A 72,089-nucleotide genomic window follows, 5' to 3' on the forward strand; every position below is an offset into this window, starting at 1 on the left:
GGAGCCAAAACCGACCCCCACCCTTGGGGCGCACCGGGGGATTGCCCGGTGCCCGCAACGGCCAGTTCGGACCTGAGCATGTCACCTACCGGTGATTGAGGGTTCTCGTCCTAAAAGGATTTCTCCATCCCCCGCTTTTTCAGTTCTGATAAGCTCGCAGTCGGTTTTGGATTGTGCTGGTCTGTCGAACATTCCCGTGTTGGAGGAGACCTGTCATTGCCGGGACTGTGGCCGTGAGTTGGATCTTTGCTGACCAGTAGGAGACCGGGACTGCGAGGCCCACCAGGCAGGGCGTTCTCCACTTCTCGCGCACCTGCAGCCTCTTCCCGTGTCTCCTCCCCTCTGTTCACCTGATCACTTCGCCCTTAAAACACGACTCGCGGCCCCCGCGCCGCGGGTGCCGCTCGCAGTCAGTTTTGGATTGTGCTGCTCTGTTGAACATTCACGTGTTGGAGGAGACCTGTCATTGCCGGGACTGTGGCCGTGAGTTGGATCTTTGCTGACCAGTAGGAGACCGGGAATGCGAGGCCCACCAGGCAGTGCGTTCTCCACTTCTCGCACACCTGCAGCCTCTTCCCGTGTCTCCTCCCCTCTGTTCACCTGATCACTTCGCCCTTAAAACACGACTCGCGGCCCCCGCTCCGTGGGAGCCGCTCGCAGTCGGTTTTGGATTGTGCTGCCCAGTTGAACATTCCCGTGTTGGAGGAGACCTGTCATTGCCGGGACTGTGGCCGTGAGTTGGATCTTTGCTGACCAGTAGGAGACCGGGACTGCGAGGCCCACCAGGCAGTGCGTTCTCCACTTCTCGGGCACCTGCAGCCTCTTCCCGTGTCTCCTCCCCTCTGTTCACCTGATCACTTCGCCCTTAAAACTCGACTCGCGGCCCCCGCTCCGCGGGTGCCGCTCGCAGTCAGTTTTGGATTGTGCTGCTCTGTTGAACATTCCCGTGTTGGAGGAGACCTGTCATTGCCGGGACTGTGGCCGTGAGTTGAATCTTTGCTGACCAGTAGGAGACCGGGATGCGAGGCCCACCAGGCAGTGTGTTCTCACTTCTCGCACACCTGCAGCCTCTTCCCGTGTCTCCTCCCCTCTGTTCACCTGGTCACTTCGCCCTTAAAACACGACTCGCGGCCCCCTCGCCGCGGGTGCCGCTCGCAGTCGGTTTTGGATTGTGCTGCTCTGTTGAACATTCCCGTATTGGAGGAGACCTGTCATTGCCGGGACTGTGGCCGTGAGTTGGATCTTTGCTGACCAGTAGGAGACCGGGATGCGAGGCCCACCAGGCAGTGCCTTCTCCACTTCTCGCACACCTGCAGCCTCTTCCCGTGTCTCCTCCCCTTCAGCCTGTTTCCTGTATTTTAGGTGGAACCATTGCGCGTTAGCGGGATGCGTGTGTGGGACGTAGCCCGGGACGAAGCCCGGACAAAGGGCGGGCCCTCTGCGGCCCTCCGAGGCCTGTAGAGCCTGGACTGAGCCCAGACCCCTGTTCCTTCTTCGTCGCTTATTTCATCCCGCTGTTCTGCAAGTTTATTGCCATTGACCCTTATACCGATACTATTTCTTTAAACCATTGCCCCCTTGCACATTAACTATGGATTATTTCTGTGAAATCTATTAAGGTTATGCACTGTTAATCGTAACTTTATTTGGTATTAACTCGATCCCATACTTTACCGCCATCTGTCATATTTATTAAAAACCATGTCTTTCCGTGAAACACGCAGCCAGGCTGCGGCAAGTGCAAAAACGAAAAAATTAACAGGCACTTTGGATAATTTTATTCTTCGCACTAATTCTTTAATTGATCAGGGAATAATCCTTATGGAAAGGAGGGTCTCGTTGGACCTTGCTCAAGCTAAAAGGTCCTCATTAGGCAATATAGCCTCAGCATGTTACCCGATCAAAGCCCTAAGTAGCTCTGATCCCCATTCTACGCAGACAGATGCTAGGTCCCACACCCCAACTAGCACCCAATTATCTCTCCTTGACCCTCCATCCGCGACAGCCCCACCCTCGACTTCCCTTCTGGTTAACAATTTATTAACGATACCAGTTCTAGTTCATCATGAGAACAATCAACCCCAAAAAGGCATTTTAGAAGGTGCAATCCCCAAAACAAATCAAACAACCAGCAATGTCAATATTGTCAACCTAGACCCTCATAACGATAGTATGGCAGGTGCAAGTGGCACCATTGAAGAGGGGAGGGACCAATTGGGTGGCAATGTAGGGAGTGATAAGGCTCAACGTGCATCCCACCACTTACCATTGGGTATTCCAGACGATACAATCTCCAACAGTAGTTTGGTCAGGATCCCTGATGGTAGTAGTTGTGATGAATCCTCAGTGGATTTAGAGGATAGGAATACTTCATTTTTGAACTTTTTATCTGATCTTATTAAATCCCTACTTCTGCCACTGGAAACTAGACTGCAGGGCATTGAACACCAGCTCCAGGCCCTCCTTCATATACAACAACCTAAGGAAATTAATCATGTCCATAGGGCCTCCACTGTACCACCTCTTGCTAGTAGCCTTCCGTCTAATTCTAAGAAGCACTCCGTAGGGGACAATCCCACCCCAAGACCCGCCCTCCCAAAATACCTATCCCTAGGGGTAATAAAGTTTGTACTAATCAGCCAACTACTATTCCATCCATTAATTCTCAGAGTGCAACTGACTCTATTACTCCAGCCCTCAAATCCTCCTTACCCCATCCTGAGAAGCCAAATCTACGCCAAGAAAACATCAGTTTACCACCAGACGCCAGTCCATATGTGATAGTTTTGACAGGCGTCCCTGAACTTGCCCCTGCTACCTCTGAACCATTTTGGGCACTTAAAAACAAAGTTTGTCATTGGTTGGACAGAAACTTTCCTCCGCCTCCGGGAATAATTAATAAAATGCTCATGGTGGAGAGAGCCCCCTGGGTAGGTGAGAAAAAGAAAAGTCCAAAGGGAGATTGTGTTGTTGTTACATTTGAGGACCCGCGATTGGTGGAGCACATTTGTTCTGGTCCCCCGTTTGACAACAATACTACGATTATGGTTAAACCCCTGTCATACTTTTATATGTCTACGGAACATCATGACAATAGGTGGAGTTGGTTGAGGTCCTCCACCAGTGGGAGAGGGAGGAATAGGCAGGAGCATCTAAACTATCAGATTTCCACTAATTGGGGTAGGAATGCTGAGGAAGGTTGAAACCTAGTACGAAGAAGAACAGGGAGACCCATTTTGGGTGGTCAACAATTCAATGGGGATTGGTTAGGCCCACAGCTTAAATATCCTTTATTCTCCTGTTATAATCGTTACAGTGGTCTGGAAGGGGTGGACTGACTCCCAACTCAGTCTCCTGGACAAATTGGTAATAGAGTGGTGCCTGCTCCCACTGGGGTATGCAATAACATTAGTAGGGATGGCCTAACCAGCATGGGAACCATTAGTTCTGATAGAGGAGAAAAGGAACCTAGTACCCCAAACACATTGAATGAGCCATCGACAGCCCCCATCTCCATCAATATCCTGTCTTGGAACATAGCAGGTTTAAAAAAAAAACCTTGATAATCCCGATTGGAATGATTTTATAAACACTTTCCATATATATGCATGTTCCAAGAAACTTGGTGTCTCCTGCCACAATATAAAAATAGGTACTCAACCTACTTTATTCCCGCAGTCACGACTGGGAAAGGTCGTCCTTCTGGTGGCCTGCACATTTGGGTAAAGATAAATTTGAACTGCGTGGTGATGGGGCAATGACCTTTAATAGACTAGGCTGCCCATCCCGGATTGACTATATCCTCCTGGATATTCAGTCATGGGTTAATCTAGTTGACATGAAGGTTAGACAATCAACAGATAGTGACCATAACCCATTATGTATGGAAATCCATTGGGTAAATGGGATCAGCAAAAGTGGAAAGCCAGAGTTGATCACTAAAGAGGTTTTCCCCTCAAACTGTAATCGTAAGTTAAAGTGGAATGTAGTTAGGTGCGAAGAGGGGAAACTCAACAGTATTAAAGAGCTAGTTTTGGCTAAAACTCGCGGCTTGGTATCTGTTGTTCTAGCAGCTTCTCATTCCTCTGGATTCAATTTATCAGCTGTGTACAAGAACCTAACTAACAAAATAGGAGAGTTCTTCTCCAAGAGGCCACAGGGGACGTCCTCGACATATCAAAAATTTAATAAGGGTAACCCCTGGTACACTGCAAACTGCAGGAACAAGAGGAAAGCTAATACGATGGCCATAAAAAGTAGGGACCCCATAGCAGTGAGAATAGCTAGGAAAGACTACCATAGAAGCATAACATCAGCTAAGAAGGATTGGGAGGAGGAGCACTGGCAGGAGCTTAAGGCTGCAGCCTGTGGGAAAAATTCCATTCTTTTTTGGAAATTGATCAATGCTCTTGATAGAAGGGGGGCAGAGCAGATTTTAAACCACATAGCTGAACACCAATGGTATTCCCATTTTTTAAATTTGTATTGTGAGGTCAGTGTCGAAGGCCACCTAAAAACCCCAGTTTTGGCAATTGAGAATGAGCCCAGCATAGACCTAGGCACTAAGGAAGAATCTTTTTCCCCCCGAGAAGTCCAGGACGCCATCCTAAAAATACTCCCAGGAAAGGCGGCCGGCCCTGATGGCCTGCCGGGGGACCTACTATTGCATGACCCCAAATTATGGGCTGATTTTATAGCCAGTTTAATGAACCTAATTCAGTCCGGCCACCCTGTACCTGAATCCTGGAAGGGCGCAGAGGTTATTACCATATTCAAGAAAGGCAATAGAGAGGACCCTGCCAACTACAGACCAATAAGTCTAATTGATACCATCCAAAAAGTAGTTGGCAGGGTCATCATAAACCGGATAGAGATATGGTTAATGGAAGAGGACATTTTGACCCACTTCCAGGCGGGGTTCAGGTGCAATGTAGGCGCCATGGACCAGGTTTTCCGGTTCTGTGCAGTCTATTGGAAGTCAGTGTCTATTACCATGGGTAGTTTATACCTGGCTTTCATAGACTTGAAAACAGCTTTCGATGTCATCCCACGTGTTAAGCTTTGGGAAGTCCTCATGGATATGGGTTTCCCTAGTTACCTGTTGCAGTTTATCATTAAACTCCATGAAGGAAATTATGCAAGGATTTGGTGGGGGAATCAGGGCCAATTGACTAGGAGGGTTCCAGTCAATAGAGGGGTACGGCAGGGATGTGTGATGGCTCCGACCTTGTTCTCCCTCTTTATAAATGGGGTGGTGGACCATTTGAGGGAGGACCCAGCAGATGCACCTGTCCTTGCCGGGGAGAAAACCCCCACACTCCTCTTTGCGGACGACACCCTCCTGATGTCCAAAACCCCCAAGGGCCTACAAAAACTGCTTGATCGTTTTAATGTCTTCTGCAAAGACCGTGGGTTAACGGTGAACACTGCGAAAATGAAGCTGATGGTTCTGTCTGCCAAAAGAAATCATAGGAAGGCTTATCTCTCTTTGAATGGGTCCCCTCTAGAGGTAGTGGACGAATTTGATTATCTAGGGGTTAGGCTCAGTAACAACATGAGCTGGGAACCCTATTTGTCCAAAATGGTTTTAAATCTCAAAAGGGTCTCTGGAGTAATACTAAAGAATCAACGACTTTCAATTAGTAGACCAATAGCCCCTGCCCTGGCAGTCTGTGAGGGGAAAGCGTTAGCTGCTGCAGTTTACAGATCCGAATTATGGGGCGCTGAGAACACCAAGGCATTGGTAGTGGCAGAGAATAAGTTCATGAGAGCCATAGTCTCGCTTCCTCTCTCGACCCCTTTGAAACCACTATTTCTTGACATGGGCAAAGGTTCGATCTCTGAAATAGTTCAACTCCGACCATTGCTATTCTGGGTGCGCCTTAGAAGGACCCCTGAATTAGCAAAATATGCTTTAGTGTTGGATGAGCTAATTAGTTTGAATGTCCTTCTGGTGGCCTGCACATTTGGGTAAAGATAAATTTGAACTGCGTGGTGATGGGGCAATGACCTTTAATAGACTAGGCTGCCCATCCCGGATTGACTATATCCTCCTGGATATTCAGTCATGGGTTAATCTAGTTGATATGAAGGTTAGACAATCAACAGATAGTGACCATAACCCATTATGTATGGAAATCCATTGGGTAAATGGGATCAGCAAAAGTGGAAAGCCAGAGTTGATCACTAAAGAGGTTTTCCCCTCAAACTGTAATCGTAAGTTAAAGTGGAATGTAGTTAGGTGCGAAGAGGGGAAACTCAACAGTATTAAAGAGCTAGTTTTGGCTGAAACTCGCGGCTTGGTATCTGTTGTTCTAGCAGCTTCTCATTCCTCTGGATTCAATTTATCAGCTGTGTACAAGAACCTAACTAACAAAATAGGAGAGTTCTTCTCCAAGAGGCCACAGGGGACGTCCTCGACATATCAAAAATTTAATAAGGGTAACCCCTGGTACACTGCAAACTGCAGGAACAAGAGGAAAGCTAATACGATGGCCATAAAAAGTAGGGACCCCATAGCAGTGAGAATAGCTAGGAAAGACTACCATAGAAGCATAACATCAGCTAAGAAGGATTGGGAGGAGGAGCACTGGCAGGAGCTTAAGGCTGCAGCCTGTGGGAAAAATTCCATTCTTTTTTGGAAATTGATCAATGCTCTTGATAGAAGGGGGGCAGAGCAGATTTTAAACCACATAACTGAACACCAATGGTATTCCCATTTTTTAAATTTGTATTGTGAGGTCAGTGTCGAAGGCCACCTAAAAACCCCAGTTTTGGCAATTGAGAATGAGCCCAGCATAGACCTAGGCACTAAGGAAGAATCTTTTTCCCCCCGAGAAGTCCAGGACGCCATCCTAAAAATACTCCCAGGAAAGGCGGCCGGCCCTGATGGCCTGCCGGGGGACCTACTATTGCATGACCCCAAATTATGGGCTGATTTTATAGCCAGTTTAATGAACCTAATTCAGTCCGGCCACCCTGTACCTGAATCCTGGAAGGGCGCAGAGGTTATTACCATATTCAAGAAAGGCAATAGAGAGGACCCTGCCAACTACAGACCAATAAGTCTAATTGATACCATCCAAAAAGTAGTTGGCAGGGTCATCATAAACCGGATAGAGATATGGTTAATGGAAGAGGACATTTTGACCCACTTCCAGGCGGGGTTCAGGTGCAATGTAGGCGCCATGGACCAGGTTTTCCGGTTCTGTGCAGTCTATTGGAAGTCAGTGTCTATTACCATGGGTAGTTTATACCTGGCTTTCATAGACTTGAAAACAGCTTTCGATGTCATCCCACGTGTTAAGCTTTGGGAAGTCCTCATGGATATGGGTTTCCCTAGTTACCTGTTGCAGTTTATCATTAAACTCCATGAAGGAAATTATGCAAGGATTTGGTGGGGGAATCAGGGCCAATTGACTAGGAGGGTTCCAGTCAATAGAGGGGTACGGCAGGGATGTGTGATGGCTCCGACCTTGTTCTCCCTCTTTATAAATGGGGTGGTGGACCATTTGAGGGAGGACCCAGCGGATGCACCTGTCCTTGCCGGGGAGAAAACCCCCACACTCCTCTTTGCGGACGACACCCTCCTGATGTCCAAAACCCCCAAGGGCCTACAAAAACTGCTTGATCGTTTTAATGTCTTCTGCAAAGACCGTGGGTTAACGGTGAACACTGCGAAAATGAAGCTGATGGTTCTGTCTGCCAAAAGAAATCATAGGAAGGCTTATCTCTCTTTGAATGGGTCCCCTCTAGAGGTAGTGGACGAATTTGATTATCTAGGGGTTAGGCTCAGTAACAACATGAGCTGGAAACCCTATTTGTCCAAAATGGTTTTAAATCTCAAAAGGGTCTCTGGAGTAATACTAAAGAATCAACGACTTTCAATTAGTAGACCAATAGCCCCTGCCCTGGCAGTCTGTGAGGGGAAAGCGTTAGCTGCTGCAGTTTACAGATCCGAATTATGGGGCTCTGAGAACACCAAGGCATTGGTAGTGGCAGAGAATAAGTTCATGAGAGCCATAGTCTCGCTTCCTCTCTCGACCCCTTTGAAACCACTATTTCTTGACATGGGCAAAGGTTCGATCTCTGAAATAGTTCAACTCCGACCATTGCTATTCTGGGTGCGCCTTAGAAGGACCCCTGAATTAGCAAAATATGCTTTAGTGTTGGATGAGCTAATTAGTTTGAATGTTTCAAATAAAATAAAGTGGCTAAACAATCTAAAGAAGCTTGTGGTATCTATAAGCTTGAGTGGCTCCTGGGCCTCCCAATCCCCCCCACCTAAACAAACTGTAAAAAATTATATTGGGAGTGGGTAGAGGCCAAGGTTTTGCATAACCCAAACTTGGGTCCCCTAACGAACACATTTTTTGAACACAAGCTCCTTGGAAAGTTAGAGCCATTTCTGGTTCTCATCCAGGCCCCTCGAGATAGAACCTTGTTCCTGAAACTAAGATATGGTATCCTTCTCCTCAAAAAATTTATGGAAGGGTGGAAGGACAGGAGGGAACAGGATCTAAAATGCCCAGGTTGCCCATGTCCGGAAGAATCTCTTGGCCATTTTTTGTTTGCATGTAAAGCATACAAGCAGGCAAGAGTCAAATGGTTGAAGCCAGTTTGTAGAGAGCTAGGAGTTAGGGACCATAGATCAGCTCTCCGCATTATTTTAACCAATACTACTTCTATGTTCATTGTCTGTGGGGTCGCTAAGTTTTTGACTAGCGCCTGGATTATTCGGCCAAAGCTGTTGTCCCATCCCTGCACAGATCCCCTCCAAGTATGAATTTTAATTATGATATGTCCCCTTCATGTTTTAAATTGTTTGTAATGATGTCATGTTTTTAGGAGGAACTGTAATACTCGATAAACCTTTTATGTATTTTCTATGTTTGTACTTTTATGATACATGTATCGAATAAAGTATTACAAAGGCAAAGATAAGCTCTCATCTGCTTTTCCTATAGAAAGTTGTACAAGGTGTGATACTGTCATTTATATTTCGGAGGAAGGGAGATCCTTCACCGTTGTGGCTGAGTAACCCGTCCGCCAAGATCTAAATCAGGTCCAAAGTTATTGATATACACAAAATTACTGTCCCACGCCTTTTTACCTACAAGCCTTTTTTATAACATGGAGACCTGGCTACCAAGGGCCATCCTCAGTGACAGGCAAATGTGTGCCACAGAAGACACTCATAACAAAAATTATTTCGCTTTGAATTATGGACTCAACTCTCTGTGGCCTTTCACACTGTTAACAATTAAACACAACACATCAGGGGACAAAACTCTAACTTGTGTTTTATTCAAAATAGCAAGCAGCAGAATATAGCATGTTACATCGCATGCTACTACATCGTCTTCCTTTACAATGCGGTCGTTACAACGATCGCGTTGTTAGAACGCGATACCTTTACAACGCGTCATTAGATCGGCTTGCTGTAGGGGGCGCACTGGACTTAGGAATAGTATAATTTACTATTCTAACTCCAGCCTGCACAACAGGTGGGAAGGTGTTGAAATAGGAAATTATACTATTCCTTAGGTTAGAGCGCCCGCTACAGCAAGTCGATCTAATGACTTGAGTTGTAAAGGCATTGCGTTCTAACAACGCGGTCATTGTAACAACCACGTTGTAAAGGAACTGTGATGTAATGACTGCATTGTAAACAATGTCTCCCCAAGCAGCACAGCAAAATAATTAATAGACAATTGTCATTTCAACTGACTAAAGATCTTGCTAGAAAGCCAGTTGGGTCAGATGAAGTCAATGCTAAAATAGATTCAATTTAGGGCTGTTTATACAGATTTCCTCTCAATTCAAATCTATTGAACCTAATTACGTGACAGAAACGTATTACTTTCAGCCTAAACTTTTCTGATGAGCAGGTGACAGCATCGTCTCCCGGAGGAAGTGAAAGATGTCCTGAGGCAAAAATATCATTCATGAATACAATTCTAATATCAATATTCTCTCCAAATTCTGCTTCCAGTTGCCAATACGGGAAATGCTTTGCAGAAATGTGCAAATGTAGTACTCTGAATTAAATGGCTTCCAGACATGCTATAGCCAGGAAACTTAGCAACCATATCTGAGGATGAAAGGTACTTCAAATCAATAAGAAACAATATCCATGTTTGATTAGAAAATATAAGGTTACGCACTGCAATATATGAATATATATATAATTAGGAAATTGGCTTATTGATTTAGTGGAGCGAAAACCATATGCATGCTATAACCACAGTCCCTGTCAGGGTAACCACAAAAAGTCACTAAATTAAACTGTGCTTAACCCTCTGGTAGCTTGGCATAAAAGCAGTCAGGCTTAACTTAGAGGCAATGTGTAAAGTATTCATGCAGCACACAAACAGCAATACAGTGACAACACAGCACAAGCAAAATTCCACACCAACTCAGACAAATAGAGTAAAATACAATGCACAATCTGAGACCGAAACAACAGAAATCCAATCAGTAGAATCTGAGATATGTAATTTTAAAGGTTTGAGGAAAATTAGCCCCAAGAAGCGGAAAGCGCTAACTGTGGTTATCTGATTGCACTATACCAGGACAAAATTACAAGTTCAAGCCTACTGCAGTGGGCGTGCAGGCCAGATACATGGAGCCCCGGTTAGTCCTGGTTACAAGTTACCTTCTCAAAGTCCAGCGCGCTGAGTTCAAAACTTCAGGATTTCACAGGATCTCAACTGATGCCAGCAAACGGTCTAGGAGCTGGGTAGACACCACCTGGGGATCAGGAACCAGCATTGGCCACCATAAATAAAGGATGGTGGGGTCGTGCCGGAGGGGCCGATGGGGGGTGTTAGAAATACATTTTAAAAAACGTACCTTTCGCTACTGCCCAACTCCAGCATTGCACTGTGTTCGCCGCCTCTCCTCTTCCTGGGTCCCAACAGCCCCAGGGTCCCAGACTCCCATCCAATCCCCGTGCTGGCTGCAGAGCAGCGTGGGGGATTGGTGTGAGCAAGCAGGCAAGACACTCTGCTCAGACCAGGGAGTTTGTGTGGTTTCTCCAGCCAGGCTGCTCAATGCAGCTAGGCTGGGGAAAACCTAAGTGTGCATGTGTACTTTGGTCAGCCTGAGATGGCCAGCCAAAACACATATGTGCACTTAGGGAGTGGAGTGCACTAGCACTCCTCCTCCCTCCTCCCATGCCTAGGCCCCACCCCTCCCAACACCACTGGCTAAGAGCCGGGAAATGCAAAATAAAACAATGTGATAACATCGTTTCATTTTACATTTGTTGGCTCTGAGCCAGGCAGTGGGGCACGCTTCTCCGCCATTGCAGAGGAGCTGCCACAGTCAGGAACTTACTCCAGCAGAGACCAGAAGGACTCAGGCAGGTCCAGTTGCAGGTCCAGGCAGGGCCAGTTGCAGCAGGGCAGCTGAGAAGTTGCAGGGAGGCCTCTGGAGATTGTTTTTGTTTTACACACAGTTTTAAATAGCGCAAACTTGACCCGGTATCGGGTATCCGAGCTCTTTACATAGCACCATTTGCGTTACATTGTTGGGTCCCTGTTGCTGAGAACAGGAGATCAGTCAACTGATTCTAGGAGTCACTCAGGTTTTCCTGGGAACAAGGAGATGGTCTAGTTATCCTTCAGCAAAGCGGCCTCAAGCAGGAGACTACTACTCTGAGAAACAAAGTAAGCCTCAAGCAGCATGGAAGTCCTCTGAGAAACAAAGCAAGCCTCTAACAGCATGGCAGTCCTCTGGTGGCAGCAGGGCAGTCCTCTGAGAAACAAGGCAGCCCTCAAGCAACAGAGCACCTCTGTGGAACAAAGCAGGTCTCAAGCAGCAGAGCATTCAACCAGAGTACAAGGCAGTTCTTCTGAATTCTTCCCATATCCAGGAGTGTACTGATGAGTGGCATAGGAGGGCCAATATTTATATCTGGTGCCACCCTTTGAAGTGGGGGAAGCCTCTAGTAGAGCCGCACATCTGGTTTTGTAAAGTTCCTTCCTTCCCTTTTCTTTCGCTGCCCAGGCTCCAAGTGGTCTAGGGTGACAATAGACTGGAGGCAGCCCTTAGAAGTTTAATTAGGTCAGGGAACAACTCCACCCCTCCCACCCTGGTGGCATGGCCCATTCTGCATCCACTGAGTCCCCCTTTGTGTCTCTCTCACAAAATAGGAGGAATATCCAAAGGCCTACTGCCAACTACATTGTAAAATCCCAAAGAAGAGGCAAAAATCCAGATGAGAGTTCAAGAAGAGTTAATCCAAGAGGCTCAGTGCTGTTCAGTCTAAAGCCAGGAACAGAATGACAGGATTCCAGTACTAAGCTGAATCAGTACCAACAGCAAGGCATGTGCCAGGATTGAAAGTACACAAGGGAAAGGGACAAAGCAAGGAATAAAGAAAATACATGTAATGTAACACATTTCTCTCCTTAGGAAAACTCAAGAAGGAACATTTACACATTTGGCCACCCTCTTGACATTCCAGACCTTTCCATCTTGGGTGACAATGCTGTTGCGATTGACCTTAACAATTTTGAAGGGTCATCCAAATTTCATTTCACTTTTAAATAAAATACCTGGGGCCTCATTTATGAGAAATGACCATCGCTGCATGAAAACAGCCATGTGTCACTTCTCAGTGCGCACTCCTTGCGACATACCTGATGCGTCATATTTACTGTATGACGCATCATGTCGCAAGGAGTTACAGATACGTCAGAATTTCTGACTTATCTGTATGGCGCAAAAGTGAAGTATTGCTGGAGTGTGTCACAAAAGTGACGCACCTCCAGCAATGCGTCCTTTCACATGGGGCAAGACCCATGTGAAAGGGCCTGCGTCAGTCTTACGCCTGCTGTGAGGCAGGCGTAAGATTTTGACGCAACGGCGTCCAAGTAGTGATGCAGTGAAATACCATAGATTTCACTGCGTCACTTCTACAAGGCTTCTTGCGGGGGGAACGTCCCCCTGCATACATTATACCAGACGCAGGTATAATATAGCGCAGGGGTTTACAAAGTAACGCATCTGCTTAGATGTGTCACTTTGTAAATAGTGCGCAACAGGAGGCATGTTTTACGCCGCCGATGCGTCTCAAAAAGTGACACATCGGATGCGCAAAACTGACGCAAGGCCTCATAAATGAGGGCCCTGGTTTCCGTATCTTGACCCAATCTCCAACAACAAATTGTGATGGTTTCACTTTCATGCGAACATCATATTAACGTTTAGATCTTTCTTGTTTTTCCTTCACTTTAAGGGCCACATTCTCTCCGTTGTTCTCAAAACTATTCGCATTACCAACATTCATTTTCTTAAACCACAATGGGCACAACTTGGAGACAGGCTCTTTCCCTTTTAATAATTGAAAAGGAGAAATCTCAGTAGAGGAATGAGGAGTTATACGGTACAGCCATGACTTCTCTCTAAATCTGTCTTTCCACTGAGCCCCAAAATTCGGTGCCCACAGAAAATCTTGTTTCAAAACACTATTATATCTCTCAACCTGGCTATTACCTTGAGTGTGATGACATGACAAAAATAAAAAAAACTCAAGGAAGTCTGCCATTTCACGAGATTTAATCTGCACACCATTGTCGGTGATAAGGACTTCTGGGTAACCTTCCCGGGTAAAAACTTCCATGAAAAACACAACAACACTCTCAGAATTGGCATGCGGTACCAGTTTAACCTCGGGCCATTTGGAGTGACAGACCACCATCACTAATGCTAATCTACAGTCCTGAGGCAAGAAATTAATGGGACCAGCAATATCAAAACCGATCTTTTGCCACGGAAGCTCAGGCCATTCTACAGGAATGGGGAGCAGGATTGTATTTCAACATCATTTCACTGTTCACACACTCAGAGCATTCTCTCACTACCTTGTCTACAAATCTGTCAAGGACCAGGCCACCAAAACACAGATCTAATCAACCTCTTCATGGAAGACATTCCCAGGGGATTTTCGTGAGCTATACACAATATGTGATCACGAAGAGACAACGGTGGAATGCATTTCCTTTGCCTGAACAGGAGATCTCCTTCGATAACGAGTTCTCTAGACATTTTTCAAAAGGGGAACAATTCTGCTGATATTTCACTTTTGGGGGACAACCATTCGTGGTGTAATCAATGACTTTACGAAGAACATGATCTCCACACATGGCACTCCTCCACATACTTTCGGAAATAGAATTACATTTCCCAGACACTATTTCACAAATATTGGCAACAGCTTCCTCATCATCACTCTTTTAATCCACATTACAAGGGAGTCTGGACAGGCAATCAGCAGTAACGTTGATTTTTCCAGGGACATATTCTACTACAATACTGTGGGGCATATTATCAAGGACAGGCGATACATTATCGCCGCTTTTATCGGCAGGAAACTGCTGATAAAGCGGCAATAATGGCCTTGATAATATGCTCTATGAATTCCAATCGAAGCCCATGTTAGATGTGAACACATCTGTGACGGGGTGGGTCCGGGGTGGCCTGCCTCACCTGTCTCACCTCTCTTTGTACAGCATGCCGGCGCCTGGAGGAACGCGGAAGACACGGATGGACCGGATCCCGAGGAGGCTGGAGAGTCCTGCTACTTTAATTGGGCGGAGCTGGACAAAGAATACGTCACCAAACACGCCCCCTACATGCAGGTAAAAGCCGCCCCGACACCACACAGGTGTGTTACACACCCGGAGGTGAAGAAGGAGAGACGGACGGTTGGCGAGGCGAGGACGAAGGCGAGAGGAGCACGAAGGCGGAGGAGAGACGAGAACTGAGGAGCGAGGGAGACATCGGAGCGGAGTGGAGCCGGGAAACGAAAGAACATCTGAGACCCGAGGCCGAAACAAGAGCGGGAGAACGGCGGAGAAGCGAGGAGGTGGGCCCGGACGAGGAGAGGGAAGGACGCACGGAGGTCCGACATCGGAAGGGAGAACCCGACAAGCCAGGAGGCCACCAGGAAGGCGCTTCGCCCAGCCACACTTCATCAAGGGAAGTGTGGCTACCGGAGGTACGTGCACGGCTTCCAGGCTGGGTGGGCTTGAAGTGGTTTAAACCACGAAAGTAGTCAATCACTCACATCCTACTGCACTACCCCTCCCTCACCTCGCACCACCGTAGTCCATAGGAGTTGTGCACGTGTGAGCCCTCACTCCCTTACCCGTGCTTGTGAATCATACAGTCAACTGAATCGCTGTTCTTCTTTCTCCCCTGCACGGCGTACGGCTTGGCATCGTGGAGGACAGCGCCAGGACCCCCAGTCCCAGAACCCACCGGGACGTGCGAAGAGCGGCAGCGGAGAAACGCCTACAGAGACTGACAGAAGAGGCGGAGTCCACGTTACCATACTACAGAAAGACAGTACCACGTAAAAAAACATTTAAAGCAATAAAACCTGCGTTACCCCGCATTCCGGTCTCTGTCAGTCTGTTTGAGGGGACTGCAGTTCCGACCCCTGCCCCGCTAGACGTACACACCGACCCCGATGCGCCACAAGTGGTGGAGAATGCGGGCACTTCGATAGCCATCTGGGATGCAAAGATGGAAGAGTTACTACAGCGTCTGGTGAAAGGACAGGAGCAGTTGGGCTGGGCCGTGGAACAGCAGCTTGTCACCGCCCAGGCCGACAGGGTTGCTCTCAGGGAAAGCGTGGTAAAGACAATCGAGGAACTGCAACCGCTGAGGACCGACCCAGCCGGGAACCCAGTGAGAGAAGTGGTAAGACACCACACCCCCACCCCCTCCGGCATCTCCTTACAAAAATAGGTGGCTGGGGACGATCCGGATGCCTTCCTGATCAATTTTGAGAGAGTCGCCCTGGCGTGTGGTTGGCCATTGGAGAAGTGGCCGTTCTTTCTCGCCCTGCTCTTGACAGGAGAGGCCCAGGCCGCTTATCAAGTGGCCAACGGAACGGGACAGACCCCGTATGCGCAGATAAAGACTATCATCCTTGATCACTTAGGGCTGGATGCCGAAGCCTATCGCGCCCGCTTCCGCAAGGAGAGAGGAACCCCGGGCGAAAATCCCAAAACCCTGTTTTTCCGGCTGAAAGCAGCAGCTGACAAGTGGTTGACCCCCGCTCAGAGTACAAAGGAGGCCATTATGGACAAGATCTACCTGGAGCAATACCTGGAGGCTCTGCCGTTTGGGACCCAGCGCTGGTTACGGCAGCACTCCAACCTGACCGCAGCCCAAGCGATGGAGATGGCCTCCACCTATTCACGGGCCCAACCCAGGTTACACCCGATGGAACCGGAAAAACCCACAAGACCACCGGTTCGAGTAGACCGGAAACCCCGACCTCCTCCCGGGCTTCCTGCACCCAGACCTCTGAACCCCGATGTGTCAACTGCGAGAGGCCCTCAATGTTTCGATTGTGGCACATGGGGCCACATAGCTCGGTTCTGCTAAAAGAAGAGAACACAAGAAGAACCCATGGAGGTCGGCTACTTACCTCGTGCTGTTTTGTTTTCCGCGGAGCTGGGAGGCGCTTATCACGTGAGTGTCCTAGTTAATGGCAGGACGGTAAAAGCCCTGTTGGACTCAGGGTGCAAGCAATCGGTGATACAGGGTAAGTTTGTGTGTGACTCCCAGGTAATGCCCGGCTCCTTGGTACATATTAAGTGCGTGCATGGAGACGTAAAGAGCTACCAGGTCGCCAGCGTCCCTATAGAGATGGAGGGGGGGCGGCAGGTGGTTGTAAAGGTGGGGATAATGGACAACCTTCCCGAGGAGCTCCTATTGGGGACTGATAACCCCCACTTCCTAGACCTGATTGCTGAGAAGCTGAAGAGCGAGAGGGTGGACCCAAAAACCGTGCTCGTGGCCCCTGACCCATGGGAGGGCGACCGGAGTTTCCAGTTCGCACAAGCCAACGATTCAACGTTGTTCAATGCCTGGGAACAGGCTCATGCAGAGCAGGACCACCCGAGCCCACGATACCCACGGTTTGTGATACAGGAGGACCTGTTATACAGACAGGCGAAGGAAAACGAACCAAAACAACTACTGGTCCCGGTTTGTTTTAGGGAGCAGATTCTGTTCTACGCTCACACCCATCTCCTGGCAGGACACATTGGGAGCGAGAAAACCACCCAGAACATCCTGAGGAATTTCTACTGGCCAGGGGTCTACCAGGACATCAAGACCCACTGCCAGGTCTGTGACGTGTGTCAGCGCAAAAACGTACAAAGACCCCCAGCAGCCCCCCTACAGCCGCTACCGATCATCGGGACCCCCTTCGAGAGGGTGGCAATGGATCTCATCGGCCCGCTCCCAAAAACAACTAGGGGAAACCAATACGCCCTGGTCATAGTGGACTACGCCACCAGATATTCCGAGGCCTTTCCCCTGAAGTCCCCCACCTCCAAAAACATAGCCGAGAAGTTCCTAGAACTATTCTCTCGAGTCGGTTTCCCGAAGGAGGTGCTTACCGACCAAGGCACCCCCTTCATGTCCCGAGTCATGAAAGAGGCGTGCCGCCTGTTGAACATGCATCAGATCAAGACATCAATATACCACCCACAGACGGACGGTCTTGTGGACCGGTATAACGGGACCCTTAAAACCGTCCTAAAGAAAATGCTGACAGCTAACCAAAAAGACTGGGACCGACTACTTCCTCTGGCTCTCTATGTCATCAGAGGCCAAACCCAGAGCAGCCTGGGATGCTCTTCCTTTGAAATGCTGTACGGAAGGCAACCACGGAGCCTGTTGGACATGACAAAGGAGTACTGGGAGGCGGAGCCAACGAGAGACACGAAAACGCTCCTGGAGTATAGCCAAACCCTCAAAAACCAAATAGGGAAAATACGGGAGCTGGCTTATTCGCAACTGGAGAAGAGCCAAACCAAACAAAAACACAACTACGACAAAGGAAAGAAATGGAGAAAGCTGGAAATAAACGATTGGGCCCTAGTGTTACTACCCTCCACCTCAAAGAGGTTCCAAACGGAGTGGCAGGGACCATATCAGGTCATCGAAAGCATCGGCAACACTACCTACCGACTACGGTTATCGGGGAGGAGAAGCCAGGTGTTTCATATCAACGTCCTGAAGAAATGGCTCGGAGCCCCTCCCGTCATAGCCTATTCTCACCCCGCTAATGACATCCAGAAGGAAAACACCCTACAACATCTTGTCATCAATGATGAGCTATTCCCTGAGCAGCGAGAAGGGCTGCACAGTGTACTCACCCGACGGGCGACAATCTTTTCCGACCTCCCGGGATCCACTAACCTGGCCGAACACAGAATCGACACACCAAGGGGGACCATAGTCAAACAGCGTCCGTACAGAACACCGGCCGCCAAAAGAGAAGCCATAAGCAAAGAGGTGAAGGAAATGCTACGCCTGAGTGTCATCCGCCGCTCGAGAAGTGAATGGTCATCCCCGATCGTGATGGTACCCAAACCGGATGGGAGTAGCAGGTTCTGCATGGACTTCCGGGCCTTGAACGCGGTGTCTTCTTTTGACGCCTATCCAATCCCAAGGATAGACGAATTAATCGAAAAATTAGGCGAAGCCCGATACATCAGCACCCTAGACCTCACCAAGGGATACTGGCAGGTGCCACTACGGGAAGAAGACCGCAAGAAAACAGCGTTCTCAACCCCGGACGGTTTATACGAGTTCACGGTCCTCCCGTTCGGGCTACATGGAGCGCCCGCCACCTTCCAGCGGTTAATGAACGAGCTGCTACGAGAACACCAGGCCTACAGTTCAGCATACTTGGATGACATCATCATTTTTAGCCCGGACTGGGAGACACACCTCCGACACCTGGATACCGTCCTGCTGCAGTTAACCAAAGCCGGGCTCCACATCAACGCAAAGAAATCGAGGATCGGATTCCAGAAGGTGAAATACCTGGGTTACGTGTTGGGACGGGGGCTCATCGAACCCCAGAACGAAAAAGTGCGTGCCATTGCAGACACCCCCTTTCCCACCAACCTCCGCGAGATGAGGGCCTTCCTGGGGTTGGTGGGTTACTACCGGAGATTCATCCCCGCCTTCGCGGACATTGCAGCCCCCCTCACAGACACCCCGAAGAAAACCCCGAAGTTGGACTTCCGGATTCCCACACCGGAGATGAGAAAAGCTTTTTATACCCTCAAAAAGACAATCACCTCCCGGCCGGTCCTCATATCCCCCGATTTCGCCAGACCCTTCGTTCTGCACACGGACGCCTCCGATTTCGGGATCGGGGCCGTCCTGTCGCAAGTAACTGAGGACGGACATGAGCACCCTATCCTCTTTATCAGCAGGAAACTATTCCCCAGGGAGGTGAGGTACCCAACCATCGAAAAAGAATGTCTAGCGATAAAATGGGCTGTAGACAAGCTGAGGTATTACCTGGAGGGTCACACATTCACACTGTACACTGATCACGCCCCGCTTCTGTGGATGAGCCGCAACGCCTCCAACAACCCGAGGGTCATGAGGTGGTTCCTGTCATTGCAACCTTTTTCCTTCCAAGTACTGCACCGTAGAGGGAAAGACAATGCCAATGCGGACTTCCTCTCCCGGTTTCCTCTCCCCGATCGGGAGAATCTAAGGGGGGAGGGGTGTGACGGGGTGGGTCCGGGGTGGCCTGCCTCACCTGTCTCACCTCTCTTTATACAGCATGCCGGCGCCTGGAGGAACGCGGAAGACACGGATGGACCGGATCCCGAGGAGGCTGGAGAGTCCTGCTACTTTAATTGGGCGGAGCTGGACAAAGAATACGTCACCAAACACGCCCCCTACATGCAGGTAAAAGCCGCCCCCGACACCACACAGGTGTGTTACACACCCGGAGGTGAAGAAGGAGAGACGGACGGTTGGCGAGGCGAGGACGAAGGCGAGAGGAGCACAAAGGCGGAGGAGAGACGAGAACTGAGGAGCGAGGGAGACATCGGAGCGGAGTGGAGCCGGGAAACGAAAGAACATCTGAGACCCGAGGCCGAAGCAAGAGCGGGAGAACGGCGGAGAAGCGAGGAGGTGGGCCCGGACGAGGAGAGGGAAGGACGCACGGAGGTCCGACATCGGAAGGGAGAACCCGACAAGCCAGGAGGCCACCAGGAAGGCGCTTCGCCCAGCCACACTTCATCAAGGGAAGTGTGGCTACCGGAGGTACGTGCACGGCTTCCAGGCTGGGTGGGCTTGAAGTGGTTTAAACCACGAAAGTAGTCAATCACTCACATCCTGCTGCACTACCCCTCCCTCACCTCGCACCACCGTAGTCCATAGGAGTTGTGCACGTGTGAGCCCTCACTCCCTTACCCGTGCTTGTGAATCATACAGTCAACTGAATCGCTGTTCTTCTTTCTCCCCTGCACGGCGGTCGGCTTGGCATCGTGGAGGACAGCGCCAGGACCCCCAGTCCCAGAACCCACCGGGACGTGCGAAGAGCGGCAGCGGAGAAACGCCTACAGAGACTGACAGAAGAGGCGGAGTCCACGTTACCATACTACAGAAAGACAGTGCCACGTAAAAAAACATTTAAAGCAATAAAACCTGCGTTACCCCGCATTCCGGTCTCTGTCAGTCTGTTTGAGGGGACTGCAGTCCCGACCCCTGCCCCGCTAGACGTACACACCGACCCCGAGGCGCCACAACATCTAACATGGGCTTCGATTGGAATTCATAGAGCATATTATCAAGGCCATTATCGCCGCTTTATCAACAGTTTTCTGCCGATAATAGCGGCGATACTGTATCGCCTGTCCTTGATAATATGCCCCTGTATTCCTGTAAGCGAGACATTAATCTTGCTATGCGAGCAGTAGCGTTGAGTCCCCCTCCAGGAGACAAAATAGACACTAGGGGCTTGTGATCGGTTCTCAAGGTGAAACTGCACCCCAAATATAGTTGCAGAAATGTTCCACTGCCCACACACAGGCTAATAATTCCCTTTCAATTACGTCATAACGCCTCTCTGTGAGATTAAGTGTATGGGAGGCGAACGCTACGTTCCCTTCCTCTTTTCCAACACGTTAAGATAAAACGCATCGTAAGTAGGCTAGGGCTCCCGGTTTTATGGTATTTATTTTTTTGTCATTTTCGTCTGTATCCATATTCATTTTTTGGGCATTTTTTCAGTATTTATCTGCATTTATTTTTGCCACAAGCAAAAGACGCCGCTGCAGCTAGTTTTTTTCCGCATTTATTTAAATTGACAATGCACACCAGCGCCCGGTTGTAATTGGCCAACACAATACATTCATCTGAAAACTTTGCCATTGTAGCACAAGCACATGTGCATTTCAAGAGACTTTGCGGACATTGAGGCTCTTTCTGGTTTGTTAATGAAATGAAGACCACTGAAAACCCTTTCAATATTTGCTGATGACACTGGAATTGCCAAGAGATTCTGTCATACCACAATAAGAAATGATGCAAAAGGACACCATGGCCAAACTATGAAAACGAATTTAAATGAGAGCTGTAGCTCAGAACACTTTTTTAAGACATATTCAAAATCAGCTTCAAATTTGGCAGAGAGGGTAATGTGGTGGTCACAGGTTCGAATTATATCATTTCAGTTGTAAAGCATTTAAAAATAAAAATGTAATTCTCCAATAAATACGCAACAGATATACGTTTGTCACACAATATAAAAGTAGTACATTGAATATTCTCCTGCTTATGTAGCTATAGAGAACTTGTGATGCCTTGACTGGGGCCACAGCATGCGTAGGCGGGAGTTGCAGCAGAGACAGCTCCCAGAACAGAGGAAAGGTACTTCTGGGGCAGCAGCAGCACAGACTATCATGGAATCACCAGCGTCGAATTGGTAACACGGGCATTCGGGCAATGCCCGAGGGGCCGGTGTCCGAGTTCTGCTGTGGGCTGCTTTTTTTGAGCAGTCTGGGGGGCCATTTGGGCACTGTGTCTATTGTTCGAATACAGGCTCAGCCAGCGGCCCAGTGGGTGTCTGAGTGGCCTTTCTAGGGGCAGATGGGCGCTCATTACCTCCGTTTAGCAACAGGCAGAGGTGCAACTTTCTTTGTCTTGCTGGCTGGCCCATTAATGTGTGCACATACTGAGCGGGGCAGGGGACCTGAGTAGAAGTGGCCTCACTTGTTTCACTACTGTAAACTAATGCATGCATTTTTTTACCCCCTCTCCTAAAGTTTTTTTTTTTATAAGATTACGCCAAAGCAGTGATTTGAGGAGTGATTATGCAAATGTGGGCCGATTTTCAATCCCAATCCAACCCTGGGAATCACCACACTCACGGCATAACAAAGAATGAATAAAATGTATGCGATCACATTGTTAATTCACATTTAATCACTAGCGCGGGAGTGGGTGGGGGTTTGTCACAAGTCTGAGGGCTGATGAGCAAATCGTATTTACAGAAAATACATGAAGCACATTAGGAGCATTGTCACGAAAGGATTTAGTGACACTCTGCTTTTCACTGGTACTCAGAAACCTCTTCAGGACAGTGGCGATAGCCTTATGCCGGAGGGTGGGAGGTGCAGAGTTTAGGCATAGAGAAGCCTGGGGATGGCAGCAAGTCTCTCATTTAGGACGTAATTTTCAGTAGCTGCCTATTAAAACAGCTAATCCCCAAAAGTCACTCTACAGTAAGGCACACCGATCACCATAAAAATGAAAACAAGACCACAAGACGGGCGGGGGGGGCGAACACCTGGTGCTGCCTTCATACGTGGGGTGGGGGAGGGAGGGCAGGCTGCAGAGGGACAGAGAGAGGCGGGAGCGGCTGGCGCAGAGCTAATCCGAGCAGTGGAGTTCTGGATCCCTGGAGATGCTGAACAGGAAGGCGTCTTCAAACGTCATTATTCCGTAGTGCAGGCAAAAGGAAAAACAGCCAGGTGAGCCCCCAAAATAAAGGGCAGAAGTTCCCAGGGCGGGGATGGAGGTGTTAGCACGCCCACACAGTGACGGTACGATCAGGATTAGCTCAGGGTCACAGACCCTGAGTGTGGGACTTGGCCCTTTTCCCAGAAATTTTTCGCTTTTTATTCCCTTAGTTTAGGGTGACCCCTATTGTAACAAAAGGGCATAGGCCTTGTGTAGTAGAGATGCCCTGCGTAATGTTAAACTAATGTTAAGGTGCAGGTGCCCTCTTCCCCTAACATGGCTGCCCCTGACCCCTGCTACTGCAGCGTGGTCCTTTCTGGTGCATTTTAGTAGCCAGGAGCTGGCTGGAACCCTTCAAACAATGTATCAATACTAGCCTGCCAGCCTGCCCATAGCCAGAATGGTGGAACCTCCTAGAACCTCCTGGAACCTTCTGGAACAGGTGAGGTGACACCAACTGCCACTGCCAAATGTCAACTGGCACTATATAAGGAAAGGGAGGGAAACTTTTCAGTCAGATTGAGGGAGCACGGACCTGGGGGAGAACCTACGCAGGAGTTTTAGACAGTGGGGTCTAGGCAGGGACCTATGACACTGGGAATGACAGGGCTAAGGTGCTGCCTTCCAAGTATTGAGGGATCCTGGACTAGCCACTGATCTGGCCCGGCGGGAGGGGAACCCAGAGTCCACCTGAGGAGAACGGCTGAGGAGATTTGATTCCAGCCATCAACTTAACCCCCTTTTTGAAGAAATCAAGAGGCTGGTATTTACCAGGGTGGAAGAAACATAAAGCGCCAAGAAGAAACCAAATCACCACAGGACTATTGAAGAATCAACCAGGTACTGGCGCTGTGTCGCTCCTTGTGCTCCCTGACGCCACCTGGGTCCCCTTTTGCTGATTTGCCACTGTCGTTTGGCCTGTCCTGTTGTTCTGCTGATCTGCCTCCATCTTAAATAAACTGTCTGCTGGCTAAGTGCTCTCATTCCCTAGTGCTAGCACCCTGAACTACCTGTCCGGCTGGCACTGCCTGTACTGTCTGATCTGCTCTAATTCAAATAATCTACCTGAAGAGTGCCTGCCCTGCCTACCCAGCGCTCCCCTACTGAGCCCCTGTGAGAAGCGCTGAGGTTCTGAAGACTAATATGCCCTAAGAAGCGCTGTGAGTCTGCTGTCTGCTCCCCAGCGCTGTATACTGTGAAGCGCTGGGGACTGTGATCTGTATAAGCTGTGGAAGTGCCCCATAGGCGCTGTACTCCCCGAGCGCTACTGCCTGGACTGTTTCTGCACCCCGTGTGGCGCTAGCTAAAGCGCTGACATTATTGCCTTAGAAGCACCGCCTATGAGGAGCGCTGGGATTCTAGAGACAAGTGCTGTCTGTGAAGCGCTTTGGCGGAAACTGCCCCCCCCTGCAGCGCTTTGAAGTCCGAGTGTGAGCTGACAGGCCGACTCACCACTGCAGCCCGGAGGGCTTCTTGGCCCCTGCTTCTGCAGTGTTCTTAACCCTCTCGGCGGCCCTTGGAGCCAGGGGAGGGCCCCCGCATCGTGTCTGTCAGGCCGTGGTAGGCCTCGCTGGAGTGAAGCCAGCATTATCCCGCATCACGTGACGGGGGTGTGCTGTGTTTTCGGCCGCACCCCCGCCTTCATTTCCCTCAGCTTCTGGTGTTTGTGTTTGGGGCCTGAGCAGGCCTGAGAGAGAGAGGCCGGGCCTGCCCTGCTTCCGCTGCCTCCCGCGCTGTGCCCCTGACCGGTTCCATAGCAGCGCGGGGCATGACGGAGGGGCTCAGGAAAGAGTAGGAGCCTTTCCTTCCAGCCCAACAACCACCGCAAGGGGCCCAAGAAGGCCCGAAGATCGAAGGTAATACCCGGGGCAGCCGCAGAAGGCCCGAGTTCGCCCTTCCCCTGGGGGGAACACTGTTGTTGGGCCCGTTGGCCCCAGTTAGCCATACAGAAACTGGTAACTGGGCCCCGTTGGCCCTAATTATTTACAGAATGTCCCTTCAGGCACTGGGACTGGGCCAGGGCCCCCGAAGGCCACCGTGGGTCCTCTGTTAATGAAACGTTTTACTTCTGCTAACGAAATGCTTCATGTATGCCTAAATAGGTGTTGGTTCCGCAGAAGGACATGTTGCTTATCTTTCGCCATAAGTGGTTTCACTCACTGGCAATTGAATGTTCCACCTTTGCTTGATGCCTCATTTATTAGGGCCTAATGGCATGTTGAGGACTGAGTAATGAACTGTTTGTTTTTACACTATGAAATGTTGCCTGGTTTATTTTTTCACTAACGTGTTTAGGCCTGCAAAGGAAACTGTTGACTCAAGGCATCCAGTTATCCATGGCACTGCCTATGACAGAAAAGGAAATGTTTAGTCCTGTTTTAGTTCTGCAAACCTTGAGGGCCTATAGGTAACTATTGAAAGGGGTGTCCTTATCTACTCAGAGGGTTTACCCTGGTTAATTAACTGTTCTACATTCAATGGAAGGTTATCCTTACCTGATGAGGTGGGGTAATTCTGGCCTAATGAAATGTTTTACGTTGGCTTCATAGGAAGTTCGAAATCTGCTCAAGGAGAATGTTCTTTCTGGCCTATAGAAATGTATTATACCTAATGAAATATGTAGCCCTAATCTAGGAAATGCTTACTCCTACTGGGAGTGATTCTTAACATGGTTATTCTTGATAAAGGAGATGGTGGTATCTGCACAAGGGGACGTGTATTCTCAATGACATGTTTTCACCCATTTAGTGCCACATTTATTGGAAGCCTACAGTTATTTATTTACATGTTTACTGCTGTGAAACGCTCACCCTTGCTTGGGGAGAAGTGGGTAAAATGCCTACAGAACTAATAAGATGCAATGTAATTTAGTAGCCTTTGTAATGTAATCCTTACAGGTGCTGACAAGGTATGTAGTGTATTTTGTAAAGCGCACAGCTGCCCCAACGGGGCGTCCCGGCGCTGTATAACGCTGTGGAACCCTTCCTGGCTCTCCCTGTGAGATGCCTCTCCTGGGCACCCCCAAGACATAAACAAGGAGCAAGGCTGAGGTCAGGCCTGTGGTTATCTTTTACTTAATATTATCTAATATTAAATATTTATCTTATATTGAATATTTATTAATCTAGTATTCATTGCCAAGTGTTGAAACATATGAATTTTGAAGAAAAACGAATAAGCTAATAATACTGTGAATTCTTGATTACTCTGATCCTGCTCTATATAAAAGTTACTTGCTTTTTATACAAGTTCAGTGGAGTGGCGTCAGTCATTGCGTGGCCAGTTTACTGTCTCAGTGGTTGTGTGTGCTGTATGGGCACTTTACGTGTAAGCTTTCGGATGCCTTCCCGCTCATGCCATGCTACCCTGGGGAGCTGGTGACCCCAGTTCCAACACTGAGCCAATAGGTTCACACCATAGCACGTCACTGAAAGGAATTCCCAGTATCAATACAGGGGCGTGGCACGGCAACTCTGAACCACGGCAGCTCTGCAATATTTACTCGTATTTTGCCGTTTTAAAATATAAATACAGACAAAGGAAAACTTGTTTTCCGTCTGTATTTATATGTAAAAATCCGTTTAAACGGAAAACCGGGAGCCCTAATCGTAAGCCATAAAGACTCGCATCTACTGTGAGAATGCACATCTTATTCATGTAATAATGTTTTAATGTGGGAGCAGCTACCATTTCCACCTTGATACTTTCAAAAGCCTTTTGTTGCTTTTCCCCATCACAAATTCAACAATTTTCCTAGTGAGTTCTCTTAAGGGATCCATTTTGGAGGCAAAATTCATAATGAACTTGCTGTAATATTCACATAGACCTGAAAAAGAAAGAAGTTGATCTTTACAGTCAGGAGCAGGCGCCTTCAAAATGGCATCAACGAGAGATCTTTTGGTAACAACGCCCTCTTTAGACAAGGTGTATCCTTAATATTTAACAGAATCTTAATGCAGTTTACACTTGTTCTTTTTGAGAGTTAAACCATATTCCTTGAGGGTTCTACACACTCTTCTGAGATGATCAGTATGTACTTTTCTATCTGCTGAAAATATATGAATGTACAAATAAGGAAAAGGTCCCAGTGCACACTTATTAAAAACAGGAAAAACAATTGGTGCAAGAATCAAGGAAAACATAAACAAAAGTCAGACAATCAAATAGGTACACTGTTGTTTAATCACAATGTGTCTTTGGATTCTGTTTATAAAAAAACATGACATCATTTATTCAGAAAACATTTGCGCCCCAATGGGTGAGGGAGGGGACATGGGAGGTTTTCAGTGAAATTGAGTGCAAGGAATGGGAAGGAATAAAGTGCAGGTCATGTGACCCTTATCAACAGAAACTGCTAAAAACTGGCTTCAACACAGAGCCAAAATTCAATGCAACAAATGTCCACAATTTCTACAAGGCCATGCTTGAAGAGCCTTTGTGAATATCTTCTGGTTACGGCAAAAGCTGACAGGTATGCAGGTTGTCGACGTTTCGACCCCAAAATTGTCCTAGGTATCAATTAAACCTTACTGGGGGTCTTCCTCAGGACAAAGGTGAAGTGGTGGGGCAGACTTCCTAGAGTGTAAGATAAAAACGATGATTCAATACTCAGGACACATGGATGTGAATTAAAAAAGGAGATGCATAAGGCAGAAGGTTTACCATGAAAGGTGAGTTAGTCATGGGTAAGCTCCATTTTAAAGAGAACGAATGAGGCAAAACATTGGACCTGCAACAAACAAGAAACACCGGGCTAAGAAACCTCGGATCAGAGATACGCAGTGCGACAAAGCACAGACTACTGCTGTCACACTTACTGGGCCCTGAAGAAATCCAACGCCCCCGTGGAGTGAATATTCACTGGATAGCTGCCAACATCGGTCCGCTACATACGTTCTGAGAATATATAAAAGAAGGGACCCATCATTCAAAAAGCAAAACTCTACTAATTGCCAAAACGAGATAAAGCATGAAGATGGCAACCGTTCGGCTGCCGCGCTGTAAATACCTGCGGGCGGTGTAATGTGAAACGACCCGAGATTCCCAAAAGCTGTGATCGTTCAGGGGCAGAGGGCCGTGTGAAGTGTGGGCCGGTTTACATGCCGAGAAAGCTAAGCGCTCGGCGTGCACGTAATCTCACGCTGGATGCGGGGACTAGTAGTGAAAAAAAGACTGAATGGCATGACTCAGGCATCACGGAAAAAACGGGAAAAAAATTCCAAAGTGGACGGATGCACATACTATTCCAAATTGTTATGAATAGCCAACTAAATATAACAAATAAAATCTACGGAGTCCGGAAAAGCAGATTATCGTATTGGTATGAAATCCTGCAGCACCGCCACAGGATGACAGTGGCAACTTTGAGAAACGGCACACTTAGGTGTGAGTTAAACCTACGTCCATCGTGGCAAGGATGTATGCTCAGACGTGAGTTCCTTGTTCACTTGGCCACTGGATTCAAGATAGCCTGGCTGATGAGATTTGATTTGTTCAAACGCTCCGTCCATCATCCCCTTTTGTATCGCTTTGTTCGCCCTAAGTGTGGCAGGGTATACTCAGACGTGAGTCCCTTGCTCACTTGGCCACTGGATTCAAGATAGCCTTGCTGATGAGGATTATGAATCCGAAACCGGTCCCAGGATGCTTGTTTCCGGTCCAGGGAAGACATGGCTTGGCAGTTCAGGCTGGACTGTTCCCATGAGGCACAGGGTCAGACTGATTTGCATATGGCCATGTCTGAACTGGGGTGGCTGAGTGAACTAAAGAACGGTGATGGATTCAACCCAGATCAGTTGACTGGGGGTGAGTGTTTGATTTGTTCAAACGCTCCGTCCATCATCCCCTTTTGTATCGTATTTTAAATGAAGGCAATAGCGTAGAGGCACGTACCTCTCGCACAGGAGGGTAAAGCATCTACAGATCATCAATAGCTCAAAGTAACAAACGCACAGCAGGGAATGAAAACCTGGGTTTACATGGTGTACAAGAGCTCGGAAAAAGGGTTAGTCACGTTTTAATAATGTACAGGGCGTAGTTTTGACGCATACCACTCACACAGGAGGGTAAAGCGTCTACGTTAGTGAATTGTGAAACCCAAAACGAACACTGGTGCCCCACAACACCCAATGTGTACCTCTCACACAGGAGCGTAAAGACATTGGGGGAACACTTGAGCCTAAACTTAGCTTCTCGCATGTTGTTGGGATATGATAATGTAGTTGTGTATATAATGTGTGCACCTCACCGCAGGGAGAAAATTCCAGGAGATGAAGGGATGCATTGGTCTAAGGACAGAGTATAGCTAACTGTGCGTGACTGCTGTCTACTTCATTTAACCCTTGTTTATTGAGTCAAAAATGGACATCCACTTGGATTCACAAGTGTTCAGTATCAGTCCAATGTTGCCTCCCCTGAGTCCCAGGGTGGCTTTTTCCAGGATAATCCATTGGAAACTATCAGGGGCATGTCCCGCTCTTCTGAAATGGTCTACTAAAGGCGCACCTGGTACCTCGCAGCATATCCGGCTGCAGTGCTGTAGTATCCTTACTTTGATCTTTTTTTTTGTAAGTTTAAAGTTTATTGAAAAGAAAAATCACTATACAAATGCAAAGAAACATCATATAATAAAAAATACATTGTAGTAAATGAACAGTCTATGTCTGAGAGGGGAAAGAAAAGAAAAAGGGAGGGTAAGATGTGACAGAAGAGAGAGGGAGGGGGACAGAAAAAGAAAAGAAGAGAAGGCAGAAATCCTATTTTAATAGTACAAGTGAGAACATCATCTGAATCGTACTTGCAAAACGACAGTAAGAAAAAGTTGAGAAATATCATAAGTCTTGAGATTGGTTAAATAACAACTAGGAGAGGATAAAAGATCAGTATCGTAGAGGAGTTCAGTTGAAAAAATAAAACTTAGAAGATAATCTGAGATTTTACGGAGGTTTTCTAACTTCATCTGGAGTGTTAACTATAGTAGAGGAGGTTGTAGCGATATCCGTTAAATAGGAGGTATGGGGAAGCCATAACAGGTCCCTTTTAATACGTAGGGATAAAGGGGTAATGTTATGAGTGTCTAATCTATGATGGAAACAATTGGCGTTCCACCAAGCTTTGAAGGTAACCTTATCCGCTTGTTTCCAATTAGAAGTAATTAAATGCAGGGCTATTGCCAGTAAGAGGTCAACTAAAGAGGGAGTAGGAGTGGGATGTGACCAGGAAGGTGATAAGGAGCCTAGAAAAACGTTGAGAGTAGAAAAAGGGATCTGGGTAGGGAAAATTTTATTAATCTGAGACCAAACTAAGGGGCTTATTAGGATAGCGGATTTTCCGCATCCTCTGGGCAGGCGGAAGCCACCGCCGGCCCGGAGGATGCGGAAAATCCGCATCCTCTGGGCAGGCGGAAGCCACCGCCGGCCCGGAGGATGCGGAAAATCCGCTGCGGACCCACCAAAGACCCACCGCCACATTAGGATGGCTGGTGGGTCCTGGTTTCCGTCTGCTGCTTTTCCGCCGCGGTTGGCTTACAACCGCGGCGGAAAAGCTCTAATATGGTGACGGTGTCTCTCAGACACCGTCAGCCAGATTAGGAAGGGATTGGAAACATGCTTTTCCCCCGCAGTGAAGTTACACATGCTTTTCCACTGCTTTTTCGCCGTGGAAAAGCATGTGTAACTTCACTGCGGGGGCCCGTTGCGGGCCCCCTAGGTGAAGTGGGGGTGGGGGGTGCACATGGGGGGTACCTATGGTACCCCCCTGCATTTGTTTGCGGAAAGCGGCAGGCACCACGCGGTGCCTGCCTCTTTCTGCATACAAATGCAACACCTGCATTTTTTACATTGCTGCGGGTGCAGCTTGAAGCCGCACCCGCCGCAATGTAAGTAATAGAGGATGTGACCGCCAGGGTGGCGGTCACATCCTAATCGTACAGGAGGGAACGCCGCAGCCCATGCGGATGTTCCCTCCTCCTCAGTGATCGCGGACGGACGAAAGTCCGTCCGCGATCATAATCGGCCTCTAAAAGCCAAAAACGAGAAAGGGAGGGGCAATCAAAAAGCATATGCTTTAAATCAGCTGGATCGTTCTTACACGACCAGCAAGCTGAAGGGAGGTCTGTGTTGAAAGAGGCCAATTTCATTGGGGTGAATAGAAGTCGTTTGTAAATAAAATAAAGGGTTTGAGATGTATTAGCTGCTCTTGACGTTTTATGGATCTTCAACCATAATTTGTCCCAAAAAGGGACAGACCACAACAAACTACAAGATCTTTTTCCCAGGCCAATTCAGATTTTTTCTTAGATCTAATAGAGGGAAAAAAGAGATGTTTGTATAAAGCAGAGGCCGAGGTAGTGACAGAGAGTGGAGGGAAAATAGTAAAGGATCTATGAGGAATATCGGAATTAGAAGGTAAGGATTGTAAGTAATGTAGAAGGGAAGGAAGAAGTCAATCGTATTGGGGTTTACAAGAAGAGGGTAAAGAGAAGTTGGACTGAAGAGTAGAGAAAGGAAGGGGAAGAGAGCCAGACACCAATTGTGAGATCCAAAGTAGCCCTTGGAGTCTCCATCTCTTCCAATAGAAAGTACGTCCTTTGATACGTAATGAATGATTATGCCAAATAGGCTGATGATCTAGGGAAGTAAGTGCAGGATAAGAAGATGGAAGAAAAGGTTTTAATATTTTACGTGAGTGAGAGATTACTTGGGGACGGAAAGAAGAAATGTTATTATTGAAAGCTAAAGATTCCTTGAAATGGAAGGGATCTATAAAGTATTTCTCAATAGTCAGCTAAACAGGTTGGAAGGTACATGGAGCTTGATCTAACCAACGGGAAGATTGTCTCAGAGAAAAAGCCAGGTGATATGATTTGAAATCCGGGAATTTGAGGCCTCCAGAGATTTTATCAGACTTAAGAGCCTGAAGAGAAATACGGGGGGATTTATTTTTCCAAAGGAATTTGTTCAGTATAGAGTAAATTTTTTTAAAATAAAAACCAGGAAGGTGGATTGGTAGCATGGATAAAAGATAAAGCACCAGTGGAGAGAGCATCATTTTAATGGAGTCTAACCGTCCCCACCAGGAGAGAAAAAGCGGGTGCCATCGGTCCATAGATGTGGACAAAGATTTAGAAAGACTATCAAAGTTTTCCTTAAGAGTTTCTGATATAGTGGGAGAAAACCACAAGCCTAAGTATTTGATTTTAGTAGTTTTCCAAGAAAAGCCTGAGGATATAAAGTCTTGTTTTAAACAAAGGATATTTAAGGGTAGAATTTTACACTTATCAGAATTCAGCCGATATCCGGATAGTTGGGAGAAAGCATGAACTTGAGAAAGAAAGCTGGAAGAGAGATAGAAGGATTGATTGGACCAGTATAGAAGAATGTCATCTGCGTAGACAGACAATTTAACATACGAAGTGTCGAGTTGAAAGCCTGAAATGCTATCATCAAGTCGAACTTACTTTGAACTTTTGTTGCGTCTGGCTGATGAAGATCAGGCCGCATGGGCAGATGATACCATAGATGACGTGACTCATGTTGCAATTTGTGTAGGTCTTAAGAATGATTGTATGTTGATTGTACTCAAAGTCTTTAGTCAGAATGGTGGTAGCGCATACCTTACATTGTCCACATCTATGGTGGCCGAGGATTTGCGGTAGATTCCACAGAGATTAGACGGTCGCAGGCTTTGGGGATTCTAGAAAGGAACAGACAATATGGTCTTTGATGCTTTTGGCCTTTTTGTATGAATGCATATGTAGGCCATCCTGTTGTATGTCATTGGATATAAGGCCCCAGTGCTTGTTGATTACTTTCTTGGTTGCGTTGCTTCTGGTTGAGAAGGTCATGACACAGATCATCCTCTGGTCAACTGTGTTCACTCTGTCTCTGGGTTGTAATAGAGTTTCACGCAGGCTCAACCATGCCAGCTTCCTGGCTTTTTTGATCAGTCTTTTTGGATAGCCCCGTTCCATCAATCAGTCTGATCCTCGAATTCCAGCATGTAGTTTTGTTTCATGGAACAGTTCCTGCGGATGCACAGGAACTGTCTGAAAGGCAGATTGTCCCTCAGGCCTCTCGGGTGATGGCTGTTATATTTGAGGAGTGAATTGCGCTCTGTCGGTTTCCGATATAGTGTAGTGTAGAGTTCGTCACCCTCCGCATAGATGGTAATGTCAAGAACATCAATCCGTTGGGCATCTGATTGTAGAGTGAATTGAATGTCAGGAGTCCTCTGGTTAAGCCAAATGTGGAAGGATGATAGTTCGGAAGTATTACCAGTCCAGATCAACAGAATGTCATCTATATATCGCATCCACATCTCCACATTGTTGGCATATGGATTGGAGTCATTGAAAATATAATCTCTTTCAAAGTTATCCATAAAGATAATAGCTAAATCAGGGGCAAAATTAGCCCCATAGCTACTCCTTTGATTTGTAAGTAGAAATTGTTCTGGAAGATAAAGAAATTCTTCATCATAGCAATCCTCAAAAGTGAAATGATCATATCTGTGGGAACAGCTACCGGTGCAGTCCTACGATTTAGTGCTGCTTCCTCGACCTCCAAGGCGGATTGCTGAGGGATGCTTGTGTACAGCGACACAATATCACATGTGACCAGTAGTTGTTTGGTGTGGTCAAAAGGTCGTCCATCCACAATGTTGATGGTCTGCATGGTGTCACGTAGATAGGCCTGTGTGTTCTCGGCAATCGGTTTCAGAAAGAAATCAATATATTTACATAGAGGCTTCAACATCGAGCCACATCCGGATACGATGGGGCATCCCAGTTGGTTGGTCATATCCTTATGTATCTTTGGCAGTGTGTATATCGTCGACAACCCAATTTTATCCTATAGGAGAAGTAGGCCTCATAGTCGTGAAAGATGAATTTGGGAGTTTTGCTACCCCAACGTATAAAATGTAAAGTATATGTTTAAGATAGTTTTTAAATGTACTACACCCTGCGCTATGGACAGTTTATGGCCCACCTTAGGGGTCACTTATATGTATTAAAAAAGGATGGCTCAGGCCTGGAAAAAAGGTACGCCTGGCAGAACTCAGAGAGCTTTGCTCTGCTTCCTGTGTCACCTATCAGCTTCTGGGGTCACAAGGAGCCCTGCAGTGGGTGAGTGAAAGAGGCATGAACATATCAGAATAAAATTAATGCTGTGCTTTTACCATGCTTACAAAGTTAGTCTCATCATATTTTGGCTATACCTGAATCTGTACCAAGCACGAATACTTGTTCCCATGCAGGCTGATCTGCTGCCAGTGCTCGTATTCCTTCATCCCCACGCAGGCTAATCCGCCCTGTGTGTGCTCACTCCTACCGCATGCTGGACGTTTTAAGCAGCCCCCCTAATTTGGTGTTGGTGCTCACATTTCTCCTCTCACAGGCGTTCAGTCAATCAGTGCGGACCCCAAAGCAGTCTGTGTTCCTGCAGACTGCAGTCAATTCGTGTGTTGCTGGCCAGGAAGAGTGAACTGTGAAGGCAGTGCCCATGCTGTTTCAGATGGAGCTTGAACTGACAGAAGTGGTTTTACTGTGTGCAGATCCAGAAGCTCTCCGAGTCCATGCATGGGAGGACTGCATCAGTGGGTGCTAATCATGTTGGCAGCAGCACCATACCCTGCATCATGTAGTGTGAGCGCTCGCATGCTCATAGGCTACACAACAACCTGAGCACAGTTTAAACAAACCAGCACAATAGCAATACAACCCCAAAAGAAGCACAAAGGAACAACCCACCATGAAATTAGGGACGGCGAGGAATATTCTGCCTGCATGTGGAATTTAACGCAGTTTATCGGGAGTGAAACTCAGCGAGCTTTGGACAGGCCTACTTAGAAGTAGCGATATTGATGCTTCTCGTTGAAAAATCAGCACAAATGGCACCACGTGGTTCGCATGGACGTGGCCATTTTATTTTACCTGTTTTCGATTCTCTGCATGGTGCTGGGCCTGATATTTTGTATCCTTCAAATATCTCATTAATCCTTCCCCATCCCACTCATCTACCCCTCATTTACCTTTATTTAATCAGTGTGTGTCTTTATGCATTTTATGTATCTGTCCTTTTATTGGATTTTTCTGTGACTTTTCGTTCTTTTTTGTTTCACTTTCTATTTCCTTTAGTTCTTCCTTTCTGCTTCTTTTCCTATTTTCCCACTCCAGCGCTATGTCTGAGGAGCACCAGAGAGCATCAGCGGCACCAGTGCTGCTACTAGTACAAAGCGATACAAAAGGGGATGATGGACGGAGCGTTTGAGCAAATCAAACACTCACCCCCAGTAACTGATCTGGGTTTAATCCATCACCATTCTTTAGCTCACTCGGCCACCCAAGTTAAAACCTGGCCTTATGCAAATCAGTCTTGACCCTGTGCCTCATGGGAACAGTCGGTACAAAAGTGGGTTGTAATGGACGGAACGTCTGAACCAATCAAACACTCACACCCAGTCAAAAGATCTGGGTTTAATCCATCACCGTTCTTTAGCCCACTCTGCCACCCCAGTTCAGACATGGCTATATGCAAATCAGTCTGACCCTGTCCCTCATGGAAACAGTCCAGCCCGAACTGCCAAGCCATGCCTTCCCTGGACAGGAAACATGCTTCCGAGGACCGGTTTCTGGCATTACAGTCGTCTTCAGCCCGGCTTGCTTGAATCCAGTGGCAAAGTGAGCAAGGGACTCACGTCTGAGCATACCCTGCCACACTTATGGCGGCCAAAAGCGGTACAAAAGGGGGTGGTAATGGACGGAGCGTCTGAACCAATCAAACACTCACACCCAGTCAAAAGATCTGGGTTTAATCCATCACCGTTCTTTAGCCCACTCTGCCACCCCAGTTCAGACATGGCTATATGCAAATCAGTCTGACCCTGTGCCTCATGAGAACAGTCCAGCCCGAACTGCCAAGCCATGCCTTCCCTGGACCGGAAGCAAGATTCCGAGGACCGGTTTCTGGCATTACAGCTGTCTTCAGCCCGGCTTGCTTGAATCCAGTGGCAAAGTGAGCAAGGGACTCATGTCTGAGCATACCCTGCCACACTTATGGCGGCCAAAAGCGGTACAAAAGTGGGTGGTAATGGACGGAGCATCTGAACCAATCAAACACTCACACCCAGTCAAAAGATCTGGGTTTAATCCATCACCATTCTTTAGCCCACTCTGCCACCCCAGTTCAGACATGGCTATATGCAAATCAGTCTGACCCTGTGCCTCATGGGAACAGTCCAGCACGAACTGCCTTGCCACGTCCTCCCTGGACCGGAAACAATCATTCTAGGACCGGTTTCGGGGTTTTACCCCTCTTCAGCCAGGATAGCTTGATTCCAGTGGCACAGTGAGCCCAGCAGTTCGGTCTGGACTGTTCCCATGGGGCACAGGGTCAAGACTGATTTGCATATGGCTGGATCCAAACTCAGGTGGCATAGTAAGTGTAAGAAATGGGGTTACCCAAATCTCCAAGAGGGTAGCATGGAACCAAGCGGGCAGGCCAAACTACGGAGGACATGTGAAGCACTCCCGCAGTACCCACAGACGACACACCAAGCACACCACAAAAGAGGCAGGACACCAGTTTGAGTTGGAAAATTAAGAAGTTTAGTATCTCCAACCTGCAAGGCAAAAATGCATCAACAGTGGTATCATAACACGGCGCCAACTGGCACCAGAGCCAAGTGTATCAAGGGGGGTTTAGTTACATGGGAAGTAAGGGCTGAGTCTGTAAGTCCATATCTGAAAATAAAGAAGACTGTTTACATTGTTATAAAACCTGGGGTCACAATGGCGGGGCCAACTTAGGCTCTCATCCTTGGCAGTTTAACTCCAACCCAACCCCTGTAAAGGAAAACTTCAGGGCATCACAATAAATCCCAATAGACAGGAACACCTGTAATAAATCAGCAATGGGATATAACCAGGGGCCTGGAATGACACATCAGGCCAGCACAGGGGCAGGACACCTATAACAAAAGGGCACATCAACATTAGATATCGGTCTCTTCACCTTAGGCCAGGGAGATGACCATCTCATCAGGGTAGAAGGCACCTTGTATGCAAGTGAACCTTAGGCATACACATTACGCTGTGACATTAGGTATTTAACCATAAGCATTTGAACACTGGCGCATTATTCCTGAGCAATACCCTGGGATCTAACACATTGTGCACCTCACCAGTGCGTACAGTAGGCTCACTTAGGAAGGTAAATAACATCTGCGGGGGCCCACAACCTTAGTTGTCTAACAGCCTGGAAACAGCGTAGGATCGCCTAGCAGGCGTGTAGCATCAACATACATTGGCATCAGTAACGGTAGTAACTGGTCACAACCAATCAAACATTTCCTATAACCTGGTCACTGTGCAGGAATAAACATTTCATTAGGGCAACCCAAAGGTCTCCTCAGGCGAATAACGCATGGGGGGTGCCTACCATTAACAGGGGCATTAACACTAGGCCATAAACACACTGGGCGCGAAACCATCGGCCTGAACATCAACCCAGCTTTAGCATAACTCCTGGCCCTAACTCTTGGGCTTTAATAATTCCTTGGGGGACCCAGGGGCACAGCATTGACCTCTAGCCTACACCAGTTGGCACTTTTCAGGCTGTTGTCCAGTTCAAGGTAAGTTTACCATCCAGGGTCTCTAATTTCCCAAGTCATGGCGGGGGGGGGGCGGAGAACGACCCTGTGCCCCGTTGCCCTCTCCACCCCCTCACACAGTCTGTATCGGGCCCCACTCACCGGACTACTTGATGCTCCCTGTGGGGCTCAGCTCCTCAATCCAGCGCAGGCCACTCGGGGCCCGCAAGGCCTCACTCAGGCCTCTGCTGCACAACCGGGGCTCCCTCTCCACTACGGGGGCCCCGCAAAACGCCTCCAGCTGGCTTCGGCAATCCGCCGGGCTCCTTTCCGTTCTCAGGGACCCGGGGCTCTCCACAGCAGGACATAGGGCTCCTTTCCAGGGGAGGGGGCAGGCACCGGCAATGTGCCTCGAGGCCCCCCTCTCTCTCGGCATCACCCGGGCCTCTCCTCCTCACGGGGGCGGGGGGGGTTTCAATGCGGCCTCCGGGCGGCACAATCGGTGCTCCCTCGTCCTCACTGGAGCCCCGCAGGCACTCTGCTCCTCTGCTTCGTTTCAGGAGGCGGGGCTGGCACCGACAGTGTGCCCCGGCCCCGCCTATGTCACCGGCCTCTCACTCAGGGGCACAGACCGGCGGGGTAGCCTCCCGCTCCGGTCGCTTCAAATCGGGGCTCCCCCTTGGCCACGGGGGCCCCGCAACAGTGTTTCACCCGGGTCCCCCTCCCTCACGGGGACCCAGGCCTTCGCGTCGGCTCCTCCCTCCAGCGTGGGGGCGTCCACCGGCGGGGTGGGCACCCGCTCTGGGGACAAGGCACACTCGGGGCTCCCCCTCAGTCACGGGGACCCCGCACCGTCACTTCACCCGGGTCCCCCTCCTTCCTCACGGGGACCCGGGGTTTCGACTCAGCTTCTCCCGGCCTTCCCGGCCGACAGCCAATCCCTGCGCGGCCTTCAAGGGGCCCGGCCGCGCAGGTCAATCCGTGCACGGTGGGGGCGGGCCGATGACGCTGCCGGCCCCCGTCACATGATACGGGTGACGGCGGCCTCAGGGCCTAACACGGCCCTTTCTCCACTTCGGCGGCCCTCTCCTGGCACCGGGGGCCGCCGCGACGATGCCCACAGCAGTGGGGGGGGGTCCCTCAAGGCGGCGCCGGGCCGCGGTGGTGATTTTCAACAGTATACCACCGGCGCAAGGCAGCGCCCACACTCCTCGGGCTGCGGCGGTGATTTTCAACAGTATACCACCGGCGCAAGGCAGCGCCCACACTCCTCGGGCTGCGGCGGTGATATCGGCGGCACAAGGGGTAGGCTCCCTTTTTACTTAATTAATTATATGGCGGACAGCGCGCCAAAACGAGGGTAGGCTCCTCCAGCGCGATTCTCCTCAGCAGGATGGCGCTATTCACAGCGCACTGCTCCTCCCTCTGCCCACAACCTCAGCTCCTTTCTCAGGCCACGCAGAGGGGGCAGGAAATTAACTCTTCTCCAGCACTTCCACAGGGGGCCACAGCTTCTTTGGGGGCATCAACCTCCCCAGAACAGCGCTAATACAGCACAGCCCCTGGCAGCACACCTCACAGGGGGGGCAAACAGTTCCACAGTCAGCCTCAGGGGCACACTCCTCACCTCCTGGGCGCTTCTTCCTCGCAGGGCTGGCATAATTCCCGGTCCCCACAGTGTCAGGGACCTGGGTAGGGGCCCTTCTTTTGTCAGGGCCCAGGGGACGGTAGAGGGGGGGGGTTTAGGGGTGCAGGGCCCAGCTCACAGGCCCATGTGGCGGTAGCACCTCGCAGCAGGTCCCCTCTCTTTCTTGTCTCAGCGCTGACTGACTCTCTGGTGGCACATCCCCCTTACTTATACCCTCCTCCCAGGCAGTGCCAGAACCTTCTAGAATGTTGGCAAAGCTGGCCTAAACTGGCTCAAGGGGAGGGGGTGAGCACCCTGGGTGCCAGGCTTTCCCTCCAAAAGCTTGGGGTAGCTGGGTAATAATAACTAGACCGCTGACCTATGGCAGTCCAGTGGCAAAACCCATGGCATCCATTTTAAACACAGTACATTTTAGTCAGGTGCATTTTTAAAATGGGGGGAAATTTACAAGTGATCACACCATTACATAACATTAAATTTTTAAAACAGGGCAACTCCTACCACACCTGGCCTATACAGGTTTATTACCATGGGGGAGACATCCTAGACAAGGGGTTCAAAAGCGAAAAATTTCAGGAGACAGGCCAAGTCCAACAGTGAGCAAAAGAACAAAATGGATTTAACCCAGATCTTTCGACTTTGGGAAAATGGTTGCATTGTCAGCATTCCGTCCATCATTTCTTTGCTGTAACACTTTTCGCCTTAAGTGGGATGGGTATGCCCAGACGTGGGTCCCTTGCTCACTGTGCCACTGGATTCAAGCTAACCTGGCTGAAGAAGGGTGACATACCCTGAAACCGGTGCCAGAATGCTTGTTTCCAGTCCAGGGAGGACCTGGCCTGGTAGTTCGGTCTGGCCTTGTCCCATGGGGCACAGGGTCAAGATTGATTTGCATATGACTAGGTCCAAACTGGGGTGGCGTAGTGAGCAAAAGAACAATGGATTTAATCCAGGTCTTTTGACTTGGGGAGAATGTTTGCATTGTCAGCATTCCGTCCATTATTTGTTTGCTGTAACAGTTTTAAAGTGAGGGCAATTCTAACAATTTCTGAAATGTTTATCGCACCTTCCTGTTCGCCTTCCTGTACTGCATTTGCAAGTAGGGCTGCAGTGTTTTCTTCTTCAATCATTGTTGGAAAAGGTTTCAAGGAAAATAAATAATGATTATGGACAACAGGAACTATTTGTCCTTCAAGCTTGAATAAACCTACAGCCAATACATAGGATATGCCTACTCCGCTGCAGTGGATTTGTCCCTTCCCACCCCAGACGTCTCTGGGTAAATGTGAGTAGGAGTCTCTGAGAAAAGCATGACTGAACTATTCAGATTTAACCGTTAAATAAGAACCAAACCAACGTTGGCGGCGCCATATCGGGTAGTTCCTATAAATCTATATAGGATCTGCGTGTTTAGACAACATAAACTGTGGGATTGGTGTCCAGATTAATTCCAGACACCCCCGCTGGATAGGTTGACCTGCATACCAGCTAGCTCACAGTGCCACTATAAACTCCTCTTACCAAGGAGAGAATAATTCCTGACAACTTTGTCACATGAGGGATCGTGGAAACTGTACAGTTCTTTTTGCTCAGTCACTTGTGCTCACTTTGTCTCAGAGAGATACACAGAATAAACGGTGGGAACTTTTTTCAATAAGTATTTATTGAGCCAGCGTCATACTAGATTAAAATAGGTGTGCTGAAACAACCATAAGACAGAAGCAGATATAAATGATTATAAGCACCAACAGAGTAAATGGAGGGTAGATTTCTACCATAGTGCTAAAACAATGAATATACACAAGCATATAAATAGATGCAGTAATAATGCATACTCCTACGAAGCAACCCTAACTAGATGTACCTGGCATGTATGTAGATGTAGAGCGGTAAATGTAGGTGATGGGTCATGTGTCATTTAAGTTGTAAATGCATGTGCGGTAAAGACTCATGTGTTTACGGCATTGCAAAGGCACGGGTGGTAATTACATTCGTGGTTCGGTCATACACCATTTCTTGTAAGGCTAAAATGTCATAGTTTAAGAAGTTCAATAGGTCAATATCCCCACCCCCTGTGTTTGTGGACTGCCAGCCACATTCCAGGACAGAACTGCAGTGGTTCGTTTCCCCATGTCCACCTGATTGACATCTATCGTACTGGGGTTTGGCTTTATTCAGTCTAGTTTTAGTTCATTTACCATCCTGGGATCAGAACTGAGGTCTTCTTTCAATATATTGTTCAGCTCGTTGTTTTCTTGCCTGCTGATCATGTTGTTCATTATAAATTCATCATGGGCTGCTGCTGTGATGCTGTGCTGCTGTTCTCTTTCTATGTGTTTCCCATGTTTCAAAATGGGGATGTCTAGGGCTACTGGGGGGCTGTCCTCCTCGTTCTCATGAGATCTTGGTTTCCTGCTTCCTTTGCCAATGTTTGTTTTAACTGCCCGGCACCTTGGATATTTCTTTCCAATTTGTATTCTACTTTCTGAAAATAGATTGGAGAGCGGGACAGATTTCAACATTAATTCAATAAAATTTAAGTTTGAAGTATCCACAATGATGTAATCGTCCCTGGGACCTGTACCTCTATATTTCTCTTTTACCTTTTGAAGATCCCTCATTTTAATACTCCCATCCCCAATTTTTCTGTTTGTAGACAACGAGCCCGATTCACAGAACTAACTTAAGACAAAATCCTAAACTTACTACCATTTTGGTATTCACAGAAGGCACTTACTCATTTCGGTATTCACAGAAGGCACTTACTCATTTCGGTATTCACAGAAGTTAGGAGTTCCAACTTTAGGACTCCTAAATGCCTTCTTTGAATACCGAAAGTCTTAAAATTAGGATTTTTCTCAGTTTAGGAGTAGTAAAGTTAGGACTCCTAACTTTAGGACTTCTAAACTGAGAAAAATCCTAGTTTTAAGACTTTCGGTATTCACAGAAGGCACTAAGGAGTCCTAAAGTTAGGAGTCCTAACTTTACTACTACCAAACTGAGAAAAATCCAACTTTTAAGACTTTTGATATTCACAGAAGGCATTTAGGACTCCTAAAATTAGGACTCCTAACTTCTGTGAATACCGAAATGAGTAAGTGCCTTCTGTGAATACCAAAATGAGTAAGTGCCTTCTGTGAATACCAAAATGGTAGTAAGTTTAGGATTTTGTCTTAAGTTTTTTTAATTTTTTTTTATTGTGCAAGACATTGATGGTACATTAAGAAAAGTCACACTGCGTCTCGCCAACAACCCGGAGGCAGGCCGCGATATGTACAAATGGTATACAATGACGGGAGTAATACAATGAAACATGCAGCATATCGAGTGACGTATCATCGTGAGATGTCTGTAAACAGAATAATGTATGCAGATAAGCAGTGTAACAACAACAAATCAAGTGGTCTCACATTTTTTTGGGTGCCGCAGACCGTCAATATCTCTCAAACACATGACGTCGCCCCATCTAATTGACGAGCGCGACATCCGTGGCTCATTTAAACAGCATCTCAGTATAGACACGTTCGCGGTCACCTTTTCACCCAAAACCCCCACAACAACCCGGGGGAAACAACTAACTAGGTGCATAGCGGAAGGAGAAACACATATCACATCAGGCAGATGCAGGGCTGTGAGTACAAGGGCCAGGTAGCTTTAAGAAGGATGTCAATGGGTGATAGGGGCAGTGTCGGGAGTATCCTATGAATCCCCCGCCGAGCGGGGGGGGGGATAGGCAAGACGGTGTGTCCCAGGCAGCAAACAACCCACTGGAGGAAGAGTGTACACGGCGGGGGGATCTCAACCCATGTCATCAGAGACGCCCACGTCAGGGGAGTCCTCGGAGGCAGTAGAACCAACTCGCTCCCTGGTCCATTGAAGGAACGGCTCCCAAATGTCTTTAGGTCTGGAAGCGGTGGGCATAGACTCCCAGTAACGCGTGAGCTGTGTCTGGCCATAAGTCACGTCCTTGATCCATACCGTAAACGCAGGCAAGGTCCTGCGGCCCCAGTTTATCGCCACCTGGCGTTTTGCGTAAAGAAGCAGTAGTGCGTGCAGTTTTCGGTCACCAGGCTCGGTGTCTTTTACATAACCCAACAGGCCCGTGAGCGGAGAAGGCTCATCAGTTCTATGTAGAATTTGGTTAACGGCCGTGAAGATGGCCGACCAGTACTCATTTAATTTAGGGCAGTCCCATGCCACATGCAGGAAGGACGCGTCCACTCCACCACACTTCCAGCACGATGCATCCGTCCGGATGCCCATGCGATGTAGCAGTATCGGTGTGCGGTAATACCGGTGTAGGAACTTAAAATGGATCAGTCTTAGCCTATAATTTGGAGACAGGGCCGTGAGTTGGGCACAGCAGTAGTCCCACACGTCATCAGTAAGGGGGTCGTCCAGGTCCGCCGACCAAGCTTGTCTGGCTGTAGGCACAGTGATCGGGGCTTGCTCTTGCATGCAATTGTATAGTCTAGAGACCAGTTTCGCGGGGGACGGTTTAGACAGCAGATTTTGGAGTGCATCGAGTTGTGGCGGCTCCTCTGGGAACTGGGGCCACAACTTTTTACATGACTCCCGGAGGGAGTGGTGCAACAATGCGTCCGAGAAGGAGTCAGGTTGGCCGTCGTCGCGCGCCCCTAACTCAGCAAACGTCCCATCAGGATAGAGGTCAGCAAAGGTTGTTACGCGTTTCCCGCGGAGCATGATCGTGTCACCCCTAGTACATAGGTAAGGCAGCATCGGGTTGCTTCGTAATGGGATTGCCGGCGCATAGAGGAAAGTGAGTTTCGCCCGGATCCGCAGCTCTCGCCAAGACCAGCGGATCATTTCCGCCGTGTCTATGTCTTTCGACGGGCGTGTTACCTTGCCGTATAGCGCCACCTGGAGAGGCGACGGGGCAACAGCGGCCAGTTCCACCGCCACGTGTGGTTGGTAGGGGGTGGGGAAGGCCCAGAAATGTAGAAATTGCGCCTGCGCGCATAGCGAGTACAGCTTTAGGTCGGGCGCCCCGAGCCCTCCCTGTCGTAGCGGGAGCGTGAGCAGGGCCCAAGAGGATCTAGCCTGACCCCCGGCCCACACCAGATTCAAAAGTAGTGATGGCACGCGTGCATGGAAATGAGCAGTCATGGGTAGCGGGACATTGACGAACAGATATAAAAATTTGGGAAGCACCACCATTTTCGCCAAGGCAATCCGCGCCACCAGAGAAAGAGGGAGCTTGTTCCAGATTTCTACCTTTCTCTCGAGCCAGTCAATAGCTCTCCCAAAGTTCAGGGACCATAGTTCCCGCGTGTCTCGACTCACCCAGATTCCCAGGTACTTCACCGCATCAATTTCCCACCGCAGGGGGTAGTCCGATGGAGGTTGTGTAGTGGCGTCAGTAAGGGGGAACGCAACGGACTTTGACCAATTAATGGATACTCCAGCCAGACCCTCAAAGCGCACGAATTCTCGGAGCAGTGGGTTCATGTTGTCAGCAGGGTCTATAACGTAGAGAGTAACATCGTCTGCGTATAAGGATATCAGCAGACTTCGGGCGCTAAATCCGATCCCTCGAGCCGTGTGGTGCTGACGGACTCTGGCCGCCAGCGGCTCCATAGCAATAGCAAAAAGGAGAGGAGATAGTGGGCACCCCTGCCTGGTCCCCCTTGAGATGTTGAAGGGCTCAGACACAAGACCGTTCACACTCACACGAGCCCTGGGTGCATCATATAATAGTTGTATAAGCGTGATGAAGTTATGGCTAAACCCCATCCTGCCCAGGATTCTGAACAAGTAGGGCCACTCCAAGGTGTCAAAGGCTTTGGTGGCATCGAGAAACACCACCGCAGCCTGAACGGAAGGGTGGAGATAGTGCAAGATAGAAAAGAGAGTTCTGAGGTTGTGGGAAGTTGCGCGGCCAGGAATAAACCCGGACTGGTCAGGAAGAGCTATGATGGGCAATAACGGTTGGAGCTTGTCTGCGATGATCTTAGCAAAGATCTTGGCGTCCACATTGATGAGGGAGAGGGGACGATATGAGTCGAGTACCATGCCGTCTTTGTCGGGCTTCAGGAGGGTGATAATCAGGGCCTCGCGCATCGAGTCAGGGAGGGAGTTCAGTTCGAGGGCCTCAACAAACAGCGAATGCAGCCTCGGAGCCAACTCCTCCGCATACGTCTTATAAAATGAAGTTGTCAGGCCGTCTGGGCCGGGCGCCTTGTTCGCAGGCATGCTCTTGATGACCTGAGCTATGTCCTGAACAGTAACGGGGAGGTCCATGTATTGTCTGTGGTGATCATTGAACCAAACAAGGGCGATGGAATCAAGAAAACCGTCCAGGGAATCAGGGGCGACCGTCTGTCTAGTCGTGTAGAGGGATGCATAAAAATCAGTGAAGGCTTTTAGCACTGCTTCTTGGCCCACAACCAGGGAACCCGCGCTGTCGTGTATAGTGTGAATGTGGTGTGCTTGCTGCCGAGGGGCGATCAGCCTGGCCAAAGTTCTGCTCGGCCTGTCCCCCTCCCCATATCTACGGGCTTCAGCTTGTTTCCCCAGAAATTTAATTTCTCGTTGTGCCTCCTCATTAAATATGAGCAGTTTGGCTTTAAGGCGGCCAGCCAGCTCCAATGTCGGGTCCTGACAGAAGGCCAGGTCTAACTCTCTCAACTCCCCTTCCAACTGGGACAGTGAACGGCGTATGGTGTGTAGTACCCCTGCCTGTCTAGCTATACATTGGCCCCGTATCACCGCCTTGAAGGCGTCCCACACAATAGCCTCTGAGGAGGCCGACCCTTCGTTATCCTCAAAATACTTCACAATGTCAGTTCTTATTTCCTCGGTAAACACCAGGTCTGTAAGGGCATGAGGGGGTAAGCGCCAGGAAAACGCCCTAGTCATGATGCCAGGAATCCTCAGCTCAAGTGCACAGGGGGCGTAGTCCGAAAGTGACCTAGCCTGGATGTCAACATTCTCCACCCACGTCGCCACCTCAGGTGAGACCAGCCAAAAGTCTAGTCTAGACCAAGCAGCATGATGGCATGTGATACAAGTCCCCATTCTTGCACCAGGATGTCTAACCCTCCACACATCAGACAGCAACCCCTCATCCATCACATCAAGTATTGCCTGTCTCGCTCTAGCATGCGTGGGCCTGGCCGCGCCTTGTCTGTCCAATTCACCATCCAGCACAACATTAAAGTCCCCTCCGATCACAATCGAATGACAATCTAACAGTGCAATTTGTGCCCAGACATCGCGAAAGAAATCCGGGTCATCCACGTTCGGACCATATATAGCAGCCAGAACCATCGGCCTACCCTGTAAGGATCCATGCAAAATGACATATCGGCCCTCCTTATCAAGCACGCACTTGTGTTCCTTCCAGTCCAGCCCCCTACGCACAAGGACAGCCACCCCCCGAGCATAATTAGAATAAATGGCGGAGTGCACCTGTGACCATTTAGAATGCCTCAGTCTCGGCGACGGAGTTGCGTTTATGTGAGTTTCCTGCAAGAAACATATGTCCACATTGTGTCTGGCCAGCATACCGTGCATCAACCTAGCTTTTTTGTAGTCCCCAAGGCCTCGGATGTTCCAGGTCCACAACTTAACCCCCCCCCATGACAGCAACTCAGTCGAAGTATCTGGACTCCCACCACCCGCACCCCAACCGACTCCAGAAAGCCCGCGCACCACACACTCAACAGCTCTCTGCGTAATGCATAGACAAAATTACCTTCCATTTCGCACCAGTTCAAAACAAGAAACCAAACACCCAACCACCCCCTCCACCCCCCACCCACGCCAACCCCCCAATCAGGTTGCGATATAACCCTTTGCGCGCTAAGACCAGCACTACCGTTAAAGAGAAACAAGAACAACGGGATGTACCCCATGGGGGCGAGGTGCTCCCGGCTTACACCCCCGAATACTCGGGGTGGCTGCACAGTCAAGGATCTTTACAGCATTCGAGAGGTAGCCTGTCTCTTGAAGGTGCTATAAACAGAACACTATAGGAGAGATCAGCGACACAGACCTGGGCCTCCACTCAACGTCCAGTTCATCCCCCAGGCAGGGCAGACAGGCCAGGCCACTGGCAGCGAAGTCCTCCGGCACCCCACGCACATGAAAACAGCCAGGGTCGCCCATATAGGCAACAAAGAAGGTGGCTGTCCGGCCAGCTAAGGTCGATGTAGTCAATCATTGTCGCTCATCTGGTCTGTGCCCTCCTCCAGTCTGGGCGACTTGCGGCGAGCACTAGGGCCACAAACGTGCTTGGCGAACTTCAGAGCTGATTTTGCGTCTGTGAAGAAGTGTGCGGCCTGCTCGTGTACAACTTTCAACTTGGCCGGGTATAATAGGGAGTACGGAACTCCGGCTTGCATCAGTAGTTTCTTGGCCGGCATAAATTCCTTCCTGGCCGCCTGGACAAGAGGAGTAAAGTCAGGATAGAATGAGAGATGGTTTCCTTTGTGGGTGATCTTGCCCTTCTCCCAGGCCAGCCTCAGAATGCGGTCCCGATCCTGATAATTGAGCAGTTTGGCAAGAATGGGCCGAGGAGGGGCGCCCGTCGGTGGTTTCTTGCCCAGGGACCTATGTGCCCTCTCAACCATGAACACCTGGGAGAGGTCGGGGTCAAACAGCTCGTGTAGGAGATCAGTGACAAATACCTCCATCCTCCCAGTGTTGTCCGTCTCCGGAATGCCAGTGATCCGAATGTTGGATCTGCGGGACCGAGCTTCCAAATCATCTGTCTTAGCGCGCATGTATTCCAGTTCTCGCTCAATGTTAGTGATATGTTGTTTAGTCTGCTGTTGGAATTCGCTGCATTCCGTTTGCCTGTTCTCAAGGCAGTCTAATCGTGTCTCATGCATATCCACCTTGGATTTCACCGTCTCAAGCTGCGCGGACATTGCATCCAATTTCGAGTCAATGCTCTTGAGGCTAGACCGTACCTCCATTATCAAGGCGCCAAAATCAATGTCAGGCGTAGGACTAGTGGAGGGGGGCGTCGCGGCCTCCTGATCCGCCTGAGACTGTTTGGCCTTTTGTTTTTGCTCAAAAGTGAGCTTGGGTTGCCTCGCATCTCTATTGCCTCCCATCATGGAGTCGTGGATCGGCCTCCTCGTTTGGCGCGCTTGTTCACCCTCCCCCGCACGCCGCAAAGCTCGCCACCAAGGCCAGCCCGGACCAAAGCAAGTTTTCACCAAGGGAATCCGGGGGGGGGGGTGCGCTGATCTGCAGTTCCAGTGAACTCAAGCGGTCTGTCCCAGGGAATAATGCGGCTCACGCCTGCGCCGCTCGGTACAGGGGCAGATGGTAAATCCCACACCGAGAGTCACGAGCAAATCCTGATGTACGCACCAGGGGCGCGACGCCTCCGTACGTGGCCAGCAAGGCTCAGCTTTGCAGGGATCCCCCATGCAGGACCTGGTCTCTCCTCGATTCCGCCAAATGTCCGGGCGGCAGCTCCCCACACCGCACCGCTTCACCAAGATGGCGGACTCACCTCCAGATCAGCGCCGACCCGCTGTAGGAGGCACTCCCCAGGTCCGAATTTGCTTCCACGCACTATGTAGGGCACAGATTTCGCCTCCTCAGCTCAGCAATCCAGCCGTGCAGGCCTCAGAATCCTCGGTGTCCGGTCAGCAGCAGCCACCGCCTCGGCTCCGCAGCGGCGAGCGGGTTCGGGCAGGCAGGTCCTCAGCGCTAGATCTCTTGCGCCAGGCGCCCGTTTCCTCCAGGATTGCGATCGAGTGTGCCCCCGATCTTGTAACGCTCATACACCCGTAAGGCAGGGTCTCTTGGTAGCGTTAGGCAGGATTATTGCAGGATTGTCAGTGTGCAGCCGGCGGAGCTCGCTCACAGAGCGGCCATTTCGCAGCTCGGTTAGCCACGCCCCCAGGATTTTGTCTTAAGTTAGTTCTGTGAATCGGGCCGTTTATGTTTGAGTGTGAGTCTACCTTCAATTACTGTATTTCTGGGTGTTTTGCATATGGCACAGTTGTGTGAGTCACACAGTCCCTTTATGAGTGTGTCTTTCTCTACCGCATTCAGAATGATGTTTTGTGATTTACTATTTTCTGGCTTTTGGGTTGACCCAACGGGGTCACATATGAAATAATCTGCTGCATATTTTATTTGCCGATTTTTCATTTGATGTCCCATCCTTACAGGTCCAATTTTTCTCTTGGATTTCGAGATTTGGTTCTTTTTAAGATGAATGTGAATCTTCTGGAGCGTACTTTGAATAGCACGAGGGTGAGTCCTGGGGTCTTTTCTAACTTAATCTTTTGTGCAAAGCCATTTAGCCTTCTGCTCACTGGATGTATCAGTAGTATAATTATTTTGGTGTGTAAGACATTTTGGGGCATGGTACAGGAGTATTTGGTTCTTACAGGTATAGGCCAGAATCACCAAGGTAAAGTTAGGCCAAAAGTGTAACTTAGACCAAAAGTCTAACTTTACTACTTTTCAGGTATTCACAGAGGTAAAGTTATTCCAAAAGTCTAACTTTACTCATTGTAACTTATTAACTCTTTGTGAATACCAAAAATCTTACTTTACTACTTTTCGGTATTTACAAAGGTTAGTTAATAAGAATAAAGTTAGACTTTTGGCCTAAGTTAGACTATGGTGTAACTTTACCTTTGTGAATACCGAAAAGTAGTAAAGTTAGACTTTTGGTCTAAATTTACCTTTGTGAATCAAGCCCTATATCTCTTAGATTTAATTTTGGTCTAACTTAATGTAAGTCCCTTACCTCTTGGCTTATTTTCAGTATAAGTGAAATTAAATCAGAGCATATGCAAGAGGTTTTCTCTTTTAGACAGTTCTATTTGTGTGTTTCCGTGTCTCGTACTTATTTATTAGTTGATCTATGCTGCAGATAATTTTTTCCCCGGGAAGTCTGCACTTGTATCTTCCTTCATTTGTTCCGGAGAGTCCTTATGTATGTCCTTTTTGCTGTGATACTCTTCGAGGTATGTCTCTGTCCCTTTGGGGGTATAAACGCCCTGATCTTTTCCATTGTTATACTCGTTCTTTGTTTAAATCTTTGCTTCGTGTAGCTTGCTGCTACCCTGTCTTTTTGTATTTGGCCTTTAGCAGCTTTTCCCATGTTTGTAGGGCGTTGCTGCTGTTTTTTACACATTGCTATGTTTTATTATTTCTTGATTTCTTTACTGCTGGCACGTTGGTCAAAAATTGCTTTTAGCAATTCATTCTCTCCCTTCTCCCCATGCTGCTGCCATTACTCATCTCAAGCTAGCATCCATTGTATTGGGTTTCCCCCTCCATCTTCAGGGGCAGAGATGGATAATACATTCCTTCTTCTCCTTGAGTTTGGTAACTGCTCCAATGCTTTTCTTGCTTCTCTTCTGCGGTCGCAGGGTTCATTGGTGAAGGACGGGCTATATCCTAGCTACACTCGGCTTGCTTTATAAAGTTGAATTTTCCCAATGGAGTCCAGTTTAAGGGCTCTATATCTACCAGTGGGGGACAGTTCCTTAGGGTTTCACTTTTCATGCTGAATTCCAAATGTATTTCTAAGTCTTGGCTATTTGAAGTAGATGTTTCACTCTTCCACCATGGGTTGGTTCTGGGGTGATTTTTGCTTGCACCGCTGGAGGTGAAATTACAGGTAATGCAGACTTATGAACCAGCGCCTCTTATTTCAATTCCTTCTATCACCATTAGCTACGTTTTTTCCATAATTTGTTCTGGAAAGTTTGGAAAGAGAGAAACTTGGGGGCATATCAGCAAGGGCCGGCGATAATTATCGCTAAGCGCACTTAGCACTAGGATAATTATCGCCGGCCAACTCTGAATTTTATCGCAGAGATATCGTGCTATCAGCAACGCTTATCTCCAAAGCGATAAAATTCAGAGCACAAGCTGCCAACTGTGCGATTATCGCTGGAAATCCAGCGATAATCGCACAACTTTTGGCAATAACTTGTTGTTAGGGCTACACATACTTAGCCATGATATCCACCTTCCATAGGATATCATGGCTAAGTCAGTTTCGAAGCAGGCGTAAGGAAAGTAGCGATAACAGAGGTAATCGCTACTTTTCTTGTCGCTATGCTTCTTTGTGTGAGGCTTGATGACAGGAGAAATGTCGCTTAGCGACATTTCTCCCGTTATCCTGGGGAGGAACGCCCACTTTGCATCTCATTAGAGATGCAAAGCTGGGCGCTGAGGGAAAGGGCGGAGAAGCATGGATTCACGCGTTAGTGTGTTCTTACTAATAGGGCGTTAAAATTATCGCCGCTTTTCGTCCGAAAAAGGATGCTAAAACGGCGATTATTAACTCCGGCCCTTGCTAATATGCCCCTTGGAGCTTCCAAATGGCGCCCCTTCTTGGTTTTTCAATTGCTTCTGTTTCGTGGGTTCTCTTCAGTATCTTTTTCTTGCACTTTCTCTGCAGCTTTTCTGGTTTTGCATTGTTGGATTTCAGACTTCCCATCTCTCTTGGGGACCCATGTGACAGTTTAATGAGGAGGGGGTATTTTCTCTTGTTAGAAATCTGGGTAATTTGGTATGTATCGCTTTTCTGCTACCTGCGCCCTTTGCATTTTGGGAAAGGCCCCCACTGCCTTTGGGAGGTGTGTGGGTTTGCCGCCATCTTGAGGGTGTTATGTGCTGTTAATCCTGCTCGGTTCCGAAATAAAGGGTCGGTCTTGAAACCACATTGGTACTCTCTGGAGGAGATCAGTCATAATAAATTGATGGTGGATCACAGAGAAGAGACAGAAGTTAATAAACCAAGTCATGATCTGTGGTTCCAGGTCAGGTCTTCTGGCACAGATGGGTTTACCTCCTTCTAACCCCCCCCCCGTACCCCCACACCCCACACATAGACTCTCACAGGGCTGTGAATCAGCACCTTGAATTCTTTTAGAAGAAGCCTGGACTGACTTAGTGGCCCCCAGTGATCCCAGTGACTCCAGATAATGTTGATGTTTTCCCTGATGCCATATGTCCTGGCAGTCAGTGACCAAGGTGCAGCCGCTGCTTAGCCGCCTCCAAGCCCGCTAGCCAGACAATCAGCTCAGCCAATCTTCCAAGAGGTGCTTTTTGCTTCAATCTTGCAATGCAAACAGCTGGGTGTTTTTGCAATTTCTGCTGAAATTGTGACTTTTAGTACTTGGCCGTCATTAGGGGGCTACATCCACTATTTCACAACCTTAAGGTTGCATTGATTGAGGGTGCATGACCAGGCACAAGATGCTGGATGCAAGTTTATAAGGCTCTGCCGCCTTGGGTTTGGGGCTAAGGATGTTTCTGTTGATGAGCCTGACTTGGGTATATGGAACTGGGTGCCTTGGTTTGATGCAAGCGTGCAATCTCACTACCCCCCCACCCCCGCTGTATCCCCACCTCCCCTGGTTACTGGTTATCCGACCCCTTGACGTCTCCCAGATGGATACACTGAATTTGGTGGTGTGGAATATACGCTGCATGACTTCTGCAAAAAAGTACTATTCATTATACCAATGTCTACAGAGAAGGAGGACACACATCACATCCCTACAAGAAACACACCTTGCCAAGGGGAAGGCTGCTTGGCTTCAGAGGCACTGGAGGAGTCAGTGTTACAGAACTGAGTACTCCGGAAATTCCAGGGAACTCTTATCTGGATTCACCTGATGGTCGTCTTTCAGCCTGTTGCCATGGAAATAGATACTAAGGGGAGATATGTCTTCCTGGAAGGGTTGCTGGATGGCACAGCACTGCCTTTGGGATGAGTCTACCTACCTCACACTGGGCATTCTGAATTTCCAGCCTCCCTCTCATCCCACCTGACACTTTGGGCACATATGCCTTGGATAATAGGGAATGTCTTTAACTGTATCTTTGATTCCATATTTGCCACAATGGGTCACCCACTGGTCCCTAGTTGACTCTACAACCTGACAGCAGGGAATATCCCTTCTATTTTCCCCCACATAGTCTACACGTTAGACTCGACAGATTCTTCTGCCCTTCATCCACACAGGGACTGATTGTGAGCCTGAGTATCTGGGTAAGACCCTCTCTGATCCACAACATTCTACAGATTAGACTCTCTTGGTTGGGGGGCACCACCTCTGGTGTCAATGTTTAAACTACAGCCCATGCCACAGGAAGACAAAGCCTTCTGTGCAACCATTTTTTTTTTCCAGAGTTTTATATAGCGCGAACTAGACCCGAACTGAATCAGGTATCAGAGCGCTTTACATAGCACCAGTTACATGAGGACACGCATTCATTTTAGGCACAGGGAGATTAAGTGATTTGCCCAGAATCACAGGAAGTTTTTTGGCGTCGTTACCGAGACTCGAACCCAGATCCCCAGGTCCGAGGTCGAGCGCCCTAGCCGTTAGGCCAACTCCTCTCCCCAAGAGAGGTGTGATGTCCAAGTCAATTATGTTGCTGAATATGCTAACACTGCAAAAAACACAGTTGATGGACAGAATGTAGAACAATGTCATACATTCACCCCAGTACAAGGATCTGGGCCTACATCCATCGTTTTTTTGCACTCCACACCACCCTGGGTTAGACACTGGCTATATGCAAATCAGCTCTGACCCTGTGCCTCATGGGAACAGTCCAGTCAGAACTACCAAGCCATGTCCAGTAGTTCAGACTGGACTGTTCCCATGAGGCACAGGGTCAGAGCTGATTTGCATATAGCCAGTGTCTAACCCAGGGTGGTGTGGAGTGCAAAAAAACGATGGATTTAGGCCCAGATCCTTGTACTGGGGTGAATGTATGACATTGTTCTACATTCTGTCCATCAACTGTGTTTTTTGCAATTTTCACCCTCAAGTGGGCTGGGTATGCTCAGACGTGAGTCCCAGGCTCTCCACACCACTGGAGGCAAGCTATCCAGGCTGATGAAGGCTGATAGCCAGAAACCGGTCCTTGGATGCTTGATTCCGGTCTGGGAAAGACATGGCTTGGTAGTTCGGACTGGACTTTTCCTATGAGGCACAGGGTCAGAGCTGATTTGCATATAGCCAGTGTCTAACCCAGGGTGGTGTGGAGTGCAAAAAACGATGGATTTAGGCCCAGATCCTTGTACTGGGGTGAATGTATGACATTGTTCTACATTCTGTCCATCAACTGTGTTTTTTGCAATTTTCACCCCGAGTGGGCTGGGTATGCTCAGACGTGAGTCCCAGGCTCTCCACACCACTGGAGTCAAGCTATCCAGGCTGATGAAGGCTGATAGCCAGAAACCGGTCCTTGGATGCTTGATTCCGGTCTGGGAAAGACATGGCTTGGTAGTTCGGACTGGACTGTTCCCATGAGGCACAGGGTCAGAGCTGATTGGCATATAGCCAGTGTCTCACCCAGGGTGGTGTGGAGTGCAAAAAAACGATGGATTTAGGCCCAGATCCTTGTACTGGGGTGAATGTATGACATTGTTCTACATTCTGTCCATCAACTGTGTTTTTTGCAATTTTCACCCCGAGTGGGCTGGGTATGCTCAGACGTGAGTCCCAGGCTCTCCACACCACTGGAGTCAAGCTATCCAGGCTGATGAAGGCTGATAGCCAGAAACCGGTCCTTGGATGCTTGATTCCGGTCTGGGAAAGACATGGCTTGTTAGTTCGGACTGGACTGTTCCCATGAGGCACAGGGTCAGAGCTGATTTGCATATAGCCAGTGTCTAACCCAGGGTGGTGTGGAGTGCAAAGAAACGATGGATTTAGGCCCAGATCCTTGTACTGGGGTGAATGTATGACATTGTTCTACATTCTGTCCATCAACTGTGTTTTTTGCAATTTTCACCCCGAGTGGGCTGGGTATGCTCAGACGTGAGTCCCAGGCTCTCCACACCACTGGAGTCAAGCTATCCAGGCTGATGAAGGCTGATAGCCAGGAACCGGTCCTTGGATGCTTGATTCCGGTCTGGGAAAGACATGGCTTGGTAGTTCGGACTGGACTGTTCCCATGAGGCACAGGGTCAGAGCTTATTTGCATATAGCCAGTGTCTAACCCAGGGTGGTGTGGAGTGCAAAAAAACGATGGATTTAGGCCCAGATCCTTGTACTGGGGTGAATGTATGACATTGTTCTACATTCTGTCCATCAACTGTGTTTTTTGCAATTTTCACCCCGAGTGGGCTGGGTATGCTCAGACGTGAGTCCCAGGCTCTCCACACCACTGGAGTCAAGCTATCCAGGCTGATGAAGGCTGATAGCCAGAAACCGGTCCTTGGATGCTTGATTCCGGTCTGGGAAAGACATGGCTTGTTAGTTCGGACTGGACTGTTCCCATGAGGCACAGGGTCAGAGCTGATTTGCATATAGCCAGTGTCTAACCCAGGGTGGTGTGGAGTGCAAAGAAACGATGGATTTAGGCCCAGATCCTTGTACTGGGGTGAATGTATGACATTGTTCTACATTCTGTCCATCAACTGTGTTTTTTGCAATTTTCACCCCGAGTGGGCTGGGTATGCTTAGACGTGAGTCCCAGGCTCTCCACACCACTGGAGTCAAGCTATCCAGGCTGATGAAGGCTGATAGCCAGGAACCGGTCCTTGGATGCTTGATTCCGGTCTGGGAAAGACATGGCTTGGTAGTTCGGACTGGACTGTTCCCATGAGGCACAGGGTCAGAGCTGATTTGCATATAGCCAGTGTCTAACCCAGGGTGGTGTGGAGTGCAAAAAAACGATGGATTTAGGCCCAGATCCTTGTACTGGGGTGAATGTATGACATTGTTCTACATTCTGTCCATCAACTGTGTTTTTTGTGAATATGCTAACACAGCCACAATGTGACTCGTTGACTGGGACGTATTAAAAACTGTTTGAGGGAACATTACATACATGCCATAATAGGAGCCTAAAGCATGCTACACCAGGCGTTGGACCAACTCGAGTCCTCTTTGCCTGACCCGGAAAGGGTGGATAGGAGACCTAATGCAGTCAAGCCCCTGTAGTATTGTGCTTAATGGAAAAGTCTAGTATTAGAACTTTATTAAAAATTTAGAATTGTAAAACAGTTTGATGTGGTTAGAATTGTAGGAGTGTTCATTACTGCTGGGACTCTGTACGTGTTGGATGTCCTTTCATGCGGGGGTTGGAATAAAGAACCTAATCCAAATCTACTTTACTGGAATTATTATGTTCTGTTATGCTAAAAGCTCTTGTAAAGCGCACATTCACCAATCGGTTTCATGGTGCTAGTATGGCGGAGAGAAGGATTACGGAAAGCTGAAATTAAGTGTTGTAGGCTTGAGCAAACAGAGAGGTCTTAAGCATCTTTCTGAACTGTCTGTATGTTGGAATCAGTCTAATCTCAACAGGGAGAGAGTTCCATAACTGTGGGCCTATGACAGCAAATCGAAGGCCTCCTAGCTTTTTGTGTTTAAAAGGGGGAATAGTCAACCGGTTTCGGTGAAAGGAGCGCAAAGCCCTGGAGGGAATATATCTTTGAATTCTGGCCGAAATGGAATTGAGTCATCTGTGAAATACTACATTTAATTGGCGACGATCAATGGTCCAGCCCCTGCCAACTACGTGCTTCCACACCGAAGATTCTTCGTTCCGTTTTCGTTCAATGTGTGTGTTCAATTGAAATCTACATGCAAGTAACAGAAAAGGAACCTTTCTACAAAGAAACAGAAGAGGAATTGGCTGAAACTCCGTCCTCCGTGAGTTTTTACATTTTATTCGATACCTCTTCTGCAACTGTAACTGCGACGCTACTTACTTTTAAACTGCGGGCAACTGACATTCCATGCGCAGCTTCCTGAATGCGAGGATATCCACACGCAGATTTCTAGGACGCGAGGACGTGTTCTGATCCTCCTGCGTTTGACCGATTGTTTCTTTTGGATTACTCTACGCTACGTCACTACGCTCAATGACCTCAGCGGCTATTTTGTGTTTCTGTTCGGAGAAAAATACTGAGTACTACAGTGCAAATTTTACCGTTTTCAAAGTGATTTCTATACCGTTTTTTTTTTCCTTATGAAGAAAATTCAGCAATCGGTACAAGTAGTTCACACGCTATTCAGATATTGCAGTAAAATATTTATTTACTCATTTTCTTTTGCTCTGCTTTCATTATTGTACAACTCCTTGATACCTATGGAAGGTAATTCTAGTACAAGGTCCGCTACAACTTCTACAGCAACCAACTCTACACAAAGTGTCAGTATTAATCTTAATAATCCTAAAGAATTCTTAACTAGTCCAGGAGAGCCTAATGTAAAATGGCAAGAGTGGAAAGAATATTTTGCCACTCTTGAAGACAAGGGTAGTGTCATGTCTTCTGAAAGGAAAAAAAGAATTTTAATGCATTGTTTGGGACCTGAAGGTCTTAGGGTTTACAATAAAATGCAGAAAATAGAACGAAGTGGTGATTTAGATGTTTTCAAATGTGCTATTGCAGATCTCGATGACCATTATTCACCAGTGGTGTGTGTGGCGGTATCTAGCCACACACTTTATAAACAAAAACAAGACTCAAATGAGTCAATCGAAGATTATGCATCTGCATCGAAGAATTTAGCTATTAAATGCAAATTCGGGACTTTACACAATGACATGATCAGGGATCAAGGGGTTATGTGCACTAAAAATAAAAATATACAAGACAAGCTATGGATAGAAGGTGAAGCCAGCCTCAAGGATATTGTTACTTTAGTTAAAAAGGTGAACCTTTCTGAGAGATGTGCTAAACCAGTAACCCTTTCCAATGAAACTGTATCCGTAAACAAGATCAGTGGCAATAGAAAAGAGAAATCTTCTGCTTACAAATAACAAACGCCATATCAAAATACCAACATGAGATCATATCAAAACACTAACTTTAGGAAGGAAGAGAATATTACTCAATCTGGTTTTGTATGTTATAGATGTGGCAGCACATCTCATACCGCAAGATTTGACAGATGTCCTGCTAAATCAGCTAAATGCCTTGAATGTGGAATTATAGGTCATTTCTCTAAGGTTTTGCAGAAGGAAACGTTCCAAAAAACCTTGTGTTACCTGCATTACTAACATTGGTTCAGATTTATCGGATAACAATGATGATGATGTATTTCCAGAAAACTCTGATATTACTTCCGCTGGTTCTGTAAGACATGTTGTAAATATCACAGGTGGTGATAGCAACAAACCTTTATGCATGATATCTTTTGGTGGTATAATTTTGCAGGGTGCAACTGATTCAGTATCTCCTTTCACCATCCTTTCTCGATCCATATGGGATGAAAAATTTGCTAACATTATTGGATCTTATTTGCAGCCTATTGATGTGAATCCTGAATGTTTTACTGGACAGAAAATTGATATGCTAAGTTTTAGGTCTCTTATTTTTTAATTTAACGGTAGAAGAGCATTGTGAAAATTGTATGTAGCTACTGATGGACCTTCTGTTCTAGGGTGGAAAGATCAACGTTCACTCAATATTATCTTAGATCCCAACATTCTTGAACTAGTTTTAGTAATGTGTGATGCTGAAAATACAAAGAAGTGGGTTATGGAAGAATTTTCTAAAGTTTTGCCGGTGGCATTGGGAATATTGATGGTTTTTTACACAAAATTCGAATCAAACCCAATGCTATTTCCAAAATTCACAAAGTACGTCATATTCCTTAAATTGTACGAGATGAAGTTAAAAAGGAACTCAAAAAATTCCAGGATTCTGGTATAATTGAACCAGTAGAAGCTTCTGACTGGATTTCTCTCGTTGTGATAGCAAGACGTGCCAATGGGAAAATATGCATGTGTATTGACTTAAGATACTTAAATGATAACATAATTATTGATCAATTTCCCCTTCCAAGAATTAATGAAATGCTTTCATTAACCAAAGGTGCTAAATGGTTTTCAACCATTGATCTTTCCAGTGCATATCACCAGATCTCTTTGCATCCCATTAGTCAACATTTTACAGCTTTTTGTACCCCTTTTGGTTGTTTTCAGTTTCGCCGCATGCCAGTCGGGTTAGCATCCGCAGCTGCGGTATTCCAAAGACTCATGTACGAATTGTTTGGTCTATATGCAAGGAGTAGTATTTTTCCAGGATGACAACCTGATTATGGGAGCCAGTAAGAAAATCCATGATGAGCGTTTAAGAAAAGTAATGAGTATATTACAAGACAGGGGTGTAACAGCAGAACTTTCTAAATGCAAATTTGCAGAAAAAAAGTTACTTACTTAGATTATGAAGTCAGTGCTTTGGTTATCAGACCTAAATCAAGTTTGGTAAGTGCTATTATTGATGCTCCCACACCAAAATCCAAAGAAGATCTCAGATCTTTCTTGGGACTTGCATAATTTTACTCCAAGTTTATGGACACATTTTCAGAAAAGACTCATGTCATGAGATCTTAACTTAAAAATAAGGTACAATTAATGCGGTGTGCTTCTTGTAAGAAAATACTTTGAAGAGATAAAGAAAGCTATTGCTCATGCACCTAATCTTGAGGGTTTTGATCTTTTAGCAAATACTATTGTTACCACTGATGCTAGTAGCAAAGGCTTAGGAGGTGTTTTAACTCAACTGGATGACAATCAGAAGGAGGTTATTATCGCCTTTGCATCACGTTCTCTAACTCCCACTGAAGAACGTCATTCTGTAATAGAACGTGAGACTTTGGCTTGTGTTTGGACCCTAAAACATTTCAGGAAATTTTTATGGGGCTGGAAATTTGTTTTACGTTGTGATCACAAACCTTTTACTAAGCTGCTTACCACTGAGGGTTTAACTAATGCCACTGCTAGAATCGCTAGACTCTCTATGAGATTACAAGATTTCATGTATGATATACAATAAGTACCACAGCATTAACACAAACAGGGAATGTGGGTGGAGATTCTACTCTTAGAGGTAGGTTCCATGGCCAGACACCTGTAAGTAGTCACCAACTAACAAGAACAGCCACTTTGAGCACGAACCCCCCTCACACCAATTCCTATCGAAGTAAATCAACAAAGGTATACATGGTTAACACTCCTAAGCTGAGCCCCGGCAAAGACCATGAATATACCGAATTTTTAACTAATAAAGCAATCCATTGGATTAGGTATGTTAGGGGTTGTAGGTCTGTTATTAGAGAGGATATCCTCAGTGCTGAGAGGCTCACTTTCCGTGGGGACATATGTGACTGCATTGAATTGACCTTTCAAAGGCCAAAGATGGTGGAAGATATAATAAACCTAGAATATAGAACCTGTTCTCTGGACCACTCTAGGATCCAAATGAGATCCACCCTCCCCCAGAACTGGCTAACCAAAAACGAAAAATGTTTCAGGGACATCATAAAGGCAAGCTCAGGGCTAGATTCTAACGATTAACTACTAAGTGAGAAAGCCCATACAGAATGTAGCGAACCAAGTAGTGCTGTAAATCCAGTATATGGTACAATTTCCATGCAGGATAACATTCTTTCTGCACCACCGCTGATGCCTCTAACGGCCTCATTAACTATCTCGCCTGCTGGCATCGTTGACATAACTCCAAATGATGACACTGCATTTGATTTTGGTACACCCACGTCACTCTTGTCTTGGAATATAGCTGGGCTGAAATCGAAAATAGAATCTCCGGAAGGGGCAGCATTTATTAGCCAGCATGAAATATGTTTATTCCAGGAAACGTGGCTGCTGGAACCATTGCATTTCCCTGGGTACTTGAATTATAGTATCCCTGCTGAAAAGGGAGGGAGAGGTCGTCCATCTGGCAACCTATCGATATGGGTTAGACAGGACCTCGAGGTTACAATTAAGTCCCTAACCACTAATCACAGGGACCTACAGATTTTAACGTTAAAGTTTACACATAAAGAGCCCATCCACATTTATAATTTATACGCCCGAAGTACTGGGGGTAAGAGATCTGAAGTTTTAGCCCTCTTGGAGGACCTGATAGAATGTCCCTCTTTGCATTCTCATGTAATTCTAGGTGGAGATTTTAATGTAACTTTTGAACCCTTGCAATGTGGCGAGTGGAACATAGTGGACGAGGAAGATAAGGAATGGGGTGTACCCAAACTTGATCTCGAGCCAGTTAAAAGGTGGACAGAAATAGTGATCCAACTTAATTCAATCTGTCTAAGTAAAGGCTTGAGACCGACTAATGGCAGGACGGCTGGAGATAAGTCAGGGGCCACCACGTTTAGGAGTGGACCCCGTGAGAGTAGAATAGACTACATCCTGATTAGTTTGGGATTATGGAAACACCTCAAGGACATGTCTATCGTTGACAGGCTCGAGAGTGATCATAACCCCCTGTCTATGTCACTTACTTACTAGAACGAACCCGTCGATGAAGGGGGGTTGGGTATTAACTCTCCCCCTGACATCGCTATTTCAAACGACATGCGCCATGTTTGCTGGGCCAAAGTTTCGAACATTTAAGAGAATGTTGATTTCATATCAAGCAAGCTAGCACACGCAACATGTGAACTCAGAGAATTATCCAGTGCAGGAACATCGGCCCCGGTATTAGAAAAGGGAACAAGGATTCACAAAGCCTTTTTTGGTGACTTAAGAAGTTTAGTTGTCAGGCCTTGTAAACCAAATAGATCCAGCACCCACCAACCTCCGCGTTGGTTCACGGGGGAATGTAGACACGCTCGGGTGGATATGGGTAGACCCATTAAAGGTGGCGCAAGCAGGAATATCCGACTCGCCAGGGCCGCGTACAAAAGTGCTGTCTCTAGATCCAAACGAGCATGGGATGAGCAGAGCTGGCAAGAATTAAAAGTGGCCGGATCTCAAAAAGATTCGAGAAGGTTCTGGAATGTTTTTAAATGGGGAAGTGAGGGCAGCCCAGATAAGCCTCAGAATTGGGTCCCAAAGGACGAATGGGTAGCCTATTTTAAACCGTAATATGCCAGGGGCGAGGATATAGAATCGACCATGGAGGTAGCTTACGTACCTTTTTTAGATGATCCATTTACCTTAGGCGATGTGTATTGCGCCTTAGACTTAGTGGTCCCCGGAAGAGCACCTGGCATAGACGGTGTACCTGCAGACCTATTCTTGCAGGACAAAAATTCCTGGGGTAGCTACATACTCCTTTTGGCAAATGCGGTTGCCAAGGGAGATCCCATACCCCAATCCTGGAATGGGGCTGAAATCATTCCTGTATTTAAGAAAGGGGATAAATCATTACCCGGTAACTATCACCCAATCAGCCTGATTGAGACCACCCAAAAAATCTTTGGTAGGCTGGTTCTCAATAAGGTATTGGTGTGGGAACAGGATCAGAATATTCTATCCCATCTGCAGGCAGGTTTTAGAACCTCAATTAGCACAGTCGACCAGGTCTTGCATTTCGCTATGCTGTACTGGAAGACAGTGGTAATTGGTTGCGGTAGCCTGTATGCAGCCTTTATCGATCTTAGGGCTGCATTTGACTTGGTCCCCCGCCCTACCTTGTGGAGTGTGCTTAATGATATGGGCATGCCCGGGTCCCTCCTTTCACTAATAAAAAAACTCCACGAGCAGAACTTTGCCCAAATCAGATGGGGTCACCCTGGTAATGTCACCACCCAGTTCCCTGTAGAAACAGGGGTGCGGCAAGGCTGCGTTTTAGCGCCAACCTTGTTTTCAATGTATATTAATGATGTGGCCAAAATATTGATTGACTCTAATGTTGACGCCCCAATTCTTGCAGGAGCCAAAGTCCCTATTTTAATGTTTGCCGACGACTGTCTGATAATAGCTAAAACCCCGAGCGGGTTGCAGAAGGCTTTGATGATTTTTAAAAACGTTTGCACCGCCCGTGGTTTGGAAGTTACCTCTAGAGAAGGTTCAAGCTTTTAATTATCTGGGAGTTTGCATTCAACATGATCTATCATGGAATAAGCAGGTCGAACTGGCCACTCTTAAACAGCGTCAGCTTGCAAGAGCATTGAGCCTAGAACACTCAAGGTCCCTTACTAAGCCGATAGCCCCGGTATTAACAGTATATAATGGTAAGGTGCTTAGTTCCACCTAATATGGAGTTGAAATATGGGGGTTTGAGAACCTAAGGGGAATGTCACTCTCTAAAAATCGTTTACTTAGGAACCTAACTAAATTACCCCAGAGCACCCCCATGAGTCCTCTATTCCATGACTTGGGATTGTGCTCAATAGCACTCATTGCATCCTTGCGTCCAGTTTTATACTGGAGGAGGATATGGACTACACCTGAATTGGAAACATATACTAGGGGATTGTTGGACGTAATCAGGTGTGACACTTCCCATAAGATCAAGTGGCTAGTTAATATTCGGGGACTATTAAGGGATCTAGGCCTTGTGGAATTGTGGGAAGACCCAGTGAATGCTGGATTTCCTCCCAAGAAGGTCCTAAAAGACCTGTACTGGAAGTCTGTGGCCTCTAAAACGTTTAGGAACATTGCTCCTCTTTCTTTGACTGGCAGGTTTCTGGACTTCAAAGATGGGACCAGCGTTGAAGCCTTTTGAGATGTCATTACTAAACCCCTAGATCGCAAGCTCTACTTTCAAATGAGGATTGGGAGCTTGCCAGTAAGAGCGTTTACCAACAGATGGACCAGTGGGGGCAGGCTTGGCTGTCCGGCCTGCCGGCCCCCATTGAAACCATTAATCACTTACTGTTTGAATGTCCTGTGTATGCAGCACCCCGCCGGATCTGGTTACGCCCTATGTGCAGATCGTTGGGCACTAGGAGTGGGTTGGCTGCTGTCAGAATAATTCGTACTTGTACCAACCCGCCTGTGTACATTGCCGTGGTCAAATCTTTAGGTCGGGCATGGACAATTAGAAGTAGACTGATGGTAGTATAATCTCTTGTAAATCAACAAAAAGGACACTAGTTACACTGCTCGACTTTTGGTTCAGTGCAAGTTAGGAGACCCTCATAGAAGTCAATGTCTGCTTGGAAGTTGCGGTATATTGGTTTCATCCGCCCCACATTGACATTCATGCAGTTATCATAGGGTTATTCCTGTTAGTGGGTACTGCTAGCCTCATCCAGAGGCACCTCCAGTCTCGAGTGCAGTGTCCAGAGACAAAAAAGGACTTCCCAAAAAAAGGGTTAAAAATGAAAAAATGATGCCCAGGAAATTTTATTATAGGGCAAGCTTTCATTTGGATAAAATAGTTGGATACTCGATTGTTGGCCGAGTTACTAGGCCATGTAGTATTATTTAATTGAGGTTGTCTTGGGTAAGTGCAGTAAATTAACTAGTGGTTTAGAGTCACCCTAGTAATACTTATAAGAAGATTTTCTCAAGGAGCGTGAATCATGCAGGTAATAATTTTATTGACTCTGAGATTGCTCTTAACGGGAAGGAATAGGGGGGGGGGGTTGGCGGGAGCTATGATCACATATTCATTGTTCCAAAAATGCGCTACTTAATTTTCACTCAATAAATGTTGTTGCCATGTACTGAGCTGGCCAAAGGGACTCTTTCCACCTGGAGTCGAATGACCTGTTGGTCATATGTCTACAACCCGGGGAGGTATGAGTACCCGTCTCTTTTTACACGTTAAAGATTGGTTCTACGTTGTCTATCGATATGTAATAGTTATTATCACGGTGGTTCGCTTTAAAACAAATTAGGGTTGGCAAGTGCTCCAAACTAGACAAAACAGTGGACAGAATTCTGTCCGGGGCTGTAATGCGACCTCCCGTGCAAAATGCACGAACATGAAGCCCGTTATAGTTATGTAGTGAGTCTCTTACCTGCCGTAAATGGAAACTCTGCATCCTCGGGGGATGCCTTCATTCGCTGCAGAGCTAGGGTAGAGTAAGGACTTCGATCAAGAAAGGGGAAATTATCCGGCTTACCTAAGACGAGGACTCAGGGAAGCCTGCCGCCATTACCCGCATGTAGACCGCACTCCGGCCTTGTGCTGACTCTGCCCCCGGAGTGCGGAAGTCAGAATGTAGTCTGTTTTTAAAGGTAGTTGGGCGCCTTGGTATTCATGGCAGATCAGCTACGTCATTTTTTTCTTATGTGATTTTACTTGGTTTTAGGCGGTCACCAATAGTAATGGACCCCTATACATGTTGGAAGTCCCAATTGTAGTTAAGGATTACGATGTTGAGGGCACTAGTGTGAGATAATTAGTATATTAAGTCGTGCCATTTTAAGATACAACTGTGGCATTTAGAATTTGGGGGCCCCGATTACAGTTACCACATTTGGATAATGCAGGAAAATTAAAAATATGATATTTCGATATTGTAATCTGCTGACTAGTGCTTATTTGGGGAAATATAGCGGGGCAAAACTCATTTCTCATCTAATCAAAAATGTAGGTGATTTACTTGGCGAAATGGTGCCATGCTATATTATCATTGAGCCCAGATTCGAAGGTACGAAGGCGGTCCACCCATCTTTGCTCCTTCTCGTACAATATTTTTTCGGCATTTCCTGTTTTGTTTGTCAGCATTTCTATGACTGTCCATTGCAATTCTTCATGGGTATGGTTCTTTTCAATGTATTGTGAGCACAGCTTGGTGGTGTTCTTTTTTAGCCTAATGTTGCTCTTGTGCTCTGCTATTCGAAGTTTGACTTTACGGCAAGTCATCCCGATGTATTTTTTCTGACACGGGCATTGAATCATGTAAATTACATGCGATGAATTGCAGTTCGTGAACTGTTTCTGGGTCCATATTAGATCGTTCTTCAAATGTAGAGTTTTTGTGGCTGTAGTGGTTTTACAAGCCACACAGGTTCCGCACGGGAAATGTCCTGACAGTGGGGTCATGTTGATGCTATTGGTTATAGGTGCCAAAGCTGTAGGCCTAGGTCGGGTATGTACCAGAGTATCCTTGATGTTTTTGGTCCTTCTGTTAGTGAACCGTGGTCTGGGCCAGTCAAATTGTCCAGTATTCACTATGTGCCAGTTCTTTTTGATTAACTTCTGGATAGCATATGTTGCTGGGTTGTACGTTGTTACACACGTAGTGAGGTCTTTTATTGGTTGTTTCGGATATGTTTGTAAAAGGCACTCGCGAGGTTGGTTGTCGGCTCTCTTTTTGCATTTTTTTATGACTCTTTCAGTATAGTCCTTCAATTTCAATTTTTTGCACAGTTCCTTTGCTTGTTCTTGGTAGTCAGAATTCCTGCTGCAATTTCTTTTGAGGCGGAGAAATTGACTAAAAGGTAAATTGTCCCTCAGGGGTTTTGGATGGTGACTTTTGTGGGACAACAAGCTGTTTTTCGCCGTTGGTTTCGTGAATGTTTTGGTCTGCAGGGTATTACTTTCGTTAAGGGAGTAGCGCTTCCGAGAGGCGTCTTGCTGTTTTGATAATTAAGACCAAATAGTCTAGGGTACATTTCCATGAGATGGAAGACCAGTCTTTTCTAAAGGCTAGATCATGGAGAAAAATGCGGGGTGCATTTCCGACCCATAAGCCTCTGGGCGCAATTTTGGACCTTAAATACTCGGTCATGATAATGCCGTGAATGGCAGTTCTCATTTGGTTCCTCTTCTTTTCAGATAGGGTGTCCCAGTCATCCGTCTGGGATAGGGCTTCGGTTAGATCTGTGTTGTTAATGAGTGGTTGCGCTGCTAGTAGTTCATCAATGTCACTTGCATCATAGCTCAGTCCCACAATTCCTTCCATGATTAAAGTTTTGTTAAAACTTATTGATAAGTTTTAAATCCCGCAGCTGTGCGCTGCTTATATAGACAGTTAATCAACAGGGAGGGATGAGGATTGCGAAGTGTCCGTTTCTATCCCCAAAATAATCAATTGTAAATCAACAAAAAGGACACTAGTTACACTGCTCGACTTTTGGTTCAGTGCAAGTTAGGAGACCCTCATAGAAGTCAATGTCTGACAGAACATTACAGATGTTAGAGGATGTCCTCTATTCAGAGACATGGCAATATAATACCCCGAGACATTTCATACTGGAATGCTGCAAACTGGCACTCAAAGAGAATTTCTTTAGGTACAACGATCAGCTGTACCTCCAAACCCATGGTACCTCCATGGGCAGCGCCTTCGCGCCTTCGGTGGCGGGACTCTATGTCAGCCAATTCGAAACTGATCTGTTTTTTAATGAAACCAATATGTTCTCTTCCAGTATTTTATACTGGAAGAGATACATCGATGACATCTTCCTAGTTTGGAACACTGACCAAGATCTGGCAGAATTTATCCTATGGCTCAACGCCCTGGATCCCTGGCTAAAATTTACATATACCTCCAGCAACAGCCAACTTGACTTTCTGGATCTAACCATTTTTAACGAAAGTAATACCCTGCAGACCAAAACATTCACGAAACCAACGGCGAAAAACAGCTTGTTGTCCCACAAAAGTCACCATCCAAAACCCCTGAGGGACAATTTACCTTTTAGTCAATTTCTCCGCCTCAAAAGAAATTGCAGCAGGAATTCTGACTACCAAGAACAAGCAAAGGAACTGTGCAAAAAATTGAAATTGAGGGACTATACTGAAAGAGTCATAAAAAAATGCAAAAAGAGAGCCGACAACCAACCTCGCGAGTGCCTTTTACAAACATATCCGAAACAACCAATAAAAGACCTCACTACGTGTGTAACAACGTACAACCCAGCAACATATGCTATCCAGAAGTTAATCAAAAAGAACTGGCACATAGTGAATACTGGACAATTTGACTGGCCCAGACCACGGTGCGCTAACAGAAGGACCAAAAACATCAAGGATACTCTGGTACATACCCGACCTAGGCCTACAGCTTTGGCACCTATAACCAATAGCATCAACATGACCCCACTGTCAGGACATTTCCCGTGCGGAACCTGTGTGGCTTGTAAAACCACTACAGCCACAAAAACTCTACATTTGAAGAACGATCTAATATGGACCCAGAAACAGTTCACGAACTGCAATTCATCGCATGTAATTTACATGATTCAATGCCCGTGTCAGAAAAAATACATCGGGATGACTTGCCGTAAAGTCAAACTTCGAATAGGAGAGCACAAGAGCAACATTAGGCTAAAAAAGAACACCACCAAGCTGTGCTCACACTACATTGAAAAGAACCATACCCATGAAGAATTGCAATGGACAGTCATAGAAATGCTGACAAACAAAACAGGAAATGCCGAAAAAATATTGTACGAGAAGGAGCAAAGATGGGTGGACCGCCTTCGTACCTTCGAATCTGGGCTCAATGATAATATAGCATGGCACCATTTCGCCAAGTAAATCACCTACATTTTTGATTAGATGAGAAATGAGTTTTGCCCCGCTATATTTCCCCAAATAAGCACTAGTCAGCAGATTACAATATCGAAATATCATATTTTTAATTTTCCTGCATTATCCAAATGTGGTAACTGTAATCGGGGCCCCCAAATTCTAAATGCCACAGTTGTATCTTAAAATGGCACGACTTAATATACTAATTATCTCACACTAGTGCCCTCAACATCGCAATCCTTAACTACAATTGGGACTTCCAACATGTATAGGGGTCCATTACTATTGGTGACCGCCTAAAACCAAGTAAAATCACATAAGAAAAAAATGACGTAGCTGATCTGCCTTGAATACCAAGGCGCCCAACTACCTTTAAAAACAGACTACATTCTGACTTCCGCACTCCGGGGGCAGAGTCAGCACAAGGCCGGAGTGCGGTCTACATGCGGGTAATGGCGGCAGGCTTCCCTGAGTCCTCGTCTTAGGTAAGCCGGATAATTTCCCCTTTCTTGATCGAAGTCCTTACTCTACCCTAGCTCTGCAGCGAATGAAGGCATCCCCCGAGGAAGCAGAGTTTCCATTTACGGCAGGTAAGAGACTCACTACATAACTATAACGGGCTTCATGTTCGTGCATTTTGCACGGGAGGTCGCATTACAGCCCCGGACAGAATTCTGTCCACTGTTTTGTCTAGTTTGGAGCACTTGCCAACCCTAATTTGTTTTAAAGCGAACCACCGTGATAATAACTATTACATATCGATAGACAACGTAGAACCAATCTTTAACGTGTAAAAAGAGACGGGTACTCATACCTCCCCGGGTTGAAGACATATGACCAACAGGTCATTCGACTCCAGGTGGAAAGAGTCCCTTTGGCCAGCTCAGTACATGGCAACAACATTTATTGAGTGAAAATTAAGTAGCGCATTTTTGGAACAATGAATATGTGATCATAGCTCCCGCCAACCCCCCCCCCCCCTATTCCTTCCCGTTAAGAGCAATCTCAGAGTCAATAAAATTATTACCTGCATGATTCACGCTCCTTGAGAAAATCTTCTTATAAGTATTACTAGGGTGACTCTAAACCACTAGTTAATTTACTGCACTTACCCAAGACAACCTCAATTAAATAATACTACATGGCCTAGTAACTCGGCCAACAATCCAACTATTTTATCCAAATGAAAGCTTGCCCTATAATAAAATTTCCTGGGCATCATTTTTTCATTTTTTAACCCTTTTTTTGGGAAGTCCTTTTTTGTCTCTGGACACTGCACTCGAGACTGGAGGTGCCTCTGGATGAGGCTAGCAGTACCCACTAACAGGAATAACCCTATGATAACTGCATGAATGTCAATGTGGGGCGGATGAAACCAATATACCGCAACTTCCAAGCAGACATTGACTTCTATGAGGGTCTCCTAACTTGCACTGAACCAAAAGTCGAGCAGTGTAACTAGTGTCCTTTTTGTTGATTTACAATTGATTATTTTGGGGATAGAAACGGACACTTCGCAATCCTCATCCCTCCCTGTTGATTAACTGGGTAGTATAATCTCCTCAGTTGGGTGTTAAAAGTTTCTGGCTACGTAACATTTGTAATAAGTCCCTCTACGTTTGTATTACTAATGTATTTTAAGAATTTGTATTTTAATAATATTTATTATTTTCTACTGATGTATTTTTATATGTTTTATATGCTTTTATGACAATCGTCGAATAAAGCTTGTTTGACTTAAAAACTTATATGGTGTCAAAAACTTTACTGCTGATTTTTTAAGCTGTATGTCGCTTCCATTAACTGAAGTGGATAACAATTCTTGGAATGATTTTTCTGTTGACTTTATTTCAGTTGATAAAACACGGAATAGTTTTAGTAAAGAAGAACGGCTTGAAGCTGAGAATTTTGATCAAATTCTACTGGTACTCAAACAATTTATTGTGAAAGGTTGGAATGGTGTGGACAAAAAGTTTGCCAATGAAGAACTTAGATGTTTCTCAGAGGTGTGCAATGAGTTTTACGAGGTGATAAGGTACTTCCACCTAAGGTTTTAAGAAACAGAATACTAGCTGTATTGGTGGCCTAGAATTGATATTGATGTAGGAGATGTGTGAGATCATGCATCAAATGTGAAATGTCTGATAAAACTCTTAAAACATTCAATCTACCTTTGACTTCTCCTCATTGCCCAAAATGTCCCTGGGAAGTAGTTGCCATTGATTTCATGGGACCAATCTTATGGCAAGATGGTCCTCAGAAGTACATTTTAGTGGATGTTTCTGTCATTCAACAAAAGTTTACTGCTTTATATCATCCCAGCTGAAATGGTATGGTCGAAAGGGCCAACCGTAGCATTAAGGGGGTTCTTCAACTTGCCAATAAAAGTAATTTACCTTGGGAAGCGGAGTTGAAGAAGTTACTTTGGGTATTCAGAAGCACCATCCATAGTACCATTGGCAAAAGTCCCTTCTCTTTAATGAGAGGTAGGATTCCTCATTCTAAAATGAATCCTGGTTGGTTCTATAGGAATGGTATGATTCAGTGTGATATACCGACTGAGAGAATGCATCAAGGAATCCAACCTGAAAAACTAAATTTATTATGACCAAAAGCATGGCACCAAACAAGTAGATTTGGGTCAGGGTCAATGGGTCCATGTAAAAAATGCAAAAAAAGTTCCCAAAGGAGAAAAATAAATTTAGCAACCCTAAACTTGTTCTAAAGGTCATCTTACAGAATGGTGAAGTTTAGCACCTTAGCCTCCTGGCACTAGTTACATCTAATAGTAAAACGGAAAATGTGGGTATTAAAAAAAACTTTTGGTGGTTTGATACTTTAGACACCACTCAGAGTAGTGAAAACTCAAATATTACTGATGTTGATCCTGACATTTTTGACATGCATGATATTGTTTCCAATGACAGGCAGGATATTGCTCCTAACTTTGAACCTGTGTCAGAGGAAAATTTACAATGTCCTCCAAACTCTGTTGTATCCTCTAGTGATAAAAGTGTTATCAAAACCTCAAGTAGGAGAGCTGTCATGAAAGCAAAATATCTTCAGATGTTTGAATGTTTTTTTTGTGTTGTTTTTTTAAGAGGGGATTGTGTAGTTTTGTGCTTCATGGGTAAGTATAGTATTAGAACTTTATTAACAATATAGAATTGTAAAACATTATGATGTGGTTAGAATTCTAGCAGTGTTCATTACTGCTGGAACTCTGTTCGTGTTGACTCTCCTTTCATGCGGGGGTTGGAATAAAGAACCTAATCTTAATCTACTTTACTGGACTTGAGTAATCTGTGAGATAGTACAGCCCCCCTCCTTTTGGCGCGTTGCCAACATGTCTGTATCCTTGAATCACTGTGGCGCCTAGACTCCAGAGTACACCATGCCAGGACTCATGCCGAGGTTGACTAGCAGCAAAAACAACAATTGATTGACAGAATGCAGAACAATGTCATACATTCACCCCAGTACAGAGATCTAGGCCTAAATCCATCATTTTTTTGTTCACCATGCCATTCCAGTTTGAACCCAGTAATTTGCAAATCAGTCTTGACCCTGCGCCCAATGGGAACAGTCCAGCACGAACTGCCAGGACGGTGGTCCTCCCTGGACTGGAAACAAGCATCCTAGGACCGGTTTCGGACATTCAGCCCCCATCAGCCAGGATAGCTTGACTCCAGTGGCATGGAGAGCACGGGGCTGGTTGACTAGCTGGGCAGTCTCTTGGCTTGGCTCCTTAAAGATGAAGCAGCCATCACACCAGTGATGGCCATAAAGAAAGACCGCTACACAGTTGTATACTCCTGAGACGACATTCACAGCATATTTCATACACACTACCATGCCTAGAAGCTTATGGGGCCGGAACATTCTGTTCCATTATCACATTCCTCAGAGTAATGGAGTAAC

The sequence above is a fragment of the Lissotriton helveticus genome, chromosome 4_2 (assembly GCF_964261635.1).
Source record: "Lissotriton helveticus chromosome 4_2, aLisHel1.1, whole genome shotgun sequence".
Lineage (NCBI taxonomy): Eukaryota > Metazoa > Chordata > Amphibia > Caudata > Salamandridae > Lissotriton > Lissotriton helveticus.